General features: G+C 34.6%; 2 protein-coding genes and 1 long non-coding RNA gene across 3 annotated transcripts; 1 reads left to right on the top strand and 2 right to left on the bottom strand.

Moving 5' to 3' along the window:
• Positions 1 to 1,271: 1,271 nt before the first annotated feature.
• LOC139486293 (fibrinogen-like protein A) lies at positions 1,272 to 9,353 on the bottom strand. The gene is made up of 5 exons (XM_071271106.1): positions 8,967 to 9,353; positions 6,242 to 6,366; positions 4,716 to 4,815; positions 3,072 to 3,242; positions 1,272 to 1,824 (listed from the first exon to the last, which is right to left on the bottom strand). The coding sequence occupies exons 1-5, from the start codon at positions 9,253 to 9,255 to the stop codon at positions 1,556 to 1,558; spliced, it is 954 nt and encodes a 317-aa protein (XP_071127207.1). The 5' UTR covers positions 9,256 to 9,353; the 3' UTR covers positions 1,272 to 1,555.
• A 1,532-nt stretch (positions 9,354 to 10,885) lies between these two features.
• LOC139486294 (uncharacterized) lies at positions 10,886 to 31,842 on the top strand. Its single transcript, XM_071271107.1, has 6 exons — positions 10,886 to 11,025; positions 22,969 to 23,113; positions 24,167 to 24,394; positions 25,407 to 25,603; positions 30,685 to 30,907; positions 31,648 to 31,842. Exons 1-5 carry the CDS (start codon positions 10,968 to 10,970, stop codon positions 30,876 to 30,878), a joined length of 822 nt encoding a protein of 273 aa, XP_071127208.1. The 5' UTR covers positions 10,886 to 10,967; the 3' UTR covers positions 30,879 to 30,907; positions 31,648 to 31,842.
• Positions 31,843 to 62,227: 30,385 nt separating this feature from the next.
• Positions 62,228 to 64,163, bottom strand: LOC139487109 (uncharacterized). Its single transcript, XR_011655752.1, has 3 exons — positions 64,090 to 64,163; positions 63,345 to 63,470; positions 62,228 to 62,316 (listed from the first exon to the last, which is right to left on the bottom strand). It is a non-coding gene; the product is annotated as an uncharacterized lncRNA (long non-coding RNA).
• Between the last annotated feature and the right edge of the window lie 7,926 nt (positions 64,164 to 72,089).

Genomic DNA, 72,089 nt, shown 5'->3' on the forward strand with positions numbered 1-72,089 from the left:
GTTTTAGAGATTCTATTTTACCGTGCTAGCATCTTACATGTTATTTTCATTTTGAAATGTGTTGTGGGTAATATTTTCAAAAGTGTACTTTATAATGTTGTGATCGGCCTGCAACGTCCTCAGCCAATGCTTTTCAATCGTAACTACTCGGTTATTCTCGCACGCCTACAAAGAATGGCTGGGCAGTTACGATGGGCAATAATGTAAAGTATCATTATTTTGGACTACGATCAATGTAATTACCCATAATCCTTTAGATTGTAATATCTTCTTGCTTTTACTAGAAGTAAAAATGTTATCATTCAAGCACAACCTGATTAATCATTCTGAAGATTGAACCATCATTACAAAATGTTACAACGAGTGGTACATCGTATTACACGAAACAAGAAAAAGAAGCTGTCAGATTGACAACAAACCATGTGTCTGTATTTTGAAGGTAAACATGACGTCTTTACACTAAATCTGATGAATGTGCAATGGTTTATTTTTAAGTCTTGGAGAAAAATGTTAGGAGAACATGATATACTTATAAGTTGTATTGACGTTGAACAAGCTTTCAGTAACTACGAGTAATCATATATCGGTGCTTTGTGCCTATTGTATTTATGTTGGGTTTTTTTTACTGATTGATTTTCAGCACATTTTGTGAAATTGCTGTCAACGTCGCCCTATAAATTTAAGTTTGTCTGATTGCTGTCAACGTCGCCCTATTCATATCACTTTGTTTTATTGTTTCCAACATCGCCCTATTCATTTCAGTTTTTTTATTGTTGTCAACAGCACCCTATTCATTTTACTTTTTCTGAATATCATATTCGTCGCCCTATTTGTTTGACGTTGTCCTATTGCTGGCGTGGTGTCCTATAATGCTTTCTACGTCGTCTTTTTCTTTCACTATGTCGTATTGCTGTCAAAGTCGCCGTATTCATTTTACTTATAAAAAAGAAATATGAAATTTTAACATTGGGTTAGTTTTTTATTGTCTAGGGATTATCTTACATTTCTCTAAATAAATAATACTAGAAAGTTGTTAACATTCTCTGAGATTTTCTAGCGGCCACCGTCTCCACGAAGGATAAGTTTCCTGTTCTTTTACGCCATAAATGTGGTCCTAAAAAGTGAAATTTAATCAAGGGCCTAATTTTTCTAATCATATTTTTATGGTGAAATAAGTGAAAATATGTCAACACTCAGTTAGCGTAAGCATCCCGCTTTACAGTATTGCTAAATATGACCTTCAATCACACTAATATGGCATAAAACAAGAGTGAATATTTCACATTTATTTTAGTCAAGATAAAATGTCAAATCTATAAGAATGACATTTTAAATGTTTATTGTGTCACATATTGATTACACATTTTGCAATAAAATAATAAAAATATTCTTAAGACGTAAAAAAGCAATGCCTATGATTTTGCTTATGAGGCACATATTCACAAACAAATTCACGTTTATATTAACGTTTATTTAGTTAATGTATTTAACTAAATAATGATGTTGATTATGAGTAACCACGTACATGCACTATAAACAAATCAATATGTGCTGATCACAAGCGACGAATCATCATTCGGCTTTCTGTCATTAAAAATGCGTGTCTTTCGAAAAACGGAATGTAGGACCATCGCATACCGTTTATGTATTGACCATTCAAATACGAAGTCTCACATTTGGGAAGAAACCACCATCCTCCTCGTTTTGGTTCGCCATTAGCACAATTTTCCAAATCGCCATCAATGTTGTTCATGTCTGGAGTGGTAAACTTTGTTTGCTTTCCAAAAAAATCTTGTAAACCATTTTCTGTAATAATTGACGGCGCTAAAGAAAAAGGTTCGAAGAAAGATTAGATATGTTGCAAGTTTATTGTTCGTACTGTCTGTCTATTTAAATGACGGCTTGTGTTTATAAAACAGAGCTAATCGGCGCCGAATTATATTTTTGTGTATGCAAAATATTTGTTTTTTGCGTAAAAAAAATCAAGGTCGTTAAACATACTCGTAGTTGTATAATTTATACCTAGTAAGTTATCAAGTTAACTATTGTTTAGACATTTTGTACAGCCATACATTACAAGGTAGTTGTCTGTACACTTCATCGCTATTTATTCCAAAAAGTTTTGAAATTACACGTCACAAACCAGTTGAAGATATTAGTTGACCTTGCTTGCACAATGCAGTGTAAAATAAAACTTTTCAAAAAACATATAAAAGGTAGTATGGGTGTCTTTCGCCATCTTGGATTGTAAAATAGCATACGAAAAAGGGTCGAAAAAATATATTCCCTTGAATTTGACAGTTGTAGGATATTAATACTACATTTCATTGCAGTAAATAAAATCTGGGTCATAAACATTTATCTTGGGCGTTACAACATGTTCAAAGCACCATTTTTTGGAATTTGGTGATTCTATAGTATATTTGGGAAACTTGATGTTACATGGTAACTAAAGCTTGTACACAGGTAAAAAAAAAGAGGTGAAAATGTGATTGGATAACTTTAAGAGATGATTATTTTCTTATATGCAATGAAATGTATTGTGAAATTTGGTCTAGAGTACTGCTCAGGATAAAACTTTACTCATGCCAAGTATTTTTTTTATTTGCAACAAAGATAAATTCTGCACATTTCTTTGAAAAATGCAATAGATGTATAATGACAATAATATGATCATTGTCTATGTAGGTGTTTTTGTTTATCTTTTCCATCAACGTCTATCAAAACTTTAATTTTATTTTAACGTGATGGAAATAAGTTATTTTGTCTACAATATTTCTGTCATACAGATCAATTCTTTAAAAATATTTTTTTTTATAAAAGTAAAATAACAAAAATACCGAACTTGAAGTCAAAGGAAAATTCAAAACGGAAATTCCCTAATCAAATGGCAAAATCAAAAGCTCAAACACATCAAACGAATTCATTTCAGCTGTCATATTCATGATTTGGTACTTGCAATTCTAGTTGTGATTTTATTGAGTTTCTAAATGAAAAAAAAACATTTTTAACCAAAATTAACGAAACGGTTTTTATTTGTGTAATAAATTATGGCATAAATATATGAATACCTTGATTTCCACTGAAGTTACCAATAGCTAAATCATACTTTGAATCTTCATTTCCAACTGAAAACTGCTTGTATTTTGCAAAAACTGTAAATTTCCTCAAACCATCATGAACTAGATCAATCCGCAGTTCATATTGATCCCTGAAGGTCATTTGATGTAAACGTTCGTTACCTGTAATTGGTAAGAAGTCTGTTTATACACATCATTATAAAGAAAGGAGTTAAGATCAAACAACACCAAGCTCCAGAAAGAAAAAAGCAAACTTATAAAAGAAGAAAAGAAAAAAGTAAAACCTTTATGCTTACTTCATCTTGTCTTAATATTGAAACATTCAACATAGAGCAAAACATGTAAAATCGCAAACTTCAAACTAAATTCATGGCATATAGTTGCTTTTTGTATTGTTGAAATAATTTGTAAAACCAATTGCAAAATCAGATACCAATTAAGATACTAATTAAGATACCAATTAAGATACTACTCAAACGAACAAGTGAGTTCGCACTCACAACTTCAGTGTTGGTAGGTTTGTAATCAATATGTCAATGGGGACGTTGTAAAAGAGGGGCGAAAGATACCAGAAGGATATTCAAACTCATCAATAGAAAAAAAACTGACAATGTCATGGTTAAAAAGGAAAAAAGACAATCAGACAAACAATAGTACACAAAACACAACATAGAAAACTAAAGAATAAGCAACACGAACCCCACCAAAAACTGGGGTTGATCTCAGTGCTCCGGAAAGGTAAGCAGATCCTGCTCCACATGTGGTACCATGTAAACAGTGCGGAGATGTTACATTATGTTTTTCATTCATGGTTAAGGACAAGCAATAACGTTATAATAAAGTCAAAACACATTTAGATATCGGTTCTTGTCAATTAAATCCTCGGCGATGGATGCCTGAACAAAATAAAATTGAAAATGGAAATGGGGAATGTGTCAAAGAGACAACAACCCGACCAAATAAAAAACAACAGCAGAGGGTCACCAGCAGGTCTTCAATGTAGCGAGAAATTCCCGCACCCGGAGGCGTCCTTCAGCTGGCCCCTAAACAAATATATACTAGTCCAGTGATAATGAACGCCATACTAATTTCCAAATTGTACACAAGAAACTAAAATTAAAATAATACAAGACTAACAAAGGCCAGATGCTCCTGACTTGGGACAGGCGCAAAAATGCGGCGGGATTAAACATGTTTGTGAGATCTCAACCCTCCCCCTATACCTCTAACCAATGTAGTAAAGTAAACGCATAACAATACGCACATTAAAATTCAGTTCAAGAGAAATCCGAGTCTGATGTCAGAAGATGTAACCAAAGAAAATAAACAAAATGACAATAATACATAAATAACAACAGACTACTAGCAGTTAACTGACATGCCAGCTCCAGACTTCAATTAAACTGACTGAAAGATTATGATTTCATCATATGAACATCAGGCACAATCCTTCCCGTTAGGGATTTAGTATCATACCATCATAACATATATGGGAAGAACATAACCCGTGTCATGCCAACAACTGTTTTTAGAATAAATGTGTTTAGTTCCGATGCAAAGACCTTAACAGTGACTCAATATAAAAAGCATTATTTTAAGGAAATCATAAGGAATCAAATTGATATTTATACAAACCTAGCCAATGCTCTTTAGCGACATCTCCAAATCCATTTTTGTAATCGTCCCAAAGTTTATCTTCGAAACTGACGTTACCGTTAAAGCGCCTTTGGAAAACCTTGGAGAAGAAAGTCAAATACAGCCCTTGGATGGTGTAAACTTCCAAAAAAACGTGTATGGTGTAATGGTGTAAAGTGTATGGTGCTATGGTGTATGGTGTAAGGGGAATGGTGAAATAGTGTATTAGGAATGGTGTGATTGTGCAACGTGCGATCGGGAATGGCGTGAATGATTGGTGTACGACAGTTCATTAGTTGAGAACAAAGTTCTTTTTATTTTAATTTTTCGAATTTTGAAAATAAACAATTATAATAATCTTAATATATGAAATTTAATTGCATAATAGGTAATTTCGGATCGTTCAGATATGATTGGTAGTGGTGTATGGTGTATGTGTAAGGTGTATGGTGCAAACGTGTAACGTGTATGGTGTAAAGGTGTATGGTGTAAAGGTGTATGGTGTAAAGGTGTATGGTGTATTGTGTATGGTGTAATGGTGTATGGTGTAAATGGGAAGTTTACACAATCAAAGGACTGTAAGTAATTAACAATAAGCAAAAAAAAAAAAACAAAAAAAAAACAATGAGCAAAAAAAACAAAAAAAAAAAAAACAATAAGCATATGCAGTATGGTTGTCTGTTAGACATCTATCAACAAGAAACCAAATCATATAGATGTCAGCAACTAAATTATGATTTTTCATTTCATACGTGTGATATTCTTATATAGAAGTTACATCAATTGTAAAATAACAATTTTGTCATTTCCTATATACCTGGTATGCAATCGCATGTACAGAGATGCAAATATCTTTTAAACATGACATTACAAATATACCAAATTCTACTGCGCATCGGGTATCTACAAATACAAATTCGGCTTTGGGAAGGCTTAAATTATCAATTAGTTATAATAAGCTCAGTAACTGCGAACATTCTTATTTTAGGTGCTTTGTTTCTATTAGGCATATTTACATTTATTATTAACCTGAACATTCAAATAAATCACGTGTTAAAAAGATATAACCAACCACCGACCCGAAACTTAGTAAGACAACATTTTTTTTTTATTTTAGTAACTATTTAGTGGGATAATTCAAAGTGTAGCAAATTCATCTCCTCAAATAATGAATGTCAATAAAAATGTATGTTAAATTGCTGTACAATTTCTATAGTTCAAATCTGAAGTTTTAAAAACAGCGATATCAAATAAAAAAAAGTACAGATTATAAGTCTAAACAATACAAGTAATAAATCAGATAAAAATATTACAGATCTTGCGTCCATGCTTTGCTTGCAAGGATCTGCCCACTCTCCGTTATACTTTTTGTTAGGCAATCATCATGTCAGTCAATGAAATTTCAATATTCAAAAGTTTTAAGGTGTCTTACATTGTGATAAAACCGGAGAATGCCATAAGGTCAGAAAGTAAAATGAAGGGTTATTAAATCCCTGTTAGCGAAGCGTAGTCTTATACAAACTAACCAGCCATCCGCCACCGTCCGTATTCATGTCACAGTATACATTGTAACCGGGTCCTCCCTCTGGATTTATCCTGTATACACCACTTGGTCCTCTTGTCACGTCCATGCAATCTTTAATAGTGTTTGCTGTAAATAGTATTGCTAATAAATAAAGGCAACAGTAGTATCCCGCTGTTCAATAGTCATACAGTGATTAAGCGAAATCAAATCCGGGTTACAAAATAAAACCGAGGGAAACACATCAACTATAAGAGAACAAAAACTGGAACAACAGAATCACTCTCCTGCTTTCATATTGTTCTTTTGATTTTACGTCTGAACATTATATACACATTTCAGTCTGAAACAGTCATTGTGATCTGAATATCATGTAATTTTCAGTGTTATAGTCACTTTCCAGACTTATCCACTGACAGAGGTGAATTCAATACTGTGCAGAAAATCTCTTGCAGTCAATTCATAGCAGAATCTTTCAGTATTCAGACTGTTCAGTAGTTGCTATCTACCTGTTAAGATCAACACCATACTGAATTATCTGAAAAGCTACTGAACAGTGCTGAATTTACCGCAGTCAATAAATCTGAAAATTTCTGCAATGACGTAACAGTTTTTTGTTAAGACTTTTCAGATGATAGTACGATCAGAATGACCACTCTAGACTGCAATTCGTTTATAAGTTAAATTATACATTTTTGATCTGACCAACCTTTAAAAAACAAAGCATTAAATCATCCCTTTTTAGACATATCCACAGAGGTGAATTCAATACTGTTCCGACAATCTCTTGCAGTCAATTTATATGGATTCTTTCAGTATTCAGACGTTTCAGTAGTTGCTATCTACCTGTACAGATCAACAGCATAATAAATTTTCTGAAAAGCTACTGAACAGTGCCGAATGTACCGTAGTCAATAAATCTGAAATTTTACTGCAAACCTGAGCATGACGTAATATTTTTTTTCAGACTTTTCAGATGATGTTGCGATCAAAATGACCGCTTCTGACTGAAATTCATTTACAAGTTTAACCCAGAAATGTTTTTAATCTAATTATAATTTAGTCATCAGTCAAGAAATCAGTAGCTCAAAATATTGTGTATTAGTATATACATGTTGATTTCCAAAAGTTTAATATATGCATATACATGTATACTTTAGCCGAATGAATAAAATCCAAAAGCTTCATAAAATCTGCACTTTTATTCGAAGTATTTATGCTTTTTTAACAATGGATTAGTAATGGTTGTGATCCAAACGCAACGTAAATCATTCATGCCCATTTCATTCAATGTTCTGTGTGTATATTTTATGTTAGATTATGAGAGGGAATGATTAAAATCTACACAACATATCTATTTTTAATTCAAATGTCATGTGTGTTTATTTTATAAGATATTAGAGTAGGGGATAACTCAAAAGCGTTATAAAATCTATACTTTTAATTCAAAGTAATATATGTACATCTAATAGTAGATTAGGGGAAGAGATGATTCACACGCGATGTAAAGTCTGCAACTTAATTATAAGTAATCTATGTAAACGTGATAATAGATAAAGAGAATGAATGATTGAAAAGCCAGATTAAATATACACAAATTACCTTTAGTGCAAAGTTATTTATGTTAGATTGATAATAGATAAATAATTCGGTTTTGCTTTATCTGTATGCATTTTTGTTTTTCTTTCTGGACATATTTATTAGTTTTTATAGTGATTGAGATTCAAACACAATGGTTACTATTGAACATTTTTTTTTTATGAAATTTTAACTTATTATGTATGTTTGATTTGTTTACACATTGCTGTCAATATAATGGAATTTCATGCGACTGTAATACCAGTGAGAGGTTAAGCTAGCTATAACACCAGGTGTAGTCCACCATTTTCTACTCGGTGAAAATGTCTATTCCAAGTCAGAAATATGACAGTTGTTATCAATTGGTTTTATGTCTTTTTGCTTTTGATTTTGCCGTTTTAACTTTCCAAATTTCATAGTTCAATATTTTTGTTTTTTTACTTTTTTCGAAGTGTTGTATGTATTTTATTGATAAGTCATAAGAATATGGATGATTAGAAAGTTCATATTTTATGCAACGTTTACATTGTTGATGTTATAATATTTATATATATATTTGCTAATGTTATGGAACTACCATGCCTCGATTAAGTAAACGGTATTTGTTATTTTGTAAGGATTTTAGATCTGTATTAATTTGTGTTACAATATTACATTTCATGACTTTTGATATTAAAATTATTGAAACATATTTATGAGGGTCTTGCATGTTATTGTTGGGATTCGCATCTAGTGTAGTTAAGGTGGTATCGTTAATGTAAATAAACTCATCATAGATACCAGGACTAAATTTAGTATATACGCCAGACGCGAGTTTTGTCTACAAAAGACTCATCAGTGACGCTCGAATCACATAAGTGTACAATAGATTATTGCAGTCGGATTCTAAATAGCATTGTTTAAATACAGATGAAAACAGAATGTATACAATTTACATGATAAATTCGTGAACAAAATTGTTTTATTGTTTAATGTCAGTGATCATGGTAAAACAAATTTATGTGACTGGCTTACATTTGACACTTTGTTAGTCTATTTTTTTATCTTGTACATACATGTATATCCTATCAGATTGTCACTTTGAAAACAATTAAAGACTTATGGAATATGTTTGTGCACCTTGAGTAACATACTGAACATGCACCACTTACGTTTTCTTAAAGTTTGAATTTTGTTTTCCAGTTCATCAATTTTCTTCTTGTAGTCTTCGTCATTTGATATCAACGTATCAACCTTCTTCCAAAATGTTTCATTTAATTTGTTTTCTAGTTCATCTATTTTAGTATCGATGTAAGATTCAATGTTTGACATGTCTAGATCGACTACAAGCGGAGCTTTCATTTCATCAAGTACCGACACGGAAACCAGTGGATTACAAAATGCCGTACACAGAACTAACATAAAAACAAAAAATAGTGGACTGATTCTCCAAAAAGTCATGGTTGTCTAGAAATCTCAAGTATGGTTGTCGACAACTTAATGAAAACAACTGACAATCGAAATTCGTGTTAATGTTGTATTTAAAATAGATCCCGTGTGATAATTCCCCTTATTATTTGGGTTTGAAATCTCAGTAAATTACCATTCAACTACTTAAATAGATAATGATATATAATGTTCATTTTTTATATATAATTGGTCAAGTAATAAAACAGATTTATAATATATAATTTGAAATAATTTGATTTCCACTGAATGTGTGACTGAACTTGATGAATCACCTTTATATTGCTCAGTTTTTATATGTTTATGCTGCACTTTGTATCACGTGTTATATAAACGATGTAGTTGGATCCTGCACGATTGATTTATTCAACATTAAGATGTTTATGGTTTCTGACGCAATCTTATTGTACATTTACTAGGAAATTTAGAGGTTTTAATAAAAACTAGATGTTTATGACGTACCGATAAGTGTTCCCTCGATGTGTTTAGGATGAATATTATTGTGTGTCTGAAAGTACTTATTGGTACAATAGCAAAATAATATAATAGGCAAAGTCAGACAACTGATAGAATCAAAACGACAATAAAATATATTGAAACAAGTAACACCCCAAATATACTCCAAGGAAAATTCAAAAAGGAAAGTCCCTAATCAAATGGCAACAACAAAATTTCAAACACATCAAACGATGGATATAAATTGTCATATTCCTGCGATTGATACACGAATTTTCTTATGTAGAAAATGGTGGATTGAACCTGGTTTTATAGCTAGCCAAACCTCTCACTTGTATGACAGTCGCATCGAATGTCATTATATTGACAACTTTCTATCAAATTTTGTAAGAGGAGTTGAGTCAAATATGCAAAGTCTTTTTACAAAAATCAAAAAATCAAATTCCGCTACAATATGATATAACACACAGAGTACTAACATTCCAACAAATTCAATTTCAATAATCAAAAGTTTCTGTTTTAAATGCTACTGCTTTATGAATAGTATGATGTACATGTGATTGCTCATACAGTGTTATATTTGTTTTGGGAAATTTTTAGGAATTAAGGTCCTCCGTGCTCTTCAACTTCGAACATTTTCTTTTTTTTGTTTTTTTTGTTTTTGTTTTTTTTGTTTTTTTTTGTTTCGAGCGTCACTGATAAGTCTTCAGTAGACGAAACGCGCGTCTGTCGTAAATACAAAATTTAATCCTGGTATCTATGATATGTTTATTTGTTGTAACACATATGGAGTGGTTATTATTATTAGTACATGTTTACGTATACGAATTAGTGTATTTTCTATGTGATGGTCTTTCAGTTATATGAGGTATTTCGGAAAACGGGAGATAGATTTTATAAAAATACAGTCAAAACATATCTAAACGAACCAAATTGAATTGTAAGGACACAACTTTGATAATTGGATTTTGTGTTTTTGGACTTGCAATGATTTGTTTTAGTTGTTGTACCTGACTTAATTGAATACATTCAAAATGTAAACACAATTTCTAATATCAAAATAGTTCGGGTATACTAGGTTTCACTGTATAATATACGTATTTATTGCATTGTCAAGATTAAACTAGGACATTTTACCCTTGTTTACATTTCAACATCAGATAAAACTGGTAACCAATACGGACATTTCCACACCAATAAGCTGATAAAGAAAACAAAACTAATCCCGGCGCGAAACTAAATTTCCAAAGATGAAACAAGGTGTCTTTGATAAAGTGATTTTATTTGTATTATTTAACAACATTAAAGGTAGGTATTTGTTAAAGTTAGGTACTTGTTATTAAGCTATTTTTGTGTAAGATAAAAATAAATTGATAAATTGAAAATGTAAACAAGTGATTAAGTGAACGAAAAAATACACATGTGTCCACTGTAATAATGCGCTACAAGGCTTTCCCAATCAGACTCTGGCTGGTTCATTTTTAGAAAGTGATGCATTACCTACTTGTCATTTTAATCCAAATAGCATAGAAAATGTAGTTTATGCGGTATGGGCTTTGCTCATTGTTGAAGACCGTACGGTGACCTATAGTTGTTAATGTCTGTGTCATTTTGGTCTTTTGTGGATAGTTGTCTCATTGGCAATCATACAACATCTTCTTTTTTATACACTGAATAACTGCATCAAATTTTTTATGTTATTTCGAATAGACTGACAAAATAAAACAATTATTTCTTACTGTTTAATTCTAAATTCCATTTTAAATCGGCTTAGTTCATGAAAAACGTTGATGACGTCATGGTCACAGGACACAATTGTGTCTATGATATGATAAACAAAACGACGTCTGCCAATCATAAGACGCGTAAATTCAACATCAAATTATAAAGAAACGAACGTCTCAACTCCAACAGACAAAGTTAACTTTGAATGTAATTGGCCTGTTTAGGTAATTGTTGCTTACATGGCTTGTCAACAGATTTTAAACATCATTGACTTTCAAATATTTGATTACGAGCATAGTTTAAACATATTTATTTATAGTGGATTATGAAACCAGTTTTGCAACTTATATTAATCCCTTTCCACTTTGCGGGTGCGAGTGCATACATGTACAGCATACATGATGAAATAGAATTGAGACGAATAAAATGTATAACGTTTTGTTATCCTTTTTTTTTTAACTTATGCGGTTTTATTCTAGACCAAGCAAAAAAAACATCAACAAACAAACCCAGTCAAATCAATGTTTTGAAAAAATCAAAACATCTAACGTTTCTTGGTGGCGTATGATTACCTTTTACAAACATTCAGTACGAGTTGGGATACTGAAGCTTCTATAATTTCGACATCTCTCTTTTCGATATTACCACTACAAAAGTCAAAAAGTCTGAAAAGACCAGTTTTTTGTCTTGATTTGCATGAACTTTTACTCGACATTCTCCAAAAGTTTGACTTATTTCTTAATTTTTCTTGACAAATTCTCATTTAAATCAAATTTGTATGAAATTTACTCATAATATTCTTGACATTCTGAATATGGTCTTAAAATTTCTTGACAAATTCTTGACATTTAATTACTGTCTTGAAATTTCTCGATATATTCTCGACATTCTTATTTTTTTCTCAGTATGGCTTGACATATTCTGAACATTTTGAATTGTGTATTAAATTTACTTGACAGTTCTGAGTTTTACAAATCATGACCAATATTCATGATATAACTTTAATCTTTATTTCTCTTTACATAATATACTGTTGTTTTAAGTTAACCTACTTACATGTAAAATAATTGAAAAATTGTGTATCTAAATATTTTAACAAAATTTAATGCAAATATGGCTATGAAATCTGATGTATAAAATAATTTAAATGTGAGTGTGTTGATATAAAACAATTTAAATGTGGGTTTAAAAAAAAAATCAAATTTTGATTCCTAAATCTATTAATTAAACGATTAAAAACAATCATACTGTATACATATTTCATTCTACTTTCATATTATTCAATGTTAATATGGTACATAATTATTGTACAAAAATGTGGTTTATATAAATGGCAAATTATTATGATATACAAAGCATTCATTTAACAGAAGAAAAAAGTGTGTAATGTCATCTGTTGGAACATATATTAAGTATTACACATAGACAGGATGTTCCCATAAAATTAAGGTATTCCACACCCAAAATACACGCAACTGTCAAATAGAAATTACTGATTTACCTGTAGGCAGCCATACAACTTATCAGTTGACCACTCAAAAGATTAAAAGAAAATTATTATCTACTCCAGGAATAATATTTTAAAAAAATGTATTCAGAAATCATTGGTCTTATGGAATGAATCTCAAACAGACATGCTCAATATAGATCCAAACATTTTTTTTCTTTTCAGGAAGTTATCACATTTTTTTTTTGTTAAAAAAAAACTATAAAATTCAACACTCAAATTTGAATAAAAATGTTTTTTGGTTTTTCTAAAAATGAATAAGGTTTTTGAATCAAGATGAGAACAAATTCTTTGACCTACACGAAAGTCCTCCTCTTTTTTTGGCCACTCAAACCCAAAAGATGATTTGTTGTGTCCAAAAGAGACACATGGTCACATTTTAAAACTGCTTTCAAGACACCTATTTTAGTAAAGCAAATTTGACTGGCAGTTTTGCGATTGGCAAAAATCTAAATGCTGTTTGTCGGTTACTTCGACTTACATTCCAAGTGAAAACAATTAATTAGATGTTTAATAAAAATAAATCAAAATTAAACTACATGGAGGATTATTCAGGGTATTTCAACTTTGGTGCACACACAAGGTATCTTACTATACCAAATTTATCCTTGATTCTTCAAAGTGTAGTTTAGCCATACGAAAAAGGAGTATATAACAGCAATACAATGTCATAAACAGTGCAAAATGAGTCTGTACACATTTCAGGCGAAATTTATACTGTTGAGATAGTGTCAAGACATACTTAAGACTGTCAAGAATGTGTCGAGACATATTCAGTTATTATTTAGAACATCAAGAATATGTCAAGACATATTCAGACATTATTAAGAATGTCAAGAATATGTCAAGACAGATCGAGACAAATTTAAGACAGTAAAGAATTGGTCGAGACTAATCCAGACTCTTGTCAGATGAAACAGGAAGTGTCGAGAAATTTTAAGACAATGTTCATACTGTCAAGACCTTTGTCAAGAAAAATCAAGACGCTTATAAGATAAATTAATACTATGTCAAGATTTTTTTTAAATTATTCAGACAAATTAAGAATGTCGAGTAAAAGTTCATGCAAATTCAGACAAAAACTGGTCTTTTCAGACTTTTTGACTTTTGTAGTGTACTGTTCTAAATGCGTGACGTATCGGCCCTTTAAGGAAAATTTCGAAGTTGAAAATGATTTCAAAGTCATCAATGACCAAGATATATTAACACTTTTGTAAAATCCCGATCATAGAATCACACACTGCCAATGAAAAATAAGGAGAAGGGATAACATTGACAGGATTGAAATAAAATATTAAAAGAATAGAGATATCGGAGACGAGTATCATTATATTTTTGTTTGCCCGGCTTTTTGAACTTTGCTGTTCAACTTTGTACTTGATTTGGCTTTCGAACTTTTGTATCTGAGCGTCACTAGTTAGTCCTGTGTGGACAAAAAGTAAAATCACAAAATTACTGAACTCAGAGGAAAAACTAATCGGCAAGTCCATAGTCACATGGCAAAATCAAATTACAAAACCCAACAAAAACGAATGGACAAGAAGTGTCATATTCCTGACTTCGTACAGGCATTTTCAAATGTATAAATGGTGGACTAAACCTGGTTTTATAGAGCTAAACCTCTCACTTTGATGGCAGTCTCATCAAATTCCGTTATATTTATAATGACGCGTGAACTAAACAGACATAATAAATAAAAGGGAACAATTTTACAGAACACAAAAACATATATCTACAAACACATTCATTGATTCGAGTGTCTGACGTCAGACAATTTTATTAGTCACATATATTTGTCGTTAAATGTATAAACAAACGATCTAAAAACTTCACATGGGCAATGTAAGAATACAGGATTAAAAATCAAAATTATGTAAGAATTAATTTCAGAAATAGACCCTGGTCCATCATCTTTCTACTCAGACACTGATGACGTTTTACAAAGTCTGAGTAGGAGCTGCATATCGCATAAGTTGGGAAATATATATCCCATATGCAGGTGAAGTTGGTATATTGCTACTAAGGTGGCGGGAAATTTATAATTTCTTCAAAATTTAAATTGTCTAGTCTCATAGATTCTGGTACTAAGATGACTGTGTAAGTCAAATTCGAGATATGAGTCTTAAAATGAGGCGGCGGAAACCGTTTCTGTTGTGTCTTTTTTTTCACAAGTGTCTGCAGGAAAATAAGAAGAGGTCGACAAGAAGAGGCGCACTATTTGTTACCATAGGAATGCCGACAATTTGTTGGAAAAGTATACCTCCAAACTCAACAAATATGTTGTCGATAATAAACTCCAGCATATACCCACCACTTGTTCTTCTGGGTAGGATGTTTTACCTTTTTGTTTAGTCTCCGAAAACGAAATTTGGTCGATCGTTCACACAGTTTTTCAACTTGTGAATGCGACGTTTTATCAGAGACATGATAGTTTAAACCCATTCTGACAAAGTGTCAAGTTCAACGTCCTCTCGCTTAGCCCATGCTCTGGCGTAATCCTAAATGGAATCCATAATTATTTTGAAGTTATGGTTCCAATTGATGTGTTGGGGGTTCTCTAAACTTAGGATCATGAGAAATCACATTTCGGAGATTTTCATGTTGAATTATGTTTAGAACCCCAGTTATAACATGCCCAGAGTGGCTGTAACTATAAGGCGAATGGGAACAGTCACATGTCGGAGGGTTTTTAGGTATTGTTCTAATTCAAGGTCTTGCAATGCTTGTTTATAGTTAAATATCTTAGGTGCAATGGTTTTAGTGTAACTGTAGTATACAATGGGAACAGACTTATTTTGAAAACAAATCGGAATTCTAGATGTTACCTCCTGGTGATGTAGAACGTTCCAGATGTTGATTGCATCAATTCCTCTATTGGCAAAGTCAATAGGAAAGAAGTTCCTCTTTTCCTCATGTAAAGGTTCCGATCTTTCTGTTTTGAAAAGACGGAAAAGAGGTACATCACAAATGATACTGACTAGTCTGTACATTGAAGAAATGTATTGGTGCCTCCTTTGTCAAGTGCATAATCTCTCAAACGTTTTGGAAAATTAACTGGCAGTGAAAAGAGAATAGTTCTAATGTAATGTAACCCTAATGGATGACGAAGATGTGTGTGAAAGAAGGCCATCAAAGCTTCAAGAGGGTGATTTAGGTTTGGAAGACCTTTTTACATTAGGCAGATGGTAATGTTTTTGCCCAAAGCTACGTTGTTGTCGTAAGGTATTATCAGATAAACTCATTATATTAACATCACTGCAGGCAGGACTTGACAAAGTACCTTGATATTATAATCGCAACCATATGGCATTGCAGTCCCTAATTCCCTCATTCAGAAATTTTCCTTATCTTTGCAAAAAGGAGTACTTAGTACAGGGCTATGTGTGTGGTGATACATTTTCTCGATGATGCGTACTTTCATAGATAAAGAAGAATCATGGTCCAGTTGATTAAAATGGTTATATCATAAAGAACCCTAAATTGCGGATCTTTATAATCAGACCGGTGTTGATTCATTCTTTTACGCAAAAGTTGACAAGTTTCACCAACACAAAGTACATTCGTTTCCGTACACGACATTGTCCGTGGAACAGTCCAGAGGCTCGAAAGATTAAGTATAATGTGTTTTAGATGTTAAATTACTAGTAAAATCAGGAGTCGTGATTAACATGTCACAGGTCTTTCACGTGCTCTTTTTTTCCTTTTTTATGTTTACAAGAAGAAATGATAGGTGTTGATTCACTTTGTAGCAGGTGTCTTTAAAAAGTCGAAAATATTGACGCAACATGGCTTTAATTTATGAAAAGTATCTGCATTTTTAAAATAGTAATTACCTTCTGGCTGAACATAAGTCAAATCAGGGGTATCCCGAGGGATATGCCATGGAATACACAAATCATATGCTATAGTGTTTCGTGCAGCAAAAGAGGACCTTGGTAACCCGGGCGACGTCCCAGCCGGTTTGTTCTTTGTATTATTTGTATTCATCATGCATAAAGCTACCAGGTTAATGATGCCTTCGGGGAATAATCCACCAGTAGTAATGTTTCCTCTAGGAAGAAACTTGACATCGACTTGGTTGTAGTTAAAAATAGAATCACAAAAATACTGAACTCAGAGAAAAATTTAGTCGGACAGTCCATTGTCACATGGCAAAATCAAATGTCAAAACACATATTTTTGTCCATCTTGTTATGATATTGTAATTATTGTATTTATTTATGTTGACCTGATTTGTGTTTTGTGGCCTGATAGTTGTTTACAGAATAATCTTAGAGCTGTGCAGTTTAGAAATCACTGGAACAATTACAGAATGATTGGAACTTTCCAGAATGATCCTAATAAAAGATGCGTTATATAAACTTCTACATTTTACTAGAAACTTCCGTTGTAACTTGACGTATCATTCTAGAGTGTTCTAGTATTTTCCGTTACAATTATATATTATATAGACACTAAAAAAAACACACTCTTAGACTTAGACATACATTTTGTAGATAGACATTAATATTCATAACATTTGGATTGACACTTTTATTCTACAATAGTTATCAAAGGTACCAGGATTATAATTTAGTACGCCAGACGCGCGTTTCGTCTACATAAGCTACATAAGACTCATCAGTGACGCTCATATCAAAATATTTATTAAGCCAAACAAGTAAAAAGTTGAAGAGCATTGAGGATCCAAAATTCCAAAAAGTTGCGCCAAATACGGCTAAGGTAATTTATGCCTTGGATAAGAAAATCCTCAGTTTTTCGAAAAATTCAAAGTTTTGTTAACAGGAAATTTGTAAAAATTACCACATTATTGATATTCATGTCAACACCGAAGTGTTGACTACTGGGCTGGTGATACCCTCGGGGACGAAACGTCCACCAGCAGTGGCATCGACCCAGTGGTGTAAATAGTTATCAAAGGTACCAGGCTTATAATTTAGTACGCCAGACGCGCGTTTCGTCTACATAAGACTCATCAGTGACGCTCATATCAAAATATTTATTAAGCAAAACAAGTGAAAAGTTGAAGAGCATTGAGGATCCAAAATTCCAAAAAGTTGTGCCAAATACGGCTAAGGTAATTTATGCCTTGGATAAGAAAATCCTTAGTTTTTCGAAAAATTCAAAGTTTTGTTAACAGGAAATTTGTACAAATGACCACATTATTGATATCCATGTCAACACCGAAGTGTTGACTACTGGGCTGGTGATACCCGCGGGGACGAAACGTCCACCAGCAGTGGCATCGACCCAGTGGTGTAAATAGTTATCAAAGGTACCAGGATTATAATTTAGTACGCCAGACGCGCGTTTCGTCTACATAAGACTCATCAGTGACGCTCATATCAAAATATTTATTAAGCCAAACAAGTAAAAAGTTGAAGAGCATTGAGGATCCAAAATTCCAAAAAGTTGTGCCAAATACGGCTAAGGTAATTTATGCCTTGGATAAGAAAATCCTCAGTTTTTCGAAAAATTCAAAGTTTTGTTAACAGGAAATTTGTAAAAATTATCACATTATTGATATTCATGTCAACACCGAAGTGTTGACTACTGGGCTGGTGATACCCTCGGGGACGAAACGTCCACCAGCAGTGGCATCGACCCAGTGGTGTAAATAGTTATCAAAGGTACCAGGATTATAATTTAGTACGCCAGACGCGCGTTTCGTCTACATAAGACTCATCAGTGACGCTCATATCAAAATATTTATTAAGCCAAACAAGTAAAAAGTTGAAGAGCATTGAGGATCCAAAATTCCAAAAAGTTGTGCCAAATACGGCTAAGGTAATTTATGCCTTGGATAAGAAAATCCTTAGTTTTTCGAAAAATTCAGTTTTGTTAACAGGAAATTTGTACAAATGACCACATTATTGATATTCATGTCAACACCGAAGTGTTGACTACTGGGCTGGTGATACCCACGGGGACGAAACGTCCACCAGCAGTGGCATCGACCCAGTGGTGTAAATAGTTATCAAAGGTACCAGGATTATAATTTAGTACGCCAGACGCGCGTTACAAACAACATCATACTGGATTGTGACCGTAGTAGTGAATGTAATATTCAGATTGATTCCGAAAGATATCCGGATACAGACAAAGATAAAAGATTGGACTCATATGTTGACAGTTAAGTTGACAGTAATATTTGTGTTATACTTCTTGTAAACTTTTGTATAATAAATATTGTTAAATTTTATTATTGATTTGTGTCTTTTGTTGGCTACAATTTAAAGGTAATTTCTGGCAGTAAAGTTAAGCCTATTTGAACTGGTTTTTATAGTTCGTTCTTATGTTGTACTGTTATACCACTGTCCAAGGTTAGGGGGAGGGTTGGGATCCCGCTAACATGTTTAACCCCGCCACATTATTTATGTATGTGCCTGTCCCAAGTCAGAAGCCTGTAATTCAGTGGCTGTCGTTTGTTTATATGTTACATATTTGTTTTTCGTTCATTTTTTTTACATAAATAAGGCCGTTAGTTTTTCTCGTTTGAATTGTTTTACATTGTCTTATCGGGCCTCTTATAGCTCACTATGCGGTATGAATTTTGCTCATTGTTGAAGGCCGTACGGTGACCTATAGTTGTTAATGTTTGTGTCATTTTGGTCTTTTGTGGATAGTTGTTTCATTGACAATCAAACCACATCTTCTTTTTTATAACATCTAAAACGAATGGACAAGAGCTGTCATATTCCTGACTTGGTACAGGCATTTTCAAATGTAGAAATTGGAATGCCCAAACTTTGGAGGTAAGTCCGTCTCAGGGAGTCCCTTTACTGATAGAAGGCCTCCATGGGAGGGAGTGTGTTACCACTGTCTTAAGCATAGAAATGTTAAAAAGGACTGTCTAGATTTACAGGGGAGGGATAAAACTATGACCTCCACAATTCAGTCGAAAATAGCTGCAACAGGACTATTAAACTCAAACGGGACTACTGAGGAGGACGGAAGGAGTCCACACAAATGAAGTTAGGCCTCTCGGTAGTTAAGTCTGTACCCCAAGGCAAAGTAGCCGGATAGCTGTAGTGGGATCAGGGGTAGATGCCAGGGACAGAAAGGGAACAGAGAACCCAGTGTGTCGTTGAAGGTCAGAGAAGAGATTGAGTCCAAGCAGTGCTCCGATTCTGACAAAGAGGCAACTCCTTCATGTAAGTTGGACTGCTTCGTATTAAAATGTCCTGCGAACATATTGATACATGGTGCACTGGAGTTGAACCACATCCTTCTCCCAGGTGGGTATTTGTTGGTGGAGAAAATCGTCAAAAGGGACACAGGCCTTGCCGGGTACTCTTTACTGAATATTCATAAACTAATCAAGGTTGATTAGGACAGAAGGTTAATAAAGGACACAGACAGTGGTTGTTGGAAAATAAGGGTCAAACAGGGGTATTCCTTGATGCTGGATACCCCAGCCATACCATTAGTAGAGAAATGTGAGGTGCCCTAAGGCAATATAGTTCCTTCAGCATTGCTTAAGGGGGACCAGGAGGGTCCAGTAGCCAATATTATGAGGGGATCCAAATGAGCTATCTTAGCAATTGAGACTACTTTGGCAAGTGACGAGAAGGCCCAACGAGAAGGGTTTGAACGCCACATCAGAAGGTAAGGCATACCACATTGCCATTAGTAGAACAGGCTAGGGATGAGGAGGTAGTCACTGTTTGTCAGCAATATCAGGGGCCTACTCCTGTTGTAGATAGAGGAATAACTGACAATACTGAAAAAGGTCATACATCCATTACTTTTGTTGACCCTTCAGCAACTGTAGAAAGTTGACAGAAATGCAACAGGGTCCTCAACTGAAGCAATTAACAGAAAAACCACACCAGGAAACAACCGGCCAATCAACAAAGGAGCAGTCTTCAGTGTAGAATATTTATGTGACAAGGAATCTGCATCTGTTATCCAGAAAATTCTAGTTTAATTTTAGGGTCACTTTTTAGAGCAGATTATGTGGGCACTAATCATTTTAATCTGCAGAAGGGTTACAACAGAAGACAGTGGGATCCTGGAACTCCCTGCCGTAACAAAGATATAAATACAGTGCAAGTGAGGAAAAAATTAGAACAAACTCTTCACGACGGAGAATGAATTAGCACAACCTCCTGGGTTTAACTATGTAGAGGACATTCAGCCACTAAGTGGACTGGTCTTAGTTTGTATAAAGACAGGGAAGAGTTGGTATAAGATCCAGAGAAGAACCATTCACAGTTATCTGGGTTCCCAATTTGTTGAGAACCCATTGCACTAAATGTTAATGTATCAGAAGACACATGGATACAAAGGGTCTGTTTGGAGGGGATAGCCTCAATACTTTTTTTTTTAAATTGTTAGGGGGATGGGGGTATACTTTTTAAATTGATGCATATTTCTCTAAATTTGGTATGATTTCCGTATTTTGTAAATTTTAAATTTTAAAACCACAGGGTCTACCTCAGTGGAAGTGGCCTTATCAATAAAATTGGGGGGAGTGTAGTATTCGGAGGGTTAGTTTTAGGTCATCAGACAGACCATCTAGGGATGTCCGAATAACTACCCAGTGATCATCCTCTTCCAGTTCAAACTAATGTCTATACAAACACCTATTCACACTAGAAGAGCAATCGGCCGTTCCTGACTGCAGTAACTACCATTCAAGGTAGCTATCGGTATAGAGATATACTCGGTATCACAACATTGGCGCTGCGAGCAGGGTATTAAGTTTTAAATCTTGTGCCTTTTGTGAGCTATTATTCGATTGTTCCTTTGTCTAATGTGTTCTCCTATTTATTTGTATTGTAGTCCGATGATGGTGTGTTTAAATGTTTAAAGCCGGAGGTTTGTTATGCCACAAAACCAGGTTTAACCCACCAATTTTGTCTTTAAAAAAATGTCCTGTACCAATTCAGGAATATGGCCATTGTTAAATTATAGTTCGTTTCACTGTGTGTTTCATTTTAACGTTGTGTTTCTTTTGTGTCGTTTGTTTCCTTTTATATTTGAGTGTGAATTCACATTATTATAAGACGTGTAACGGTACTTTTCTATCCCAAATTCATGTATTCAGTTTTGATGTTATATTTGTTATTCTCATCGGATTTTGTCTAAAGTTAGATTGTTTCTGTGTGAGTTACATTTCAATGTGGTGTCGTTGTTTTTTTATATTTACTGTGTTTCTCGCAGTTTTAGTTTGTAACCCGAATTTGTTTTTTTTTCTATCGATTTATGAGTTTTGCACAGCGATATACTACTGTTGCCTTTATTTTGCAAGATGACAAAAGTTGATTTATTCTAAATGTACTAATACCCAGACATAACATTATCAAATTTAAAACACTGGTGTAATTCCAAAAAAACAAATTACTCTCAGAAACCTTGCAATTGTATACGATGTATTAATAGTAAACTCATTCCTTCTTTACAACCATAATTTATCATATTTATACACAAAAAGTAATTTTTTATACAATTTAACTTAAAGATGTTCGCTTCTCTGTTTAAAAATAACAAGCTTTTTAAAAGACTGTTATAAATTGATTGTATATAAATAAAGAAAATAAAAAAAACAGAAAAGATGGAGGGTTTGTGTGTTTGATTTCGAGATATAAGCCTTTACAAATTTTTGGGAAAATAATTCTGTCTAGATTTTTCTTTTACTTGACAATGGCACCTTTTTTGTTTTATAACTATGAAAAATAACAAGGATTTCATAAGATTCTGATATAAGGCTTTTTAAACAATATGTAATAAAAATATGACAAGAAAAGTAGGGGTTTGTGTTAATATATGGATAAACCATAGGATTCCGAAAATGTGGCAAAAATTCAAAAATAGAGGAGTAAACACACTTAACCAGTTGACTGTTTAAGTACATATATATGTATATATTCTTTTATATGTTATCTCAACCGAAATTTTATGCATTTGACTTTTATGTACATTATTTTGTATCTTCTCTGTAGCTGCACTTTCATAGTTTTGTGCGAATAAACTATCTATCTATCTAATTATTGACTGCATTTTTTTCATTTTAGCCGAATTGTGTGAAGATTACTCGTTAGCAGGAATAGATACACCAGTTGTTTGCGATAACCCATATGCTAATGAATGTTGTCAAATGAATAACAGATGGTATTGTGTCTATGATTTTACAGACTACAACTGTGAAGCTGTTGGACAGTAAGTATTTTTCTAGATATATAAGCAATGCGAAGAATGAAAATAGGAAAATGTTAAATCACAAAACAATACTGAACTCCGAGGAAAATTCAAAACGAAAAGTCCCTAATCAAAACGGGAATGTGTTCATCCATCTAAATCACCTGAGATGTAATCAATGGTTCGTACATGTAGATGATGTGTTGATCTTTCATTTCTCTGTTCCTTTTTTGTCTTGGTTTACATGAACATGGCAGAGTCAATATAATTAGAGATTCGCAAGAGCCTGTGCCACTGACCGTATCTACTGTGGTTTTTGAAATTAACTAAAATTAGGTTAAATCATTGAGATATCCTTAAAATGATGGAGACCAGGTTTGGTTTAATTTAGTCCAGTAGTTAAATAAAAAGATTTTAAAAAAATACCATTAGAAAATGACTTTAAAAGACAATATATCCTATAAGATGTGAATTTCCAATTGGTCATGTTAGCTTATTTTTAAATCTTTATTTGCTTGTTATTTTTCTTGCTTACAGTGTATCTCAATCTTTATAATTTATTGAAGATATCTAACAAAATTTAAAAAAAACTTTCTTTCGTTCCAAAGGTTATTTCACCCAGGTCCTGTATAGTGCCGAAAATGCCTTTCAATTATCTTATTAAAAACCCTTCTTAAATCTTGGACAGGTCTCCGCCTTATCCTAATTTACCTGCAGGATGTGGGTGGCATTTACTACTTCCTTTGACGTATCAAAAGCGAAAAACGCATTCCGTGATTATTAAATAATGCTACACAAATTTTTTGGTCAGCGGTTTTATTATATTTGATGTGTTTTTCTTCAGTTTTAGTTTGCAACCCGGAATTGTGTTTTTCTCAATCGACTAATAAATTTCGGACAACGGTATACTACTGTTGTCTTTATATATGACTGTTTGTTGCCATTACGTCACATTGCACACGTTGAATTACCGCTATTATTTTGTTAATGTACGACTGCATACATTAAGTTTGATCTCCTACAGATTAGCTGAATTTGACATGAGTAAGGGTTAATATATATTATTTTCGTCAGAGGAAGCCGGACTGTACTATCCACAAATCGTCCTACAGGAAGCAAGACTACAACAACTTCAAATCGCCCTACAGGAAGCTCGACAATAACAATTGCATATCGTGCTACAAGAGGTGTGTCGTCAACTTCTCAAAGATATTTTACCTATAGACCATTCACAGCTTCTCCAAAGCAGACAACGTATGATTACATTGCTCCATATTTTCCAAACACCAGTAAACCCTCACAGTAAGTACATAGACATATGTATAGGTTGCATTTCTGTAAATTTTGATAATGCAATATCCCATAGGAACTCCTTTTACGACTTAAACTGTACCACTTTTACTATGAAGTTTTCAATCGACCCTCATACATCTATATCAACATTGTAACATATGCAAAGAATATATCAGTCAACCCAGTCCTTTATCATATTTTTTTTTTTTTTTTTTTGTTAAAAATGGTGGGACTTAAATGAAGTGATATCTTTTAATCCCTTGAAATGCATTTAATGAAAATTATAAAATATTTTCGATAATAGAATAAATATTTTCCATGAAAATATTAAACTCGCACTTTATTAAAATTTAAAACTAAGCTAGGATAGGGATTTAATTTAAGCTTTTAATGAATGATTTGTTCTTCCTCTTTATTTTATATAATTTAAATTTAGTGTGAAGTTTGCAAAATAAAGTCGAATCAATCTTGTTTTTGTTGGTCAAATAAAAGTAGCTAATGCAATTCGAACAGATATAACAATTAAATCATGAAATTACATTCCTTGAATAATCAATAATCGAGATGAGCGAGCAACTGCAGCGTAATAAAACTTTGCATTATATACAGAATTATCTTGTATCTGATGTATGAAGTCAAAAGGAAAGTGCCTAGTATAATATGTTAATAGCGATTTGCGTAATAACGACTAAATGTTTGCAAACATTTTGAATAGATACGTAAAACAAAATTAATACAAAAAATACTACGAGAAAAAAAAATGTTCTAGTCATGGGCATTTCAATAAAAAATCAAATACAAATTTTAACAAAGTATGTATTTGATGCTTTTAGAAAAGTAAACATGTTTCCGGTTAATAGATATCAGTAATGTTTGAAGGTCAACACACATGTCTTCGGATTATTCACAGATGACCTTGAACAAAAATAAGAATTTACGAGGTGTCTTGGTTCGGTTGTATACAGTTCCAAGGCATACTGAAAATGCAAATAACAATATATATTTTTTATTTGATTTACAGACACTTCATGACTGATATCAGTATTTTGGCAGCCATCGGGGCTGTGATTGTGCTAGTTGTAATCATAACTTTTATTGTTATGAAACATTCAAAAAGACGTGATCAACAAAGACGAAATGCCCTGTTCAATGCAGTCAATGAGCAAATAAGTAGTAATTCCGGACAGCACAGAGGAAATCCGGTATATACTGTAGGAGGTATGTTTCATGACAAAAGAAGATTTGTATTTATATGATTATGTACATATTTTCCTTGTTGAATAGTTTAACACTAGTCGTTTTGAGGGCCCTTTATATCTTGCTGTTCGTTGTCAGCGAAGGCTCCGTGTTGAACACGTGAAGTCCGTACTTTAACTTATAATGGTTTACTTTTAAATGTTGTGACTTAGATGCAGAGTTGTCTCATTAGCAGTTATACCACATCGTTTTATATATATATATCTATAATTACATTTGATATAATAAAAGTTTGACGCAATTCTAATTTCAAAAAAAAAAATATTTGTTCATGTATGAAGATAAAAATATTTTCAAATATTATACAAATAACAACATACATGCACTGTACATGTTTTGTAAGCCTATCAGTCTTACACAATTCAAATACAAAACAAAAGCTTTAATTGTCAATCTGCCTAAAATGTATGCAGTGGTGAAAACATAACAAACCCTCTTAAGTTTGCCTTAATTAATGTTCGAGTCGATAAATACCATGCAAATATAAACTAGAAAAAAAACAATCAAAAGTATCTAACTACCTTTTTTTGCTTTTTTTCTAACCGACCATTATCAACATATTTCTCGAATAACCAGACTCGCAGAAACAATAGACCTTCTACATTTATTTCTCTCGAATAACCAGACTCGCAGAAACAATAGACCTTCTACATGTATTTCTCTGAAATAACCAAACTCGCAGAAACGATAGACCTTCTACATGTATTATTCTCTTATAATCACACTCGCAGAAACAATAGACCTTCTACATGTATTTCTCTCATATAACCAAACTCGCAGAAACAATAGACCTTATACATGTATTTCTCTCTAATAACAAAACTCGCAGAAACAATAGACCTTCTACATGTATTTCTCTCGAATATCCAGACTCGCAGAAACAATAGACCTTATATATGTAGTTTTCTCGAATATCCAGACTCGCAGAAACAATAGTCCTTCTATATGGAGTTCTCTCGAATAACCAAACTCGCAGAAACAGTATACCTTCTACATATATATCTCTCGAATAATCAGACTCGCAGAAACAATAGACCTTCTATATGTATTTCTCTCGAATAACCAGACTCGCAGAAACAGTAGACCTTCTATATGTAGTTCTCTCGAATAACCAACCTCGCAGAAACAGTATACCTTCTACATATATATCTCTCGAATAATCAGACTCGCAGAAACAATAGACCTTCTACATATATTTCTCTCAAATAATCAGACTCGCAGAAAAAATAGACCTTCTACATGTGTTTCTCTCGAAAAACCAGACTCGCAGAAACAATAGAACTTCTACATGTATTCCTCTCGAATAACCAGACTCGCAGAAACAATAGACCTTCTACATGTGTTTCTCTCGAAAAACCAGACTCACAGAAACAATAGAACTTCTACATGTATTTCTCTCAAATAATCAGACTCGCAGAAACAATAGACCTTCTACATGTATTTCTCTCAAATAATCAGACTCGCAGAAACAATAGACCTTCTACATGTATTACTCTCAAATAACCAGACTCGCAGAAACAATAGACCTTCTACATGTATTTCTCTCAAATAATCAGACTCGCAGAAACAATAGACCTTCTACATGTATTTCTCTCAAATAACCAGACTCGCAGAAACAATAGACCTTCTACATGTATTACTCTCAAATAACCAGACTCGCAGAAACAATAGACCTCCTATATGTATTACTCTCAAATAATCAGACTCACAGAAACAATAGACCTTCTACATGTGTTTCTCTCGAGACTCACAGAAACAATAGACCTTCTACATGTGTTTCTCCCGAAAAACCAGACTCACAGAAACAATAGAACTTCTACATGTGTTTCTCTCGAATAACCAGACTCGCAGAAACAATAGACCTTCTATATGTAGTTATCTCGAATAACCAGACTCGCAGAAACAATAGACCTTCTACATGTATTACTCTCAAATAATCAGACTCGCAGAAACAATAGACCTTATACATGTGTTTCTCTCGAATAACCAGACTCGCAGAAACAATAGACCTTCTATATGTAGTTATCTCGAATAACCAGACTCGCAGAAACAATAGACCTTCTACATGTATTACTCTCAAATAATCAGACTCACAGAAACAATAGAACTTCTACATGTGTTTCTCTCGAATAACCAGACTCGCAGAAACAATAGACCTTCTATATGTAGTTCTCTCGAATAACCAGACTCGCAGAAACAGTATACCTTCTACATATATATCTCTCGAATAATCAGACTCGCAGAAACAGTATACCTTCTACATATATATCTCTCGAATAATCAGACTCGCAGAAACAATAGACCTTCTACATATATTTCTCTCAAATAATCAGACTTGTAGAAACGATAGACCTTCTTCATGTATTACTCTCAAATAATCAGACTCGTAGAAACGATAGACCTTCTACATGTATTATTCTCAAATAATCAGACTCGTAGAAACAATAGACCTTCTACATGTTTTTCTCTCAAATAACCAATTTTGCAGAAACGATAGACCTTCTACATGTATTTTACTCTAATAATCACACTCGCAGAAACAATAGACCTTCTACATGTATTTCTCTCATATAACCAAACTCGCAGAAACGATAGACCTTCTACATGTATTTTTCTCAAATAATCACACTCGTAGAAACAATAGACCTTCTACATGTATTTCTCTCTAATAACAAAACTCGCAGAAATAATATACCTTCTACATGTATTTCTCTCGAATATCCAGACTCGCAGAAACAATAGACCTTCTATATGTAGTTCTCTCGAATAATCAGACTCGCAGAAACAGTAGACCTTCTATATGTAGTTCTCTCGAATAACCAACCTCGCAGAAACAGTATACCTTCTACATACATATCTCTCGAATAATCAGACTCGCAGAAACAATAGACCTTCTATATGTATTTCTCTCGAATAACCAGACTCGCAGAAACAGTAGACCTTCTATATGTAGTTCTCTCGAATAACCAACCTCGCAGAAACAGTATACCTTCTACATATATATCTCTCGAATAATCAGACTCGCAGAAACAATAGACCTTCTACATATATTTCTCTCAAATAATCAGACTCGCAGAAACAATAGACCTTCTACATGTGTTTCTCTCGAAAAACCAGACTCACAGAAACAATAGAACTTCTACATGTATTTCTCTCAAATAATCAGACTCGCAGAAACAATAGACCTTCTACATGTGTTTCTCTCGAAAAACCAGACTCACAGAAACAATAGAACTTCTACATGTATTTCTCTCAAATAATCAGACTCGCAGAAACAATAGACCTTCTACATGTATTTCTCTCAAATAATCACACTCGCAGAAACAATAGACCTTCTACATGTATTACTCTCAAATAACCAGACTCGCAGAAACAATAGACCTTCTACATGTATTTCTCTCAAATAATCAGACTCGCAGAAACAATAGACCTTCTAAATGTATTTCTCTCAAATAATCAGACTCGCAGAAACAATAGACCTTCTACATGTATGTCTCTCAAATAACCAGACTCGCAGAAACAATAGACCTTCTACATGTATTACTCTCAAATAACCAGACTCGCAGAAACAATAGACCTCCTATATGTATTACTCTCAAATAATCAGACTCACAGAAACAATAGACCTTCTACATGTGTTTCTCTCGAAAAACCAGACTCGCAGAAACAATAGACCTTCTACATGTGTTTCTCTCGAAAAACCAGACTCACAGAAACAATAGACCTTCTACATGTGTTTCTCTCGAAAAACCAGACTCACAGAAACAATAGAACTTCTACATGTGTTTCTCTCGAATAACCAGACTCGCAGAAACAATAGACCTTCTATATGTAGTTCTCTTGAATAACCAGACTCGCAGAAACAATAGACCTTCTACATGTATTACTCTCAAATAATCAAACTCGCAGAAACAATAGACCTTCTACATGTGTTTCTCTCGAATAACCAGACTCGCAGAAACAATAGACCTTCTATATGTAGTTCTCTCGAAAAACCAGACTCGCAGAAACAATAGACCTTCTATGTGTAGTTGTCTCGAATAACCAAACTCGCAGAAACAGTATACCTTCTACATATATATCTCTCGAATAATCAGACTCGCAGAAACAACAGACCTTCTACATATATATCTCTCGAATAATCAGACTAGCAGAAACATAGACCTTCTACATGTATTTCTCTCAAATAATCAGACTCACAGAAACAATAGACCTTCTACATGTGTTTCTCTCGAAAAACCAGACTCGCAGAAACAATAGAACTTCTACATGTATTTCTCTCGAATAACCAGACTCGCAGAAACAATAGACCTTCTACATGTGTTTCTCCCGAAAAACCAGACTCGCAGAAACAATAGAACTTCTACATGTATTACTCTCAAATAACCAGACTCGCAGAAACATAGACCTTCTACATATATTTCTCTCAAATGATATTAAGAAGGAAAAAAAAATGATAGAATTAAGTATTCTATATTATACAATTACTGCATTTTAAACCACATTTTTACCGAAACAAAAGACAGTAATTGTTTTTCCTTCCATATTCCGAGAGAAGTTTTGCCAAAGTTATAGATCTACACGTAAAAACACGCCAGGTTTTGCGCGGTGAATATACTTTGACCGCAGTTGAATGTGCTTATTTATTTAAAATCCAATTCATATAGAAATACATACTAAAGTTTAAGCAATATATAAAAAAGAAGATATGGTATGATTGCCAATAAGACAACTATCCACAAAAGACCAAAATGACACAGACATTAACAACTGTAGGTCACCGTACGGCCGTCAACAATGAGCAAAGCCCATAACGCATAGTGAGCTATAAATGGCCCAGATAAGATAATGTAAAACAATTCAAAGGAGAAAACTAACGGCCTTATTTATGTAAAAAAACATGAACGAAAAACAAATATATAACACAATAACAAACGACAACCACTGAATTACAGGCTCCTGAATATGGTAAGATAAAAGTTTTCTGTCATTGAAAGTGGAATCGTTGGTAAACGTACTTATCTGTTGTCTTTTATTGATAGTGAGAGAAACAGAGACCCAGGTTAACTGGACACACAATAATGTGAATGATAGTTTAGCTAACAACGAACATATTGCGCAAGGTTTTATGCTAAATGTTCAACCACCACCTTACTCACAATGTATTGCGTCTGACCAATCTAGTAAACAACTGTCTTCATCGACTGACTCTGCAGATCAACCATCGAATAGCTAAATAACTCCACCACCATTGTTATGGTTTGGGTAAGGTTTATATAAAACAGTGGCAGAGGAAACATTGTGTCGAAAAGAGTAATAAGAAAATTGCATTTCGAAAAAAAAAAATTATATTAAGCATGATAAGGGCATCATCAACAAACACGACAGGAAATATTATTGATTAACCAACATGAATCCAAATAAAATCCTTAAATATACTCTAACACTAAGGAATGGTGTCGTATACCGCAGTTAGGTTATTAAAAATGCAATTTACTGACAAAACTTGACTTAGCGAGATCATTGCATCAGTATAAATAATCTTGGGATACAGTTACATATGATTGATTTTCTTTAAATGTTACTTTTGCGTGTATGTCATTCAATGATCAAATAGCGAATGAAATGATAAGCAACTTTTTAGGTTTTAAAATATCACCTTAGAGAGAATCACAAATCTAGCGGATAATTCCATCATTCATCACGAAAATGTAACCCTTGTTAAATCGTTTAATTTGAAGTCAACATAGCAGTTCTTGATATCAATATTTAGGAGTGATTTAGGTCTTTTGTTATCATTTGATTATCCAAGCATAAAATTCTAAAACTAACTACAGAGACATTCCACTATGTTAATTATCCCGAATTTCTTTTCCAAAAGGACATTGAGGAAAGATACTAGTAGTGATATTTACCTAAAATGGTTAGCCATCTCTTTTTAAATGTAACTCGACATTTTTAAGAAAAAGACAATTATATTATATTGGTTTTTTTTTCTGTTTCAGAATTCGTAAGATTGAACTATAGAATGAAAATTGCAGTTAGTACCAACGAGTCTATCTAAGACGCACAATGATAACTGGAATTCGAAATAACATTATGTTTTATCGTATAGTTAATTATTGATTTGTTTTAAGTAAATTCATCATACAAATGTTTTAAGTCAGACAATGTTACTAGTTTTACTAATATGCATGCAAATAAATACTCATTTTGTTTAAATGTCTATTGTCATCTGATAGAAGCTGAAAGGGTCAAGATGTCAACCCTGTTATTTTCATATGTTTTTCCAAAGTCACGAACCATATTCATGATTATTCGTGTGGTTCATAAGTGTTTCTCATTTTTTCTTAGATTAGACCGTAGGTTTTCTGGTCTGAATGGGTTTACACTGGTAATTTTATGGGCCCTTGATGTTCGGTGTGAGTCCAGGCTTCTTGTTGAAGACCGAACTTTGATCTATAACGGAATACTTTTATAAATTTTGACTTGGATGGAGAGTTGACAGTTTGGCACTAAAACTACATCTGCTTATATCTATTATATCATGTTTATTTATTATTCGAATTGCATAGATAAGTGACGATTTGGAGCTCGATATTTTCATGCCATAATTTGACATAATCACATGGTACAACATTGCAGTTGAACCTTTTGAAATCAAGTGCATATCATTGGTGGTTTATTTTACTATTGACATATACATTAAGTCACCTTTTATTTAAAGAACAAAACAACTGTAAGAGGAAAACACACCATCAGATAGGTTAAAATTGTAACATTGATCATTTTGCGACTACTATTGCCGATCTTTAAAAAAAAAAGAAACTAAGTAAATGTTATCAAAAGATTAAAACCTTTTATTGAAACTCAAATTTTTATCTGATGACGCTTCTTAATCCATACTCCTATTGATTATATACACCTATTTACTTTTGCTTAATTGAAGCACGAACTAAAAGTTCTTCAAGAGCATTCAATAGTAGGTTTGTTTTGGAGGATTTATTTTTCTTTCTTTCTACTTTTGTGTTGTTTAAAAACATCAAAATATACGTTATGATTGTCACCATGACAACTTACTACCAGAGACCAGATGGTGTTCATGTAAGTGTGTGTTACATCACGACCTTCAATGTGACAACTACATCAACTACCAGAGACCAGATGGTGTTAATGTAAGTATCTGTTACATTTCGGTCTTCAATGTAACAACTTACCAGAGACCAGATGGTGTTCATGTAAGTATCTGTAACATTACGTTCTTCAAAGTGACAACCTACCAGAGACCAGAAGGTGTTCATGTAAGTATCTGTTACATTACGGCCTTCAATGTGACAACCCACCAGAGACCAGATGGTGTTCATGTAAGTGTATGTTACATCACGGCCTTTAATATGACAACCTTCTAGAGACCAGAGGGTGTTCATGTAAGTATCTGTACATTACTTTCTATAATGTGACAACCTACCAGAGACCAGACGGTGTTCATGTAAGTGTATGTTACATCACGGCCTTCAATGTGACAACTACCAGAGACAAGATGGTGTTCATGTAAGTATCTATTTCATTTCGGTCTTCAATGTAACAACCTACCAGAAACCAGATGGTGTTCATGTAAGTATCTGTTTCTTTACGGTCATCAATGTGACAACCTTCCAGAAACCAGAGGGTGTTCATGTAAGTATCTGTTAAATTACGGTGTTCAATGTGACAACCTACCAAAGCCCAGATGGTGTTTATGTAAGTATCTGTTACATTACAGCCGTCAATGTGATAACCTACCAGAAACCAGATGGTGTTCATGTAAGTTTCTGTTACATTTCGGTCTTCAATGTGACAACCTACCAGAGACCAGATGGTGTTCATGTAAGTATCTGTAACATTACGTTCTTCAAAGTGACAACCTACCAGAGACCAGATGGTGTTCATGTAAGTATCTGTTACATTACGGCCTTCAATGTGACAACCCACCAGAGACCAGATGGTGTTCATGTAAGTGTATGTTACATCACGGCCTTTAATGTGACAACCTTCCAGAGACCAGAGGGTGTTCATGTAAGTATATGTTACATTACTTTCTATAATGTGACAACCTACCAGAGACCAGACGGTGTTCATGTAAGTGTATGTTACATCACGGCCTTCAATGTGACAACTACCAGAGACAAGATGGTGTTCATGTAAGTATCTATTTCATTTCTGTCTTCAATGTAACAACCTACCAGAAACCAGATGGTGTTCATGTAAGTATCTGTTTCTTTACGGTCATCAATGTGACAACCTTCCAGAAACCAGAGGGTGTTCATGTAAGTATCTGTTAAATTACGGTGTTCAATGTGACAACCTACCAAAGCCCAGATGGTGTTTATGTAAGTATCTGTTACATTACAGCCGTCAATGTGATAACCTACCAGAAACCAGATGGTGTTCATGTAAGTGTATGTTACATCACGGCCTGCAATGTGACAACTACCAGAGACCAGATGGTGTTCACGTAAGTATCTGTTACATTTCGGTCTTCAATGTGACAACCTACCAGAGACCAGATGGTGTTCATGTAAGTGTATGTAACATCACGGCCTGCAATGTGACAACTACCAGAGACCAGATGGTGTTCACGTAAGTATCTGTTACATTACGGTCTTCAATGTGACAACCTACCAGAGACCGGATGGTGTTCATGTAAGTACATGTTACATGAAGGTCGTCAATGTGACAACCTACCAGAGACCAGATGGTGTTCCTGTAAGTATATGTTACATTTAGGTCTTCAATGTGACAACCTACCAGAGACCAGATGGTGTTCATGTAAGTGTATGTTTCATCACGGCCTTCAATGTTACAACCTACCAGAGAACAGAGGTTGTTCATGTAAGTCTCTGTTACATTACTGTCTATAATGTGACAACCTACAAGAGACCAGATGGTGTTTATGTAAGTATCTGTTACATTTCGGTGTTCAATGTAACAACATACCAGAAACCAGAGGGTGTTCATGTAAGTATCTGTTACATTACGGTCTTCCATGTGACAACCTACCAGAGCCCAGATGGTGTTCATTTAAGTATCTGTTACATTTCGGTCTTCAATGTGACAACCTACCAGAGACCAGATGGTGTTCATGTAAGTGTATGTTACCTCACAGCCTGCAATGTGACAACTACCAGAGACCAGATGGTGTTCATGTAAGTATCTTTTACATTTCGGTCTTCAATGTAACAACTTACCAAAGACCAGATGGTGTTCATGTAAGTATCTGTAACATTACGTTCTTCAATGTGACAACCTACCAGAGACCAGATGGTGTTTATGTAAGTATTTGGTACTATACGGTCTACAATGTAACAACTTACCAGGGACCAGATTGTGTTCATGTAAGTGTATGTTACATCACGACCTTCAATGTGACAACCTACCATAGACCAGATGGTGTTCACATAAGTATCTGTTACATTACGGTCTTCAACGTGACAACCTACAAGAGACCAGATGGTGTTCATGTAAGTATCTGTTACATTACGGCCTTCAATGTGACAACCCACCAGAGACCAGATGGTGTTCATGTAAGTGTATGTTACATCACGGCCTTTAATGTGACAACCTTCCAGAGACCAGAGGGTTTTCATGTAAGTATATGTTACATTACTTTCTATAATGTGACAACCTACCAGAGACCAGACGGTGTTCATGTAAGTGTATGTTAAATCACGGCCTTCAATGTGAAAAACTACCAGAGACCAGATGGTGTTCATGTAAGTATCTATTTCATTTCGGTCTTCAATGTAACAACCTACCAGAAACCAGATGGTGTTCATGTAAGTATCTGTTTCTTTACGGTCATCAATGTGACAACCTTCCAGAAACCAGAGGGTGTTCATGTAAGTATCTGTTAAATTACGGTGTTCAATGTGACAACCTACCAGAGCCCAGATGGTGTTTATGTAAGTATCTGTTACATTACAGCCGTCAATGTGTCATCCTACCAGAAACCAGATGGTGTTCATGTAAGTTTCTGTTACATTTCGGTCTTCAATGTAACAACCTACCAGAGACCAGATGGTGTTTATGTAAGTATCTGTTACATTACGGCCTTCAATGTGACAACCCACCAGAGACCAGATGGTGTTCTTGTAAGTGTATGTTACATCACGGCCTTTAATGTGACAACCTTCCAGAGACCAGAGGGTTTTCATGTAAGTATATGTTACATTACTTTCTATAATGTGACAACCTACCAGAGACCAGACGGTGTTCATGTAAGTGTATGTTACATCACGGCCTTCAATGTGACAACTACCAGAGACAAGATGGTGTTCATGTAAGTATCTATTTCATTTCGGTCTTCAATGTGACAACCTACCAGAAACCAGATGGTGTTCATGTAAGTATCTGTTTCTTTACGGTCATCAATGTGACAACCTTCCAGAAACCAGAGGGTGTTCATGTAAGTATCAGTTAAACTACGGTGTTCAATGTGACAACCTACAAGGGACCGGATGGTGTTCATGTAAGTACCTGTTACATGAAGGTCGTCAATGTGACAACCTACCAGAGACCAGATGGTGTTCATGTAAGTATATGTTACATTTAGGTCTTCAATGTGACAACCTACCAGAGACCAGATGGTGTTCATGTAAGTGTATGTTTCATCACGGCCTTCAATGTTACAACCTACCAGAGAACAGAGGTTGTTCATGTAAGTCTCTGTTACATTACTGTCTATAATGTGACAACCTACAAGAGACCAGATGGTGTTAATGAAAGTGTATGTTACATCACGGCCTTCAATGTGACAACTACCAGAGACCAGATGGTGTTTATGTAAGTATCTGTTACATTTCGGTGTTCAATGTAACAACATACCAGAAACCAGAGGGTGTTCATGTAAGTATCTGTTACATTACGGACTTTCCATGTGACAACCTACCAGAGCCCAGATGGTGTTCATTTAAGTATCTGTTACATTTCGGTCTTCAATGTGACAACCTACCAGAGACCAGATGGTGTTCATGTAAGTGTATGTTACCTCACAGCCTGCAATGTGACAACTACCAGAGACCAGATGGTGTTCATGTAAGTATCTTTTACATTTCGGTCTTCAATGTAACAACTTACCAAAGACCAGATGGTGTTCATGTAAGTATCTGTAACATTACGTTCTTCAATGTGACAACCTACCAGAGACCAGATGGTGTTTATGTAAGTATATGGTACATTACGGTCTACAATGTAACAACTTACCAGGGACCAGATTGTGTTCATGTAAGTGTATGTTCCATCACGACCTTCAATGTGACAACCTACCAGAGACCAGATGGTGTTCACATAAGTATCTGTTACATTACGGTCTTCAACGTGACAACCTACCAGAGACCAGATGGTGTTCATGTAAGTATCTGTTACATTACGGCCTTCAATGTGACAACCCACCAGAGACCAGTTGGTGTTCATGTAAGTGTATGTTACATCACGGCCTTTAATGCGACAACCTTCCAGAGACCAGAGGGTTTTCATGTAAGTATATGTTACATTACTTTCTATAATGTGACAACCTACCAGAGACCAGACGGTGTTCATGTAAGTGTATGTTACATCACGGCCTTCAATGTGACAACTACCAGAAACAAGATGGTGTTCATGTAAGTATCTGTTTCTTTACGGTCATCAATGTGACAACCTTCCAGAAACCAGAGGGTGTTCATGTAAGTATCTGTTAAATTACGGTGTTCAATGTGACAACCTACCAGAGCCCAGATGGTGTTTATGTAAGTATCTGTTACATTACAGGCGTCAATGTGTCATCCTACCAGAAACCAGATGGTGTTCATGTAAGTTTCTGTTACATTTCGGTCTTCAATGTAACAACATACCAGAGACCAGATGGTGTTCATGTAAGTATCTGTTTCTTTACGGTCATCAATGTGACAACCTTCCAGAAACCAGAGGGTGTTCATGTAAGTATCTGTTTCATTACGGTCATCAATGTAACAACCTTCCAGAAACCAGAGGGTGTTCATGTAAGCATCTTTAACATTACGGTTTTCAATGTGACAACCTACCAGAGCCCAGATGGTGTTCATGTAAGTATCTGTTACATTACGGCCCTCAATATGATAACCTACCAGAGACCAGATGGTGTTCATGTAAGTGTATGTTACATCACGGCCTTCAATGTTACAACCTACCAGAGACCAGAGGTTGTTCATGTAAGTATCTGTTACATTACTGTCTATAATGTGACAACCTACCAGAGGCCAGATGGTGTTCATTTAAGTGTCTGTTACATTTCGATCTTCAATGTGACAACCTACCAGAGACCAGATGGTGTTCATGTAAGTGTATGTTTCATCAAGACCTTCAATGTGACAACCTAACAGAGACCAGATGGTGTTCACGTAAGTATCTGTTACATTACGGTCTTCAACGTGACAACCTACCAGAGACCTGATGGTGTTTATGTAAGAACCTGTAACATGACGGTCGTCAATGTAACAACCTACCAGAGACCAGATGGTGTTCATGTAAGTATATGTTACATTTCGGTCTTCAATGTAACAACCTACCAGAAACCAGAGGGTGTTCATGTAAGTGTATGTTACATCACGGCCGTCAATGTGACAACCTTCCAGAGACCAGAGGGTGTTCATGTAAGTATCTGTTACATTACTGTCTATAATGTGACAACCTACCAGAGACCAGATGGTGTTCATGTAAGTGTATGTTACATCACGGCCTTCAATGTGACAACTACCAATGACAATATGGTGTTCATGTAAGTATCTGTTACATTTCGGTCTTCAATGTAACAACCTACCAGAGACTAGATGGTGTTCATGTAAGTATCTGTTTTATTACGGTCATCAATGTGACAACCTTCCAGAAATCAGATGGTGTTCATGTAAGTATCTGTTACATTACTGTCTTTTTCAATGCTCTTCAACTTCGTATTTATTTGGCTTTTTAACTATTTTGATCTAAGCGTCACTGATGAGTCTTATGTAGACGAAACGCGCGTCTGGCGTATTAAATTATAATCCTGGTACTTTTGATAACTATTTACACCACTGGGTCGATGACACTGCTGGTGGACGTTTCGTCCCCGAGGGTATCACCAGCCCAGTAGTCAGCACTTCAGTGTTGACATGAATATCAATTATATGGTCATTTTTATAAATTTTCTGTTTTCAAAACTTTGAATTTTTCGAAAAACTAAGGATTTTCTTACCCCAGGAGTAGATTACCTTAGCCGTATTTGGCACAATTTTTTGGAATTTTGGATCCTCAATGCTCTTCAACTTCGTATTTATTTGGCTTTTTAACTATTTTGATCTGAGCGTCACTGATGAGTCTTATGTAGACGAAACGCGTGTCTGACGTATTAAATTATAATCCTGGTACTTTTGATAACTATTTACACCACTGGGTCGATGCCACTGCTGGTGGACGTTTCGTCCCCGAGGGTATCACCAGCCCAGTAGTCAGCACTTCGGTGTTGACATGAATATCAATTATATGGTCATTTTTATAAATTTTCTGTTTTCAAAACTTTGAATTTTTCGAAAAACTAAGGATTTTCTTACCCCAGGAGTAGATTACCTTAGCCGTATTTGGCACAATTTTTTGGAATTTTGGATCCTCAATGCTCTTCAACTTCGTATTTATTTGGCTTTTTAACTATTTTGATCTGAGCGTCACTGATGAGTCTTATGTAGACGAAACGCGCGTCTGGCGTATTAAATTATAATCCTGGTACTTTTGATAACTAATTAAACGTGACAACCTACCAGAGACCTGATGGTGTTCATGTAAGTACCTGTTACATGACGGTCGTCAATGTGACAACCTACCAGAGACCAGATGGTGTTTATGTAAGTATATGTTTCATTTCGATCTTCAATTTGACAACCTAGCAGAGACCAGATGGTGTTCATGTAAGTGTATGTTACATCACGGTCTTCAATGTTAAAACCTACCAGAGACCAGAGGTTGTTCATGTAAGTATCTGTGACATTACTGTCTATAATGTGACAACCTACCAGAGACCAGATGGTGTTAATGTTAGTGTATGTTACATTACGGCCTTCAATGTGACAACTACCAGAGACCAGATTGTGTTCATGTAAGAATCTGATACATTTCGGACTTCAAGGTAACAACCTACCAGAAACCAGAGGGTGTTCATGTAAGTATCTGTTACATTACGGTCTTCCATGTGACAACCTACCAGAGCCCAGATGGTGTTCATGTAAGTATATGTTACATTTCGGTCTTCAATGTAACAACCTACCAGAAACCAGAGGGTGTTCATGTAAGTATCTGTTACATTACGGTCTTCCATGTGACAACCTACCAGAGCCCAGATGGTGTTCATGTAAGTATCTGTTACATTTCGGTCTTCAATATGACAACCTACCAGAAACCAGAGGGTGTTCATGTAAGTATCTGTTACATTACGGTCTTCCATGTGACAACCTACCAGAGCCCAGATGGTGTTCATGTAAGTATATGTCACATCACGGCCTTCAATGTAACAACCTACCAGAAACCAGAGGGTGTTCATGTAAGTATCTGTTACATTACTGTCTATAATGTGACAACCTACCAGAGCCCAGATGGTGTTCATGTAAGTATCTGTTACATTACTGTCTATAATGTGACAACCTACCAGAGACCAGATGGTGTTCATGTAAGTGTATGTTACATCACGGCCTTCAATGTGACAACTACCAATGACAATATGGTGTTCATGTAAGTATCTGTTACATTTCGGTCTTCAATGTAACAACCTTCCAGAGACCAGATGGTGTTCATGTAAGTATCTGTTACATTTCGGTCTTCAATGTAACAACCTACCAGAAACCAGAGGGTGTTCATGTAATAATCTGTTACATTACGGTCTTTTATGTGACAACCTACCAGAGCCCAGATGGTGTTCATGTTAGTATCTGTTACATTACTGTCTTCAACGTGACAACCTACCAGAGACCTGATGGTGTTCATGTAAGTACCTGTTACATGACGGTCGTCAATGTGACAACCTACCAGAGACCAGATGGTGTTCATGTAAGTATATGTTTCATTTCGATCTTCAATTTGACAACCTACCAGAGACCAGATGGTGTTCATGTAAGTGTATGTTACATCACGGCCTTCAATGTTACAACCTACCAGAGAACAGAGGTTGTTCATGTAAGTCTCTGTTACATTACTGTCTATAATGTGACAACCTACAAGAGACCAGATGGTGTTAATGAAAGTGTATGTTACATCACGGCCTTCAATGTGACAACTACCAGAGACCAGATGGTGTTTATGTAAGTATCTGTTACATTTCGGTGTTCAATGTAACAACATACCAGAAACCAGAGGGTGTTCATGTAAGTATCTGTTACATTACGGACTTTCCATGTGACAACCTACCAGAGCCCAGATGGTGTTCATTTAAGTATCTGTTACATTTCGGTCTTCAATGTGACAACCTACCAGAGACCAGATGGTGTTCATGTAAGTGTATGTTACCTCACAGCCTGCAATGTGACAACTACCAGAGACCAGATGGTGTTCATGTAAGTATCTTTTACATTTCGGTCTTCAATGTAACAACTTACCAAAGACCAGATGGTGTTCATGTAAGTATCTGTAACATTACGTTCTTCAATGTGACAACCTACCAGAGACCAGATGGTGTTTATGTAAGTATATGGTACATTACGGTCTACAATGTAACAACTTACCAGGGACCAGATTGTGTTCATGTAAGTGTATGTTCCATCACGACCTTCAATGTGACAACCTACCAGAGACCAGATGGTGTTCACATAAGTATCTGTTACATTACGGTCTTCAACGTGACAACCTACCAGAGACCAGATGGTGTTCATGTAAGTATCTGTTACATTACGGCCTTCAATGTGACAACCCACCAGAGACCAGTTGGTGTTCATGTAAGTGTATGTTACATCACGGCCTTTAATGCGACAACCTTCCAGAGACCAGAGGGTTTTCATGTAAGTATATGTTACATTACTTTCTATAATGTGACAACCTACCAGAGACCAGACGGTGTTCATGTAAGTGTATGTTACATCACGGCCTTCAATGTGACAACTACCAGAAACAAGATGGTGTTCATGTAAGTATCTGTTTCTTTACGGTCATCAATGTGACAACCTTCCAGAAACCAGAGGGTGTTCATGTAAGTATCTGTTAAATTACGGTGTTCAATGTGACAACCTACCAGAGCCCAGATGGTGTTTATGTAAGTATCTGTTACATTACAGGCGTCAATGTGTCATCCTACCAGAAACCAGATGGTGTTCATGTAAGTTTCTGTTACATTTCGGTCTTCAATGTAACAACATACCAGAGACCAGATGGTGTTCATGTAAGTATCTGTTTCTTTACGGTCATCAATGTGACAACCTTCCAGAAACCAGAGGGTGTTCATGTAAGTATCTGTTTCATTACGGTCATCAATGTAACAACCTTCCAGAAACCAGAGGGTGTTCATGTAAGCATCTTTAACATTACGGTTTTCAATGTGACAACCTACCAGAGCCCAGATGGTGTTCATGTAAGTATCTGTTACATTACGGCCCTCAATATGATAACCTACCAGAGACCAGATGGTGTTCATGTAAGTGTATGTTACATCACGGCCTTCAATGTTACAACCTACCAGAGACCAGAGGTTGTTCATGTAAGTATCTGTTACATTACTGTCTATAATGTGACAACCTACCAGAGGCCAGATGGTGTTCATTTAAGTGTCTGTTACATTTCGATCTTCAATGTGACAACCTACCAGAGACCAGATGGTGTTCATGTAAGTGTATGTTACATCAAGACCTTCAATGTGACAACCTAACAGAGACCAGATGGTGTTCACGTAAGTATCTGTTACATTACGGTCTTCAACGTGACAACCTACCAGAGACCTGATGGTGTTTATGTAAGAACCTGTAACATGACGGTCGTCAATGTAACAACCTACCAGAGACCAGATGGTGTTCATGTAAGTATATGTTACATTTCGGTCTTCAATGTAACAACCTACCAGAAACCAGAGGGTGTTCATGTAAGTGTATGTTACATCACGGCCGTCAATGTGACAACCTTCCAGAGACCAGAGGGTGTTCATGTAAGTATCTGTTACATTACTGTCTATAATGTGACAACCTACCAGAGACCAGATGGTGTTCATGTAAGTGTATGTTACATCACGGCCTTCAATGTGACAACTACCAATGACAATATGGTGTTCATGTAAGTATCTGTTACATTTCGGTCTTCAATGTAACAACCTACCAGAGACTAGATGGTGTTCATGTAAGTATCTGTTTTATTACGGTCATCAATGTGACAACCTTCCAGAAATCAGATGGTGTTCATGTAAGTATCTGTTACATTACTGTCTTTTTCAATGCTCTTCAACTTCGTATTTATTTGGCTTTTTAACTATTTTGATCTAAGCGTCACTGATGAGTCTTATGTAGACGAAACGCGCGTCTGGCGTATTAAATTATAATCCTGGTACTTTTGATAACTATTTACACCACTGGGTCGATGACACTGCTGGTGGACGTTTCGTCCCCGAGGGTATCACCAGCCCAGTAGTCAGCACTTCAGTGTTGACATGAATATCAATTATATGGTCATTTTTATAAATTTTCTGTTTTCAAAACTTTGAATTTTTCGAAAAACTAAGGATTTTCTTACCCCAGGAGTAGATTACCTTAGCCGTATTTGGCACAATTTTTTGGAATTTTGGATCCTCAATGCTCTTCAACTTCGTATTTATTTGGCTTTTTAACTATTTTGATCTGAGCGTCACTGATGAGTCTTATGTAGACGAAACGCGTGTCTGGCGTATTAAATTATAATCCTGGTACTTTTGATAACTATTTACACCACTGGGTCGATGCCACTGCTGGTGGACGTTTCGTCCCCGAGGGTATCACCAGCCCAGTAGTCAGCACTTCGGTGTTGACATGAATATCAATTATATGGTCATTTTTATAAATTTTCTGTTTTCAAAACTTTGAATTTTTCGAAAAACTAAGGATTTTCTTACCCCAGGAGTAGATTACCTTAGCCGTATTTGGCACAATTTTTTGGAATTTTGGATCCTCAATGCTCTTCAACTTCGTATTTATTTGGCTTTTTAACTATTTTGATCTGAGCGTCACTGATGAGTCTTATGTAGACGAAACGCGCGTCTGGCGTATTAAATTATAATCCTGGTACTTTTGATAACTAATTAAACGTGACAACCTACCAGAGACCTGATGGTGTTCATGTAAGTACCTGTTACATGACGGTCGTCAATGTGACAACCTACCAGAGACCAGATGGTGTTTATGTAAGTATATGTTTCATTTCGATCTTCAATTTGACAACCTAGCAGAGACCAGATGGTGTTCATGTAAGTGTATGTTACATCACGGTCTTCAATGTTAAAACCTACCAGAGACCAGAGGTTGTTCATGTAAGTATCTGTGACATTACTGTCTATAATGTGACAACCTACCAGAGACCAGATGGTGTTAATGTTAGTGTATGTTACATTACCGCCTTCAATGTGACAACTACCAGAGACCAGATTGTGTTCATGTAAGAATCTGATACATTTCGGACTTCAAGGTAACAACCTACCAGAAACCAGAGGGTGTTCATGTAAGTATCTGTTACATTACGGTCTTCCATGTGACAACCTACCAGAGCCCAGATGGTGTTCATGTAAGTATATGTTACATTTCGGTCTTCAATGTAACAACCTACCAGAAACCAGAGGGTGTTCATGTAAGTATCTGTTACATTACGGTCTTCCATGTGACAACCTACCAGAGCCCAGATGGTGTTCATGTAAGTATCTGTTACATTTCGGTCTTCAATATGACAACCTACCAGAAACCAGAGGGTGTTCATGTAAGTATCTGTTACATTACGGTCTTCCATGTGACAACCTACCAGAGCCCAGATGGTGTTCATGTAAGTATATGTCACATCACGGCCTTCAATGTAACAACCTACCAGAAACCAGAGGGTGTTCATGTAAGTATCTGTTACATTACTGTCTATAATGTGACAACCTACCAGAGCCCAGATGGTGTTCATGTAAGTATCTGTTACATTACTGTCTATAATGTGACAACCTACCAGAGACCAGATGGTGTTCATGTAAGTGTATGTTACATCACGGCCTTCAATGTGACAACTACCAATGACAATATGGTGTTCATGTAAGTATCTGTTACATTTCGGTCTTCAATGTAACAACCTTCCAGAGACCAGATGGTGTTCATGTAAGTATCTGTTACATTTCGGTCTTCAATGTAACAACCTACCAGAAACCAGAGGGTGTTCATGTAATAATCTGTTACATTACGGTCTTTTATGTGACAACCTACCAGAGCCCAGATGGTGTTCATGTTAGTATCTGTTACATTACTGTCTTCAACGTGACAACCTACCAGAGACATGATGGTGTTCATGTAAGTACCTGTTACATGACGGTCGTCAATGTGACAACCTACCAGAGACCAGATGGTGTTCATGTAAGTATATGTTTCATTTCGATCTTCAATTTGACAACCTACCAGAGACCAGATGGTGTTCATGTAAGTGTATGTTACATCACGGTCTTCAATGTTACAACCTACCAGATACCAGAGGTTGTTCATGTAAGTATCTGTGACATTTCGGTGTTCAATGTAACAACATACCAGAAACCAGAGGGTGTTCATGTAAGTATCTGTTACATTACGGTCTTCCATGTGACAACCTACCAGAGCCCAGATGGTGGTCATGTAAGTATCTGTTACATTTCAGTCTTCAATGTGACAACCTACCAGAGACCAAATGGTGTTAATGTTAGTGTATGTTACATTATGGCCTTCAATGTGACAACTACCAGAGACTAGATTGTGTTCATGTAAGTGTATGTTACATTACAGCCGTCAATGTGAAAACTACTAGAGACCTGATGGTGTTCATGTAAGTGTATGTTACATTACGCCGTCAATGTGAAAACTACTAGAGACCTGATGGTGTTCATGTAAGTGTATGTTACATTACGCCGTCAATGTGAAAACTACTAGAGACCTGATGGTGTTCATGTAAGTGTATGTTACATTACGGCCGTCAATGTGAAAACTACCAGAGACCAGATTATGTTCATGCAAGTATCTGTTACATTACTGTCTATAATGTGACAATCTACCAGAAACCAGATGGTGTTCATGTAAGTGTAAGTTACACCACGGCCTTCAATGTGACAACTACCAATGACAAGATGGTGTTTATGTAAGTATCTGTTGCATTTCGGTCTTCAATGTTATAACCTACCAGAGACCAGATGGTGTTCATGTAAGTGTATGTTACATCACGGCCTTCAATGTGAAAACTACTAGAGACCAGATGGTGTTCACGTACGTATCTGTTACATTACAGCCTTCAATGTGACAACCCACCAGAGACCTGATGGTGTTCATATAAGTGTATGTTACATTACGGCCGTCAATGTGACAACCTACCACAGCCCAGATGGTGTTCATGTTAGTATCTGTTACATTTCGGTCTTCAATGTTATAACCTACCAGAGACCAGATGGTGTTCATGTAAGTGTTTGTTACATCACGGCCTTCAATGTGAAAACTTCTAGAGACCAGATGGTGTTCACGTACGTATCTGTTACATTACGGCCTTCAATGTGACAACCCACCAGAGATCTGATGGTGTTCATATAAGTGTATGTTACATTACGGCCGTCAATGTGACAACCTTCCAGAGACCAGAGGGTGTTCATGTAAGTATCTGTTACATTACTGTCTATAATGTGAAAACCCACCAGAGACCTGATGGTGTTCATGTAAGTGTATGTTACATTACGGCCGTCAATGTGACAACCTTCCAGAGACCAGAGGGTGTTCATGCAAGTATCTGTTACATTACTGTCTATAATGTGACAATCTACCAGAGACCAGATGGTGTTCATGTAAGTGTAAGTTACACCACGGCCTTCAATGTGACAACTACCAATGACAAGATGGTGTTCATGTAAGTATCTGTGACATTTCGGTCTTCAATGTAACAACCTACCAGAGACCAGATGGTGTTCATGTAAGTATCTGTTTCAATACGGTCATCAATGTGACAACCTTCCAGAAACCAGAGAGTTTTCATGTCAATATCATTTACATTACGGTCTTCAAAGTGACAACCTACCAGAGCCCAGATGGTGTTCATGTAAGTATCTGTTACATTACGGCCGTCAATGTGATAACATTCCAGAGACCAGATGGTGTTCATGTAAGTGTATGTTACATCACGACCTTCAATGGGACAACCTACCAGAGACCAGATTGTGTTCATGTAAGTATCTGTTACATGACGGCCGTCAATGTGACAACCTACCAGAGACCAAATGGTGTTCACGTAAGTATCTGTTACATTACTGTCTATAATGTGACAACCTACCAGAGCCCAGATGGTGTTCGAGTAAGTATCTGTTACATTTCGGTCTTCAATGTGACAACCTACCAGAGACCAGATGGTGTTAATGTAAGTGTATGTTACATCACGGCCTTCAATGTGACAACTACCAGAGACCAGATGGTGTTGATGTAAGTATCTGTTACATTTCGGTCTTCAATGAAACAACTTACCAGAGACCAGATGGTGTTCATGTAAGTATCTGTAACATTACGTTCTTCAATGTGACAACCTACCAGAGACCAGATGGTGTTCATGTAAGTGTATGTTACATCATGGCCTTTAATATGACAACTTTCTAGAGACCAGAGGGTGTTCATGTAAGTATCTGTTACATTACTGTCTATAATGTGAAAACCTACCAGAGACCAGTTGGTGTTCATGTAAGTGTGTGTTACATCACGGCCTTCAATGTGACAACTACCAGAGACAAGATGGTGTTCATGTAAGTATCTGTTTCATTTTGGTCTTCAATTTAACAACCTACCAGAGACCAGATCGTGTTCATGTAAGTATCTGTTTCATTACGGTATTCAATGTGACAATCTTCCAGAAACCAGAGAGTGTTCATGTAAGTATCTGTTACATTACGGTCTTCAATGTGACAACCTACCAGAGCCCAGATGGTGTTTATGTAAGTATCTGTTACATTACGGCCGTCAATGTGATAACCTACCAGAGACCAGAGGGTGTTCATGTAAGTGTATGTTACATCACGACCTTCAATGTGACATCCTACCAGAGACCAGATGGTGTTCATGTAAGTATCTGTTACATGACGGCCGTTAATGTGACAACCTACCAGAGACCAGATGGTGTTCACGTAAATATCCGTTACATTACGGTTTTCAACGTGACAACCTACCAAAGACCTGCTGGTGTTCATGTAAGTACCTGTTACATGACGTTCGTCAATGTGACAACCTACCAGAGACCAGATGGTGTTCATGTAAGTATATGTTACATTTCAGTCTTCAATTTGACAACCTACCAGAGACCAGATGGTGTTCATGTAAGTGTATGTTACATCACGGCCTTCAATGTGACAACTCACCAGAGACCATAGTTTTTCATGTAAGTATCTGTTATATTACTGTCTATAATGTGACAACCTACCAGATACCAGATGGTGTTCTTGTAAGTATCTGTTACATTGATGTCTTCAATGTAACAACCTACCAGAGACCAAATGGTGTTCATGTAAGTATCTGTTAAATTACGGTCATCAATGTGAGAACCTATCAGACACCAGGGGGTGTTCATGTAAGCATCTTTTTCATTACGGTCTTCAATGTGACAACCTACCAGAGCCTAGATGGTGTTTATGTAAGTATCTGTTACATTACGGCCGCCAATGTGACAACCTTCCACAGACCAGAGGGTGTTCATGTAAGTGTATGTTACATCACGGCCTTCAATGTGACAACTATCAGAGACAAGATGGTGTTCATGTAAGTATCTGTTTCATTTCGGTCTTCAATTTAACAACCTACCAGAGACCAGATCGTGTTCATGTAAGTATCTGTTTCATTACGGTCATCAATGTGACAACCTTCCAGAAACCAGAGGGTGTTCATGTAAGTATCTGTTACATTACGGTCTTCAATGTGACAACCTACCAGAGCCCAGATGGTGTTTGTGTAAGTATCTGTTACATTACGGCCGTCAATGTGATAACCTACCAGAGACCAGATGGTGTTCATGTAAGTGTATGTTACATCACGACCTTCAATGTGACATCCTACCAGAGACCAGATGGTGTTCATGTAAGTATCTGTTACATGACGGCCGTCAATGTGACAACCTACCAGAGACCAGATGGTGTTCACGTAAATATCTGTTACATTTCGGTTTTCAACGTGACAACCTACCAGAGACCTGATGGTTTTCATGTAAGTACCTGTTACTTGACGGTCGTCAATGTGACAACCTACCAGAGACCAGATGGTGTTTATGTAAATTGATGTAACATTTCGGTCTTCAATGTGACAACCTACCAGAGACCACATGGTGTTCATGTAAGTGTATGTTACATCACGGCCTTCAATGTGACAACTCACCAGAGACCAGAGTTTTTCATGTAAGTATCTGTTACATTACTGTCTATAATGTGACAACCTACCAGAGACCAGATGGTGTTCCTGTAAGTATCTTTTACATTTCGGTCTTCAATGTAACAACCTACCAGAGACCAGATGGTGTTCATGTAAGTATCTGTTAAATAACGGTCATCAATGTGACAACCTATCAGACACCAGAGGGTGTTCATGTAAGTATCTTTTACATTACGGTCTTCAATGTGACAACCTACCATAGCCTAGATGGTGTTCACGTAAGTATCTGTTACATTACGGTCTTCAACGTGACAACCTACCATAGACCGGATGGTGTTCATGTAAGTATCTGTTACATTTCGGTATTCAATGAAACAACCTACCAGAGACCAGATGGTGTTCATGTGAGTATCTGTTATATTACGGTCATCATTGTGACAATCTACCAGAAACCAGAGGGTGTTTATGTAAGTATCTGTTACATTACGGTCGTCTTCAATGTGACAACCTACCAGAGCACAGATGGTGTTCATGTAAGTTTCTGTTACATTACGACCTTAAATGGGACAACCTACCAGAGACCAGATGGTGTTCATGTAAGTAACTGTTACATGACGGCCTTCAATGTGACAACCTACCAGAGACCAGATGGTGTTCACGTAAGTTACTGTTACATTACGGTCTTCAACGTGACACCCTACCAGAGACCTGATGGTGTTCATGTAAGTACCTGTTACATGACGGTCATCAACGTGACAACCTACCAGAGACCAGATGGTGTTCATGTTAGTATATGCTTCATTTTGGTCTTAAATTTGACAACCTACCAGAGCCCAGATGGTGTTCATGTAAGTATCTGTTAAATTACGGTCATCAATGTGACAACCTATCAGACACCAGAGGGTGTTCATGTAAGTATCTGTTACATTTCGGTCTTCAATGTGACAACCTACCAGAGCCTAGATGGTGTTCATGTAAGTATCTGTTACTTTACGGCCGTCAATGTGACAACCTACCAGAGACCAGAGGGTGTTCATGTAAGTATATTTTACATCACGACCTTCAATGTGACAACCTACCAGGGACCAGATCGTGTTCATATCAGTATCTGTTACATGACGGCCGTCAATTTGACAACGTACCAGAGACCAGATGGTGTTCACGTAAGTATCTGTTACATTACGGTCTTCAACGTGACAACCTACCAGAGACCAGATGGTGTTCATGTAAGTATCTGTTACATTTCGGTATTCAATGAAACAACCTACCAGAGACCAGATGGTGTTCATGTAAGTATCTGTTATATTACGGTCATCATTGTGACAACCTACCAGAAACCAGAGGGTGTTTATGTAAGTATCTGTTACATTACGGTCGTCTTTAATGTGACAACCTACCAGAGACCAGATGGTGTTCATGTAAGTATCTGTTACATTACGACCTTCAATTGGACAACCTACCAGAGACCAGATGGTGTTCATGTAAGTAACTGTTACATGACGGCCTTCAATGTGACAACCTACCAGAGACCAGATGGTGTTCACGTAAGTTACTGTTACATTACGGTCTTCAACGTGACACCCTACCAGAGACCTGATGGTGTTCATGTAAGTACCTGTTACATGACGGTCATCAACGTGACAACCTACCAGAGACCAGATGATGTTCATGTTAGTATATGCTTCATTTCGGTCTTCAATTTGACAACCTACCAGAGACCAGATGGTGTTCATGTAAGTGTATGTTACATCACGGCCTTCAATGTGACAACCTACCAGAGACCAGAGGTTGTTCATGTAAGTATCTGTTACATTACTGTCTATAATGTGACAACCTACCAGAGACCAGATGGTGTTAATGTAAGTGTATGTTACATCACGGCCTTCAATTTGACAACTACCAGAGACCAGATGGTGTTCATATAGTATCTGTTACATTACGGTCTTCAATGTGACAACCTACCAGAGCCCAGATGGTGTTTATGTAAGTATCTGTTACATGACGGCCGTCAATGTGTCAACCTACCAGAGACCAGATGATGTTCACGTAAGTATCTGTGACATTACGGTCTTCAACGTGACAACCTACCAGAGACCTGATGGTGTTCATGTAAGTACCTGTTACATGACGGCCGTCAATGTGTCAACCTTCAAGAGACCAGATGGTGTTCATGTTAGTATATGTTACATTTCGGTTTTCAATGTGATAACCTACCAGAGACCAGAGGGTGTTCATGTAAGTATCTGTTACATGATGGCATTTAATGTCAAGACAAATTGATTACTTATGGTAAGCTACAAAAGGAATAAGTATGATAAAATTTGAAACAATTGAAAGAAAATATAACGTCCTTTTATCATTTGTATATACTTAAACAATTGATATTGACAAATAAGTAGTATAAATGTGATTGATACCAGTATAGCTAATCCATTTTTGTTTTGAACTCTGTGCCTGCAGGAGTGTTATCCAATATAAAAGGTTAATAATGTATGGAGGGATCATAATTAGAATACAAATTTGTCATAGTCAGTTTAGAAATTAAAGGAGTCAAAATGTATATTTGATATAAACTACAAGAATTTCAGCCTTGCTGATGTTTTGTCTGTCGACATGTCAGGATTGAACAATTAAATATATATTATCAATTTCTTCCTTTGCGCATGATTGTAGATGAGAATACTATTTCTTAGTTTTCTAAATCATTGAAATTGTCAAAATGAGTGCTCTGTTTTTTATACTTGATGAAGGCATACTGGTTTAAAATACACAACACAAAACATATCAATAGTATACTTCAAATTGTTTTAAAAATGGTTCGATCTCAAGTAATTTTTTGTGATAAAAGACACTTTATAAGCTATTTCATGAAATATAATATTAGGCCAGTTATTTCTCTGAGAGGGAATCCACAGTCAAAGGCTGATTTTGCTAAACTTTTTTTTTCTAATATTAAGCCTACATATTGAAGATAAATATAGATTACTAATATAACATAAAATGAAAATTCAACTAAGAAATACCTCTTTTTTTAAACAAATTTCACATGCTTTTAAGTTAAAGCCAGCTTAGCAGTAGCTCTACATTACATGTGGTTATATGAATCGATTGTTCAATTTCTCAAGGGCATCTTTCATTTTGTTCAAGAGAAACTACATTTCAATGAGAGTTATGACGTCAGAATTAAAATGGCTTTTACCTGTTCAAGTGGTATCTACTATGTCTTTTTAGTTATGTTTATTCATCGAATTTTGTTTTTAATTTGTCAATATGATTTAAATAAATTTTATAAATTATAAATTTCATTTTAAGAAGTAAATCATGACAAACGTTGATGACGTTACGGTCACATGACCAAATGATGTCTATGAGTTGATTGCAAATACTTACATAGAAAGTTGAACTATATTAAGTTAACATATCAAAAGTGTTTTCACTAGAAACTTTAAACAGTGCCTATTCTGAAATATTATTATCACATTTTTTTTTTATTTTATCAAAATGATTCGGACCTGGCTCTGTACTTATACATCCCGTCATTGTGCTATTGTTCTGTGGTATGATTTTGTGTATGCTTGTCTTTCATTTTTGACAATGCTTTGTTTAAATGCCTCTTTTGTTTCTGTTTCTTTTTACATGTGACGTTGCTCTATACTTATACATCCCGTCATTGTGTTTCTGGTCCAATTTCTGTATTCTTGTTATTATTATTTTCGTATGTTCTTTGTCTTTATGTTTCTTTGTAAGAAGAGACGTGGTTCTGGCAACATATATATGTGTTCCACCTAACATAAGTTCCAATGGAAACTTTGTTATAAACATTGTTATAATATCTATTCATGTTGGAACAATTATTTTATACCATTTATTCCGTTAGGAACATATACTGTAATATTTATTCATGTGGAAATAATATTCTAGAATAATTTTTCCTTTTGGAACTTGTATTATGAAGGACCTTCTATTCCGTGACAGTTCTGTACTTATAGATCCCGCCAGTGTTATTATTCTATGGTCCGTTTTTGTATTCTTGTCATTTGTTTTTGGGTATGTGCTTTGTCTATATGTTTCCTTGTAAAAGATGACGTGGCTCTGTTCTTATGCATCCCTTCATTGTGTTATTATGCTATGATAATTTGTTGTATTCTTGTTTTTAATATATACACATGGAAAAAAGTATTGCAACACCTTGATTTTTTAAAACTTGAAAAATCAATCTCTTTTTTTGGATGAAATATAGTAAAATATTTGTATAATATTATTGAAACATAGTTTATGATAACATTAGCATTTAAACGAACAAAAAATGTTTAAAAAAAAAATATTTATATAACCACAATTTTGATAACAAAATGAGGTGTTTTTTGTACAAAAAAATGCATTTTACAACTATTACTGTAGTCGAACATTACAATGTCAGACATTTCAAAAGTAATCTTCCGATGACTGTTCACATCATGAGTGATCGTTATACGCCAGAGATTAAGTACTTTGTGCGCAGCCTCCATTCAAACGGATAACCGTATCATAACGTCTTCTTATTCCTGCCATGAATCGACTTTTTTGTTTCTAAGGTAGCTGCAACCAATTCTGATGAAGAGCATTGTTTATTTCATGATGTTTTTGAACTGTGGTGTCTTTTCGCGCACTTTTTGCCCAATAGTGTCCCATATATGCTCGATATGGTTCAAATCCGGGCTACGATCGGGACAAGAAAGATGAACCGAATTCTATAGGAACAATGGATCTAATTTTCAACTTTGGCGAGCTCTGCACTACATTTGATACGGAAAACTGTGTGTCTGTTCGTAAGCAAAGGTATCCAAAATGGTCTTATCGCGCGATAACCAGTAGCGATTAGTCGATCTCAAACAGTTTTTGTTAAAAGGCTCCTGTATACCCACCACTCTCTTTTTAGGATTGTATTGTATGCAATGGGTTTCCTTCTGACCAACCTTCATTGTACCTAATTTTCCCTAGCAAATGGTATAGGGGGTCTTCTTTATCTCGGAAGGTCTTTAACATCGTTTATTGCCTGATTTTAATTTTCAAAACGACTTATAGTGGAATGGTGATGACCAACAATACATGCAGTTGTTACAGCGACATCCCTGTTTCGCTCATGCTGATAATCTGCCATCTTGCTGCAGTTAAGAGTTGTCGAGGACCCATTACAAGGTGTCAATCACATAACTTCAAAAACTTGGTTATTTAAAGTGGTGAGAACAATGAGGATTAAAACACATGTTTTGCTGTTTACGGGTACAATAGCTGCATGTGCAAATAAGAACTTATCGAGTCGATATTCATTGATAAACTCAGGTGATACTTAACTTATGTTTAACTTATTCTATTTTACCAAATTATATCACAAAAAAATAAAAAGTGTTTTTATAATTTGAATTTCAATTTGGTGTTGCAATACTGTTTTCCAGGTGTATAGTTACTGTGCTTGTTCTTTATTTTTTCTTTAGCTTTTTTGTTACATTTTTGATTGTTTTAATAATGATTCAGATTATAAAACAATGTTGACAGCTGTATTTTTGACGTTTTACCTATTTTGTTTGTTTGTTTTGGTCACACATCATTGCAATGCAATTTTATATGACTGTCATACAAAACAGCGGTTTACCCTGAAAAAGTTCCAGATATTTGACCGTTAGAAATAAAAGTAAACCTTTTGCAGTAAGGATTTACTTTTTAAAATCGTATGTTTGACATTGTTAATTTATAATAATATATAATTATTATATAATAACTGATAGGTTGATCGATTATAAACTTCTGTGCATAAAACTTGTATTATAAATACAGTTAAACAAATTATATTCAAATCAATGAAAAAATATGTTGATTAATAGCAAACGCAGTTGATTAGTTGTAACAGAGAATACACAGCATTGGTTTGAAACACTATGTTCTGGTCCCAGAATATCATCAATTTATTTCAGATTGTCTGTTATTTTGATATCGAAGATTATTTTATATTTTAACTTGAACTTTCACATTAGTTTGAATCCAGAAAAAAATCAAAACAATTATAAACTGGTCATTTAATTGATCATCTATATCCAAATTAAAATAATTAAACCTGCAATCAATGATCAAAATTGAATGCTTTGTTTACATTTGTTGAAAGCCAAGTGCTTTTTGGGGGGAAAATTTGGGAAACCCCTAAACAAGAAACAGTTACATTTCATTGTTATTTTTAGACAAGAAGCATTCATTTTGATAAACTTTACTCTCTGAGTTATTTTTCTTCTTGCTTTTGTGTTTCTTTTGGTCGTATGACTGTTGAGTTGCCTTAGTCATTATGCACTCTGCAATCGCGTTCATGACTTTGGCATGACTGTTGAAATATGATGCACCCAGATGTCATTGCAATGCCTTGTTCCCTTATCTAGAAGTTTTCTCTAAATTTTCATAAAGGGTACGTAGTGTATGGCGTTTAGAAGAGGGGCAAAAGATACCAGAAGGACAATCAAACTCATAGATCGAAAATAAACTAACAACGCCATGGTCCAAAAAGAAAAAACAGACAGACAAATGATTGTACACATATTTTAACCCTTTTACAAATGATATCGGATATGTTCCTTACGTCGTAACTACAATCCCCTTCCCTTTCATGAATTTGACCTACCGAATTAGACTATTTACCGGATTTGTAATCACATAAGCAACACGACGGGTGCCGCATGTGGAGCAGGATCTGCTTACCCTTCCGGAGCACCTGAGTTCACCCCTAGTTTTTGGTGGGGTTCGTGTTGTTTATTCTTTAGTTTTCTATGTTGTGTCATGTGTACTATTGTTTTTCTGTTTTTCTGTTTGTCTTTTTCATTTTTAGCCATGGCGTTGTCAGTTTGTTTTAGATTTACGAGTTTGACTGTCGCTTTGGTATCTTTCGTCCCTCTTTTAACTGTGGTGATAAATAAAGGCAACAGTAGTATTCTGATATTCGATATTCATAAATCGATAGAGACAAAACAAATCCGAGTAACAAACTAAAGATGAGGGAAACGCGTCAAATATAAGAGAACTACGACACAACAGAAACACAACATTAAAATGAAACACATACATGTACAGATATGAACTATAACATAACATTGGCAATGTTGCTGCCTTGATACAGGACATTTTAAGACAATAAATTGGTGGTTTGAACCTGGTTTTGTGGCATATATTACATATATAACCTTAGCCTTATCTGGCATAACGTTTTGGAATTGTGGGTCCTCGATGCTCCTCAACTTTTTGAAGGTAATATTTTGTCAAAATGTTTTAAAAATTAAAAGAGCCAAATGAATTTTAGTCAAGGTGTTAAATATCAAGCTGAATTCGACGAACTAACGAACCACACATATCTACATGACATGACCTCACAAATCAATTGCCATGATTGAAAAGAAACTGATCACTTTCTAACTTGATTCTTTTTGTATTGTTTGTTTGGGCTTTCTTCAATTTTTTTTTGGGGGGGGGGAAAGAGGGGGGGAGTTTGTCAAACCGTGTTTGTTGCAACATTGATATATTCGTTCTATGTTGTTTTTCAAAGAAAAAGAAAAATCATCTTTTACAATTTTATTACATCAAGTACAGCAATGGCATACATCCTCTCTACGGACAGACTCTCTGAAAAACACAATAATATAAATCAACAGACACATAAAAATAACTTATATCTAATGATTCAACAAAGTTTGATGAAAATTTTTAACTTCGCTATCATGTATCAAATGATGCGTTTGTTCTGTAAGCAGGAAATAGCTAAGTAATGAATCTAAAAAAGTATCAATTGGTAAAGTTTACTTATATATATCTACCCTACGCACTAAATTCAGACATTCTTGTATTGTAATTTCAGAAAAAAAAGTGTGAAGATATGCTGTATTTGGAGATTTTCGGTTCTCTTTTGGTGTATTTAAAAGAGGGTAGAAATGGGTTATTTGCGTGCAACGTTTTTTATTTGATGTTCAACGTGTTTGTATTTTTTATTTGACGTTCAGTTGTGCTAGACATGTGCCTCGTTTAACGTGTACTGCTTATTTATTTTTACTTGCATCGTGATTTTCAAATGTTTATTTTGCGTGCTCTATAATTGTCAAATAAATTTCAAATACTATGCAGGGATAGTCAAGAAAAAATGATTGAATTTTTTTTTGTGATAATGCGGAAAGGCCTATGATATTGTTCCTTTATTTGCATTTTAGGAGTTAAGACGATTGTTAAACACTTTTTTAAAAGCCTTTATTCATTTATATCATAAATATGTATACTAAATAGGGAATATTATGTAAAACAGAGAGTGTATATATAAAAAAGGACAGTGAGTCAGTCACAAAAGATTCACATAAAAGTTGAAATTTTTTTCGTCAAAAGTTCATGACAGAAATTATTTAACGTTCAACTGAAGTTTTCATGATACATGGTGATGTTGTGATTATCTATTAATATTGTGAAGGCAACATATTATTTCCAATTAAAGGTCAAACGAAGGTGTTTACTTACAAGTTTGTACTCGCATATGTAGCGATTAACACTGGTACAGGAAAATTTCACCCAAAGCCATGAAGTTCCGGAGTTCGTTATGAGAACACATACGTTATTTGTGGTACCCGATTCTGAAATGATTAACCGAACATTTATTTCGTATTTCGTATTAAATAACGCAAAACGGATAATTCCAATTCATTGATACCATTTTAAGAGTTAATTTTGATTGCATTAGAAAAAACAAAAAAAATTAAAAAAATATACAAAACGATTGTTTTTTAAATCCATTAGTCGAAAACAAACTGTATTACTTATTGTTTGGAGTGAGCAAATGCTCCGTGTTGAAGACAGTTATTTGACCTATGATGTGATTTGGCTGGAGAGTTGTTTCATTGACACTTTAATATATCTATCTTCTTATATCTATTCACAATGCCATAGAAAAGAACAGAATTCTACCAAAAGAAAACAAAAGTATACGAAATATAACATATCAAAACAAGCGGTGATATCAGGTACTCTGGAAGGGTAAGAATATTCTGCTCAACTAGTGGTACATGTCGGGTTGTAATTGTAAGTACAAATATGTAGTTCAGTCTAATTCGGTAGGTCAACTACTCTTTTTCATTTGTTATCTTGTTATAGACCAAATGGACAAGTACTGAACAATATTAATCTTTTACGTTTTTGTTTCCACCTTTTTATACACATATATTGTTGGACACCATGTACTGTCCTCTAGATAACGCTTCTTTTGTGTTGTTTGTTTGTTGTCTTATCAACGTATGCTGAATATATACTTTTGCTAAATTATCATAAAATTTACCCGCTCCAAATGGGAGATCATTAAATGAAAGTGGACCATTTTCTATGTCAAATGTAAAGATTCCATCGTTGTCTATATCATTTGCACCAGTCCATACAGCTCGAGATTGTGCTGCAAAGAATTACATGTAAATGAGCTTCATCGAAAATCAGTAGATTAAAAAAGAAAAAAATATATGCGTTGTCAAACTGTGACATATCGGTAAAAGATGCGTTTTTCGACTGATTTCTATCATTCAAACTGCTTTAACTTAAACACGAGTTCATTGACACATCTTTTTTTAAATGAATTTGATTGATAAATAATCAGAAAAAGGCCATTACTTGGTCCAAAAATTACTGCAAATTTAAAAGTTTTCATACATATTCTAAAGTAACTTTCCTCGCTTTTTTATCAAAATTCTAGTATATTTTAGATTGAAAAAGTATGTGCACAACCATGAAACAACTTTATATTTGGTCAGATTATGTCAATAGTTATTATTAACCTTCTGTAATTTTCTCTCATTTTTCTTGGCTGCGCACGAGGTTTCCACAACAAAAATAAAGATAGAACATTAAAAAAAGTCCTTAAAACTTGTTAATCTTTCAAAGAAACAAGATTAATCAATTCTGTTGAGGTTGTAAGCATAATATAAGTAACATCAATGTGAACTGTTATAATTTTTGCCGTATCTGACTGGGTAAAACATTTGTATGTAAACAATAATTGATTCAACCTGATTTAATAGCTAGGACAAGATTAAAATCAGAATTTATACTATAAGATACCCAGTAAAGTAGTTAAATTAAAATCAGGTCATCCAATTGTAGTCTCGCAATAGTTACCAAATCTACTTTATCATTATTAAAATACGTTTTCAAGTTGTGACCATTTGAAACTAGTTATATCAGTTGTTTAACCTTCTTAAGTTTTTGAAAGTCTTTGGAAAAAAAATATTGTAGCGTTACGCGGAAGCCCTTTTCAGGACTTACACAAATATAATTCAAAGTCGAAATCACGATTTAAATCGTCATCATGAAATAAACATTGTTTTCACATAATAATATAGTCATCACAATTTTTTGGAACTAGTTACAACATTTTTAATATTTGTAAATTTTAATAACTAATCAAATTCGTTGTCTCATTTTTTGGTAACAGGTAATAAAGGATTCATTTCGTTCACACGAATTTAATTATTTTGTTATCACAGTTTTTTTTTCGTTTTGAAATTCATGATTTCTGAAAAACTTCATTTAAAAATAATTAATGATACATTCTCAACTTACGAAGATTAAATTCTTTTTTAACAGCATTGGCTTCTTGTTCAGTGTTCGGTCTCCACAGGTAGGCACCAGCTGTCGAGGCACAACTACCCTTAAATTTAGTAAGCTGACATTCATATTATATTTACATTTCGTTCATTTACACAGAATTCGTGGGTATAGGTGAACCACGAAATTAAATCTTCAACGAATGACAAATTTTCTATAAACCTGTATATAGATATAAAATGAGGTATGAGTGCCATTGAGACAACTCTCCATCCAAGTCACAATTTATAAAAGTAAACCATTATAGGTCAAAGGACAGTCTTCAACACAGATCCTTGGCTCACACCTAACAATAATTTATAATTGGCCCCAAGCAATTTCCAGTGATAAATCATTCAAACAGGAAGACCAACAGTCAAATATATATATAGAGAAATAAAGAGTAACGAGAAACACTTAAGAACCAAACCGAATCAACAAACGACAACTACTGAACATCTGGTTCCTGACTTGGGACAGGTACAAACAATTGCAGCGGATTTATAAGTTTAAATGGTACCACACCTGTACCTTTATCTGAACCAATAGTGAAATATCACAATATAGAAAGACACACTATGAAATATCTATTGAAATGGCTTTACTCAATCAAAAGAAGTAGTAACACAAATGAACATACACAGAACGAATAAATTATATCTATGCTACAATAAAAATACAAAATAATAATAGTAAGGGATGAATAATAAATCAAAAGTTTAATGTTAAAAACTTTCAGAAAAACGTCAAACCCGAAAACAATCAGCCATTTGCAATAATTTTATACACAGGTAAATGAAAATAATGTTGTTGTTACACGTAGTGGGTATACTTTACTTGTCTGTATTACCTTCCGTATAGGAACACCAAGAAAGTTTTTGTAAAGCAATAAATAAAGGCAACATAAGTATACCGCTGTTCAAAACTCGTAAATCTATGGACAAAAAACAAAATCGGGGTAACAGACTAAAACTGAGGGAAACGCATAAAATATAAGAGGAGAACAACGACACAACATTAAAATGTTACACACACAGAAACAGACTAAGCATTAGACAAAATCCGATGAGAATAACAAATATAACATTAAAAACCCAATACATGAATCTGGGATAGAAAAGTACCGAGACACGTCTTATAGTCATGTGAATTCACACTCAAAAATAAGAGAAAACAAACAACACAACGTTAAAATGTTACAAACATAGAAACGAACTATAATTTAACAATGGCAATGTTCCTGACTTGGTACAGGACATTTTGAAGAAAAAAATGGTGGGTTGAACCTGTTTAATAAAGCTATTCTGAAAATTGGTACACGTGGGGGTGAATGTCAACAATAAAACTATAAAATTGGTGCTCGACAAAAAAATCGTGTTCTTTATGTATAAGTGCCAGAGGTGTGATGAGTATACAGTATAAAAGGAGAATGAAAATAGTATTGATGTTCATAGTACGAAGAAGTAAAATTATATTAATTCTAAACACTTATCAAAGCTGGTATATTGGCCAGATGTATGTATGCTCTCGAGTCCTCTAATTCCCGAAAACCGAATTTTAACTCCTGATTATTATAATTTGTTTGACAAGTTTCCACTGTGGTAGGATACTTTGGTATTCAGGCAATAAAAGGGCAACCATAAGAAACTAAATCAAATATATAATCGGTGCAATGGTTAACTTTTTTTTGCGGATAAAGTCGTGTATAGAAATAGTAAATTTTCGCTTAAATTTGTAGGTTGAAATTTTGAATTTCTTTATTTTCTTATCTCTTGCTTGACCGGTTTACAGGATATTCTACCACAGAGAAGGTAACTGGTCGAAAATATTAATTTCCGGAGTCAAAAGTCGATAATATGAAAAAGGTCAGTGAGGAGTCAGAATTACACCAAAGACCATTCAGTTAGTTTGTTGTACTAGTACTATTATAATCTATTATCAACATATCATTGTTGATTCAGATAAAATTCTGTCCAAATAATTTCGGCTTCGTTCAACACCACTTAAAACGTTACATGGTATTTAAATATGAAAAAAAATATTTTTAAACAAAAATAACCAGACTTTCAACAACGTGCTGTATGAATAAAAAAAAAGATACAATGACATAATTATAAACACTGTAGAAAAACTTTTTTAAAGTCGTCATTCTTCGTATATTAAACCAGGTAGTCGTGTTTTACACTTATGTTGTAATGATAACAAAGGAAATTACTTAAGTCAGGAATAAAGACTTCTGAAATGGCACTTGGTCAATACAGCAGACAACCTTATTGTTATTTTATACTAATACTTTAGTCTGCTAAGTAATGTATTATTTATTGTTTATGGTTTGTGATTCTTGTTTGAAGAAACAGGCACGGTCTTGCAAATCGTGATTAACTAACATACTCACCGCAGCTTTATTCCAGTTAGCTTCATTAGTGTAATAACAATTAGCACTACTTGTTTGGTTTGATAATAGCTCGAACCCTTTTGGGCAAGTTTCTGGAACACATGGCACTTTTAAAACTAAAAAAGAAAACAATTTTATCCACAATCGAAATTTAATCATAAAAAGATAAAACGATGGCGTAATTACAATAACGTTATAAAAGAAGCACCATGTTTAAATTCTACAGAACGTCATTTAAGAAGTAAACGGTACCAATCGTCTGCACCAGATGCGCATTTCGACAATCAATGTCTCGTCAGTGATGCTGGATGTCAACATATTTGAAATTCACAAGCTAATTAAAAACATGAAGAGCCATAAACTAAAGGATATACATACGTATTGCCAAAGCTGGACAAAGAATCAGAGCTTTGCATGCGAAAAATATATTCCTTCATTTTAAATAAAACAAATAAACATATATAAATATCAAATCGAAATGTAGAAGGGAACGTATGTAAAGAGCACAATTATAAAATGTGTAACGGTAAACTCAAAAATTACTGCGTGCATATATTATTGTGATTCTGTCATTTTAAACTTAATGGTCGTGGATATTTATTTCGTGGTATCCAACAAATAATAATGATTCCACAGTATGTTAAAACATTATAGCTGACTTAAGGCATTTCTTCTTTTTTATTGTATATCAATCACCGTTTTTGTTGAAACTATGTCGACATTTAGTTATGGAATATAAAAATAATTGCAAAAAAACCAAAAAAAACATGTAAACCCGAATTGGCTTTCCAAGTGTGAACTATGCAGACGTTTAGTCAAAACATAGGGAAGAACAAAACAAAATCTGAAAGTTGTAACACAAAGAATTATTCAAGAACACATCTGAAACAACTTTCACTAATCACTTTTGTAGCTTCGACTGAAAAATTCCAAATTTGATATTTTAAGTACAAACTTGTTGGTTGCACAAACCGCCATCGTCGTCTTTGTTGAGCACAAAATATTTCAGAAAAGGGAATGAAAAAACTGTTCCATGCTTCTTTTTCTTTCAAAATAACTGTCTTTGTCTATAAAAATCATTTGCATTTCATTCGATTTAATCAACAGTGACTGAAACAATTGACTGATTTATATGTATACTTACATTTGCAACATGGTCGGTCATCGCAGCATTTTCCGTTAGATGTCCAATCAGACCCGAAAGTCTCTTTACATGGAACACCTTTTTTTCCACAGGTTCCGTTGGAGGAGTGGCATATTCCAGAAAGAACTGAATAGAACAGTACTCCGATACAATATAGCATGATTTACTTAGATATTTACATTAACAATACACAATAGGAATATAGATGTAAAATCATTGTTTATTTCTCAAATTGATTTGCTTAACCATGTTAAAAATATAAAACACAAAGAAGAATTTTGTTAATTTTAAGAAAAAGTTCATATACTGGTATATTGTTCTTGTGTTATGATTTCTCATAAATAAAATTTGATAAATTTGCTCGAGACGCTCGTAACTCTTTTTAGAAGCTTAATAATAAGTTCTTTTTGAATGCAGATTTTTTTGTATTGTTCTAATGTCAACCTAGAAAAGTAGTGTTGAAAAGTTTTGTACAGCTCTGTAGCTCGAAAACAGTATTGATGTTATCGTTGTAATCTGAAGGTGTTTATCCACAAATTACTAAAAAAAACAAATGGTAGATAATTGTGTTAGCATGATTGAGTATCTGTAATATAAAAAGGTTTAACTCTGTCTGTTTCATTTGGCTCTCGAATGCAGAACGTTTGATCAAAGTGAAAGGATCGTACCTTTTTATATTGTGAGAGAGTTTAGCAGCTTAATCTTTAATCTTTACTTTAGCGTTTTAATTATAATGGATACTTACTTCCGCCATTTGAGACACCAATTGTGCAAAAGATGAAAACTATCAAACAACAACACTTCATCATAATTCTGAAATTAAAACTCGTCTATATCAATTCTATTTATCCAAGTATTTAGAAATAAACTCAGTATCGATAGAGGATTGAAATTTATATTTGCGCAAGACGCGCATTTCGTCTACAAAATGGCATTGTTTAGAAATTACCGTAAACCTGAAGTAAGCACAGTGAGCCTGTGTTCATTAAATGTTATATTTTGACCCTGATTTCAAGTTAAAAAAAATGTAATAGTTTTTAAACCAAAGACTTAACTTAGCAATAGAAGGGTTTGGATGATATATGAAAGCACTTTTAGGTTGTAAGCATTGAAGTGGTTTACTGTAGTTTTTTTCTACAAAATATATTAATAACGAGCATCACTCTTCATGTGTTAAAATCGAAAATGGGTAATCGGACTTTCAAAAATAAAAATAAATATAAATTTCCGGAATTATTTGTGTAAGGGATTCGTATTGAATTTTTTGGTTTTAAATTTTGTTCTTTGTGATTTTCTATTTTGAATGTCATTGTTGTTCATAAGTATTACAGTCTTATTTATCAAAATCGTGTTTGAAATTCAACATGTTATATTCAGTCAAGTTTAAGGGTAAGAACATTTACAAATTTGGTACGACTTCTTGTTAAATAAAACTTAATGACTTGTTTCTTATAATGTTATATGAAGAAAAGTATATTTTGGGCAATATCAAATAGAGAGAAGTTGTTCTGTAACGGAAATGTAACATAACCCGAATAGTGCTTGAAATTGGACTAACTAATTTAGAATATATATTTGTTACTAGGTTGTTAACAAGAAAGCCATATGTCGTAGGCTAGCGTAGTTGATTTTATCTTTCGGTACTCTTAAATATTACTTAATTATTACTTTAAAACAATTTTTCATCGCTAGCAAAGTTTGTATTTTTAGTCTAATTTGACAAATTCTTCCAAGATAAAGTATCTTTTGTTCGTTGCTCAGACACCTATGAACAGATTTCTGGATTCAACTTGCCAAGAGGGAAAGGGGGTGTAGGAATTGTATGGTCGTCTTCAATTTCTGGTAAAGTCACTAAAATTGATGAAGGAAACGAAAGAATCATCGGAATTTTAATTAACTCAGATCCAAAGATATGTCTTATTTGCGTATACCTCCCAACGAACAATGCGTCAGTCAACTCTGTTGTGGAATATGGAGAATGTCTCGATATTTTAGATTTTATAATAAACAACTATAGTGATACCCATAGAATTGTAATAGCCGGTGACCTGAACGGAACACTTCTAGAGCCTAGGGCTGGTAATAAACATGACGTGTGCATCCACTCGTTTGTTAGGGACCACAAACTTATTGTGTCAGCAGCAACAAAACACACATTTATGCAACACTCCGGGGCTGGATCCTCACCAATTGATTACATCTTGTCTTCACACAAAGATCTGATACAGGACTACATTATTCATGAAAAGCATGCCACAAATCTCTCTAGCCATACTATTGTGTCTGCTGTCATTAACATAAACTTTGCCTAAATTCAAAGACCAAGCCGACAGTCTTCAGCAATTTGGAAATATCAATGGGAGAAAATGGATATCGATACTTATCAGAATACTCTTCGTCTTGAACTTGAAAACAGTTATAACAAAATTAACTCAGATCCAACTATTGAAATATTAATGTCGATCTTGCAAAAAGCCACAAAAGCATCAACGCCAAGGAAGATTATCTATCTTAAAGGCCCAAAGTGGAAGGCCTCACCAGCAGCGAGAATTTTAATAACTAACTGTCACAAATTGTACAGAGAGTGGTGTGAAAAAGGAAAGCCAGAGGGCCCACTTAAACAACAAAATATTACTGCTCAAAGAGAGCTTCGTCGTCAATTCCGTTTGGAAAAATATACGGACAGACAAGATCTCTATAATCAAATTATGGAAAATCCTACTACTGAATTATTCCACCGCTTAATTCGAAGGAACAGAGGGAAGTCAGTAGTTAAAACACCTTATTTACAAGAGGGCAACAATGAAGTGAATGACCCAGATGAACAGAGAGGATGTTTTTTGAAATATTTTGAAGATTTAGCAATCCCAAAGGACAATGGGTATGATGAAAAATATCTTGAGCTCTGCACTATCCGTCATAAACTCATAACTGAATTTTGTAATAGCTCTGATGACCCGCTGGAACCATTTACAGAAATGGAAATTCAAAATGGCATAAAACATTTACATACTGGTAAAGCTTCTGACGAATTTGAGATATGTTCAGAACAATTGAAAGCCTCTGGGGACATTTTGATTCCAAGTATCACAACAACATTTAATTCTATTTTAAGCTTCGGCAGCTTTCCAGAAACATTAAAGTCTGGAATACTTACACCAATTTTGAAAAAACTGAAAGATCCTGCGATTCTGGATAATTACAGAGGTATTACTGTAACACCGGTCTTCACCAAACTTTTTGAATGTGTTTTATTACCAAAAATTGAAAAACATTTTGAAAACAAACAGAGTCCACTTCAATTTTCAAGTTATGTCATCAACTATACTTAATGAGACTAAAACTGCTAGAAAAGACAGCAAAAGTGCCCAATAAACAACGTGGTAGTGATATATGTACATGAACAGTGACTCTATAAATCTGATTGCTTGAGATATTGGCAATGTAGTCTTTAAAATCTAACGTTAACTTTATAAAATTCCACTAAAGACAATTTAAATTAATTAATTATTTTTGATATGATAAATAGATAAAATTAATTAATAAAAGTGGAAAAGTGGGTCGTGTATGCATGTGTATATATAAAACATTCTGTGAGGAGAATTGGAGATATGTTGATAGTGTACATAACATTCATGACAAGATATTCTTGGTGTTCCTTAAAGGAAGGCAATACAAACAGAAGATGAAGAAGAAGTCTAACACATTTGACATTTTGCTGAGCTGTTAAATAAAGGCAACAGTAGTATACCGCTGTTCAAAACTCATAAATCCATGGAAAAAAAACCAAAACCGGGGTAACAAACTAAAACCGAGGGAAACGCATTAAATATAAGAGGAGAACATCGACACAACACCGAAACGCAACACACACAGAAACGGACCAAGCATCAGACAAAACACCACGAGAATAACAAATATAACATGAAAACCAAATACATAAATTTGGGATAGACAAGTACCGTGCCACGTCTTATCTCAATATCTCAAAAATAAAAGAAAACACAAACGACTCAACGTTAAAATGCAACACACACAGAAACGAACAATAATATAACAATGGCCATCCTCTTGACTGTGTACAGGACACTTTTAAAGGGGAATAAAAGTGTTGGGTTGAACCTGGTTTTGTGGCATGCGAAACCTCGCACTTTAATGGCAAAGTTAAATATAACATTGAAATGACAACATAATATTACAGGACTACAATGCAAAGAAATAGGAGAACATATTAGACAAAGAAAAACATGATTAATAGATAACAACCGAACCTCTTCAGAACTAAAGATTTTGTACGGTTTTGGCCGATGTTCGGTTTTATCAGACTCACAACTCGGTGTTTTACGCGTGTTTGTTTTTTTCCAAAGGTTTTCGGTTCATACAGAATTCGGTTTAGCCAATTTTCACTGTATTACCTTTTAAATTGTATTGAACAAATATCAAATAACTAGAATATCGTTTGTTCGAAAATAATTGAAAACTTACCGCAATGTGTTATAGCAGAGCCGTGATAGAAAGATGATTTTTGAAATTCAGTTGCTACTTAAATACTGATGATCTGCGTGGTTTGTATAATCGATTAGTGACATATGTTGTTTTTCTGTCTCAATATTGACTGAATAAGCAAATATGATTAAACGTGTTACTAGCTTTAACTGTCACTTAAATATTTTAAAATGACAAAAAAACTAATTCTAAAGCTCAAACACATCAAAGAACTGGATGTCATCTGTCATATTCGTGACTTGATAAAAGCATTTTGAATTGAAGGAAATAATAGATTAAGCCTTGTTTTATAACTAGCTAAACCTTTTGATTGTAACCCCACCACATTCTCTATGTATGTGCTTGGCCCAAGTCAGGAGCCTGTAATTCAGTGGTTGTCGTTTATATAGACAATAATAGTGACTTGACATATCAACGATATAAGGATTAGGCTTAGAAACGGGGAAATGCCAGCTGTGCCGAGCTATTTTCCAGTTTCGGGCCGAATCCTTATATCGTTGATATGTCAAGTCAATGCACTATTATTGTCTTTATACTGCAATCTAAAAAAAACATTTTCAATTGTTGTTTAATGCGTTAAGGTTATTTATATGATTTAAATATTGGAGAAAATCCACTTTGAAAAGGCCTCATATCATGCTCTTGGAGAAAAATACAACACAATGAAATGTACATTTACCTGTTGAAACCTACACTCTATGGTGAATGAATTCGTTGAGTATGGACTAAAATATCAACCATTAGCGTAAAACATAATGATTTATAAGTTGCAAACAATAAATATTAACAAATGAAATATGTTTTTTTGAATAATTGCAAAAGAAACAAAGTTTAGTCGTTCCATGCATCGTTGTATGCATTGGAAACAAGAACAGGTTGAAGAGGTCGTCTGAATAATTAAATATATTATTTCGGCAACCTCTATTTAAATATTCATGAGGAAAAGTGATATCGGGTCAGTGACTGTATATGACATAGAAATATACAGTCAACGCATTTTGACTGCTCAAATAGAACGAGTGCAGTATAAATATGTTTTATAATTGTTTTCCATCATTTTTTACATACATTAGACTGTTAGTTTTCTCGTTTAAATTGTTTTACATTGTCATTTCAGGGCTTTTTATAGCTGACTATGCGGTATTGGCTTTGCAGATTGTTGAAAGTCGTACGGTGACCTATAGTTATAAATTATTGTGTCATTTTGGTCTCTTGTGAAGAGTTGCTTCATTGGCAATCATACCACATCTTCTTTTTTATAATCAATTTAAAAACCGTCTTCGTCTGGATCAGACCCAATTTGGAAAGATTTTATATTTTTAATACGTTATTACTTCCTTTTTATTTGTTTTCTTTATACTGTAAACTGTAACTGTAATGGTTTATATAATTTGCGATACTCCTTTAAATGATAATATAAAACGATGTCCTGTAAGTTAGTACGTAAGTAAGTAATAACTTTATTTGAAGAGGATGACCCAGTTAGCAGTCACAAATTAACATTGAGGCCCCCACTAAGAACAAACAGTACAAATATTACAAAGCTTACAATGTTGAACATAATATGTAGATGCAATATTCATGCTAACTGTACATTATCTGTAAAACAAGAGAAAATTAAGTTCTTATATATACATAAAATACAAAATTATCAAAATTTGTGAGTAAGTTGTTATAAGTCATTTATAGTCAAGAAATCTATACATTTTTGTTTCAATGTGTTTCAGACCAAATGCAGTAAGATTTTAAATAAATTCTGTCGATGATATATGTTAATACTAAAGATGTCTGATGCTGTGTTCCGTACTTTCTTTATCAATATTATACATTTATCCCCCGTACCTTTTGAAATTTTGTTTTGGTTCTACGTCTGAAATAAATTTAAATGAATATGATAAACACTTATAATGAGTTTTGATATCGCTATTGAAAAAAAAGTTTAAGACGTTATGTACACTAAACGCACGTAACGCCGTACAATGAAGTCCCAACGTTTCAGAGGGGAATATGATACTCAGAGGTAAACAAGAAGATTTGTTCAATGACATTTTGAATAGTCTCAACCAACCAAAGGTTGACTATACTCTCAATATAAATAGTGAAATAAGAGAACTCATTCGAAAATTGATATGACAGTTGGTTTACAGAAGTTGTAATAATTCGTTTTATATATTTAAGTACTTTGATTATACTAGCTAATTATACAAGATATTTGACTTTATCGGTAAATTTTGTGAAATAAAATTTCGTAATTCAGAATATTAGATATCGATATTTTACAAAATTAATAAAAGATTACAATAAACGTATCTTTGGTGTGTTCATCAAGTGAGAATATAGAAGTCTTTTTTAACCCTGGCTTGGGTATTTACTACGTTATCATTACATTATAAGTATAACGAAAAATAACCCGATTTATTATACGGAGAATGCCGACTTTCACACCCGATTTTATAACTTTTTCATGATAATGTTATTGGTGTTGTTTCTATATTTAATTTACACAGTACGTTGTTGAAGGTCTGGTTAATTTCGGATAAAAGAAGACAATTTTATACTTGAAAAACCTTGTGACGCTTTTTGTGATGTTGAACGGAGCTGAAATCAGTTGAACACCATTTAATCATTTAATCTGAGCCAACAATGATATTTTGATAGTAAAATAATAGTACAGTACAGAGCTAAATGGTTGTTGGTGTTATACTGACTGCAAATACACCATTTTCATATTACCGACTTTTAACTCCAAAATGTTTTCTATAGATTACCATCTCTGTGGAAGAACATCCTGTTACTCGGTAAAAAAATCAAGTACATATAGAAAGGGAAACACTTTTGATAGTGTTGGATGTTGTTCGATTTGTGCCCAGTTTTGGAGGAGTTTTGGAGGAGAAGGTGTGATGACCTTCGTGTCTGTCAATTGTACACTTTCATCTCGGCTGATGTTGTTCGCACGAAAGAACCTTTATCAATAGCATTTTGAGAACGGGAATGTTCAAAGATACAACAACCCGACCAAAGAAAGGATAACAAAGTCTTTAAAACAGCGAAAAAATTCGGCATCCGGAGGCATGCTTCAGCTGGTCTCTAAACAAAACTATGTTCTAGTTCAGTGATACAGCATATGAATACACTTCAATTTGAAATCATTGCTTGAAGACTAGAGGCCAGAGGCTCCTGACAGGAAACAGGCGTAAAAATTAAATGATTTCGTCGGTGATCTCGAAGCTCTTGTAGGCCCTTTTTTCAGTATCATTGGTGGATCAAGTCCGTTTTATTTGATATATATCATTGCAATTGCTAGTTTTATCCGATAAATACATTTAAATATCGCTGATATAAAAATAGTTAACATATTAACAACGGAGAAAGAAATATGTTACACGTACAACATCACTTGAATAATCAATTATATTAACAAAGAAACAGTCTTGCATAGTTATCTAATATGTACAAAATACTGTAATTTGCTTTTATATTTGAATCTATCAAAACATTATATCAATATCGTGATGAAATATTATACTAAATTCTAGAGTTTCTTTAAACCATACTTTACATATACTCTTAACGAAACATATTCATAGTTATGATAAGATATAAAATTGAAATTATGTTAACGAAATGTCCCATCGATGCCAGAACAAGTTATTGTCTTAAACAAGAATGGAACACAGCCTTGGAAGCCTTTGTCTTCCAATTTTATTTTTAATTTTCGGATTCGAGCCCCTCTGATGAATCGTGTGTAAGGAAGACGAACATCTGACAAACTTGATGATTGCTTTGTCAAGTAAAGTATTCCTTATCCTGTTTTTGTTAATAAAAGCTTTGCAAATAAATGTCAAATTATATGCAGAATATTTATTATCCATTATATAAAATAAATGTTGTGTATGCTGTATTAAGACCCCTTTACAACGAAATTTGTTATACATGCACACATATGCAAAAAACGGTGTTTATCCAACGCAATCATAGGTTTGAACGTTGTTTTCAATTTAGACGTGTATTATATATATATATATATACAACTCGTCTAAACATCAACCCAACAATGTTAGATCTGTAAATTTGCTTTCGCAAATTTTTGGTTCTTCCCTCGCCGGGATTCGAACCCGTGCTACTGTGATATCGTGACACCAAATCGCCTGCACTGCAGCCGTCCCGCTAGACCACACGACCACCTGGGCTCTCAAAAAAAGAGCTTTCGGTGGGCATGTGTTACCTTTCCACGTCAGT

Source organism: Mytilus edulis, chromosome 8 (genome assembly GCF_963676685.1).
Source record: "Mytilus edulis chromosome 8, xbMytEdul2.2, whole genome shotgun sequence".
Taxonomy (NCBI): domain Eukaryota; kingdom Metazoa; phylum Mollusca; class Bivalvia; order Mytilida; family Mytilidae; genus Mytilus; species Mytilus edulis.

Bases quoted from the DNA above. Each gene is read 5' to 3' on its own strand.
- LOC139486293 (XM_071271106.1), bottom strand. From the start codon at position 9,255: ATGACTTTTTGGAGAATCAGTCCACTATTTTTTGTTTTTATGTTAGTT. The intron at 6,367-8,966 runs GTAAGTGGTGCA...TACTATTTACAG, and splicing joins AATTCAAACTTTAAGAAAAC to CAAACACTATTAAAGATTGC. The intron at 4,816-6,241 runs GTTAGTTTGTAT...TTCTTCTCCAAG, and splicing joins CGGACGGTGGCGGATGGCTG to GTTTTCCAAAGGCGCTTTAA.
- LOC139486294 (XM_071271107.1), top strand. From the start codon at position 10,968: ATGAAACAAGGTGTCTTTGATAAAGTGATTTTATTTGTATTATTTAAC. The intron at 11,026-22,968 runs GTAGGTATTTGT...TTTTCATTTTAG, and splicing joins ATTATTTAACAACATTAAAG to CCGAATTGTGTGAAGATTAC. The intron at 23,114-24,166 runs GTAAGTATTTTT...TATTTTCGTCAG, and splicing joins AACTGTGAAGCTGTTGGACA to AGGAAGCCGGACTGTACTAT.